The 72,089-nt window shown below is 34.7% G+C and overlaps 1 protein-coding gene and 1 pseudogene across 2 annotated transcripts; both read left to right on the top strand.

The window, feature by feature from the left end:
* Positions 1-26,119: 26,119 nt before the first annotated feature.
* On the top strand, positions 26,120-62,497 carry LOC149534173 (SNF1-related protein kinase regulatory subunit gamma-1-like). 2 transcript variants are annotated; one of them, XM_089807622.1, is made up of 6 exons: positions 26,120-26,449; positions 34,157-34,329; positions 40,883-40,984; positions 41,675-41,950; positions 61,640-61,803; positions 61,937-62,497. In XM_089807622.1, exons 1-6 carry the CDS (start codon positions 26,266-26,268, stop codon positions 62,232-62,234), a joined length of 1,197 nt encoding a protein of 398 aa, XP_089663748.1. In that variant the 5' UTR covers positions 26,120-26,265; the 3' UTR covers positions 62,235-62,497. The 2 variants fall into 2 exon arrangements, with proteins under 2 accessions (XP_089663748.1, XP_089663749.1); XM_089807623.1 differs by lacking the exon at positions 41,675-41,950.
* On the top strand, positions 42,636-47,763 carry LOC149534174 (uncharacterized; annotated as a pseudogene).
* Positions 62,498-72,089: the final 9,592 nt, after the last annotated feature.

Raw genomic sequence — 72,089 nt, 5'->3', positions numbered from 1 at the left:
GAACAAATAATTACTCTAACACCCCCCTTAAGCGAAGCTTGGGAGGAAGCTAACCTAGCACAGCTATGAAAGCAGGAAAAGATGGGTCCCGACAACAAGGCCTAATTAGGTACCCAAATACAAGAAAAAGAACTAGATGAAGGAAACTAAGCCTCCAATCTAGGAAATGTCCTAAAGAAAGGAACAAGAAAGAGCAGGAAGCATCTTTGAAGCATGAAGCTGCAAACACTGTCAGAAGAAACTGCTGGAACCCCCACTGAAATAGTGCATGACTAGGTAGAGAAGATAAAGTCTGAAGAGCTGATCAATCAAAGAGGTGACCTCCAAAAGTAGGAATGAATGAGTGTCTATATAGTAGATGAACCATCTCACCAAAATGCATAGGTGCCTAGCCACTGCATCCGCCTAGTACATAGGAACAAAAATTGAATACGTAGATCACTCAACCGAACCAAGGAAGCAAAAGAGCCAACAGGTGAACCCCCCTATAATGATGAACAGGGAGAGGGGTGATAGGAACACTAAAATGCAATGCCAAAAACATCTGCAAGAAGAAGAATCAGGAACACCAATAGTGCAATAGAAGTACAAGCACATGATAAAGGGCGATGTCATCGACACACTGCATGGGCTAATGTCATGGAAGAAAAATTCACTTGACAAAGGTGGATGAGCACAAAATGGAAAAACATCATGACCCCCCATGGCACTTTATAAAATAGTGCGAGTACAAACAAACACAAGGTGTACAAGATCCCAGATATGCAAAAGCAGGCACTTTACTTTAGTGCGTTTACAGAAAAAAAAAATATGCAATAGAATAGAAGCATACAATGCTCAGAAGTCAGAAAGAAGAGTGAGCCAAAAGAACAGAAGAAGAGATCCAGGACCTGTAGAATCCAAGTAGTCCGCCAGAGTGCGAAAGTGCAAAACTCAAAGGAGAAAGAACCTGGAGAAAAATCTGGATAAAAGACCTCTGCAACTGAATAACTCATAGAACCAACTTTCCAACGATATCTGGCAAGCCCAAAAAAGAGTTCGAATGAGCGAGATATGGCTCCCGGAAGGCAAAATAGTACATCTGGCTTTGACTGCCAAAATAGGCAACCAATCTGTAGCAAAAATCAAAAAAACTTATACCATCATCTTTGTCTCAGAACTAGCTTTTCGACACATTTTTTGGATTGAAAAAATACATCTGTATGCTCAAGTTACGGAGAAAAAACCACGAGGGCCTCTGAAAATGCATGAAAAATTATTTTTTTAATAAAAAAATAATTTAAAAAAACAAAAACCTCCAAAAAAAATGTGCCACCCCCGCTCTGCTGGTGGAGCAGCACACAGGCGGAGGGTGGGCGAAAGTCGTAGCGGGCGAGGCACGGCGGGGCCGCAGCGAGAACCGTTGGCGGAGCCGCTGCGGGCCGCTGGCAGAGCCACCGACGGAGCCGCTAGCGGTGGGCGCTAAGCGGGTCGCCAGTGGTGATCGTTGCGGTAACCGCAGCGGAGCCGCTAGCGGTTAGATAACTGCAGCAGCAAAAAACAAGCCGCTGAATGATTTTTTTTTTTTAATTTTATTTTGAGCATCTTGGATTGCGTGCAGAGGCCGTACGGCAAATTTTTTTTTGCCTCCCAGACCAACAGTGTCCAAAATGGACAAATTTTATATGGATTCTGACTGCAAACAACCTTCCAGATCTAATGGAAGCGTCAGTTTGAGCCCAAAGTGCCCTAAAAAAAATTTGTCTGTATGGCCTCACACTACTTCGAAAAATGCAGCTTCTGAAACGCTTCAACAAACCATGAACAACGAGCAACAAGCTAGCTCTGATACCATGTTAGATTAGGTGAAAAACTAATCTCCCAAGAACACTTGCATGCATAAACCTGTCACATGGATGAAGCAAAGAACAGAGGCAAGGAAAAATCATGGAGGCCAAAAAGCCAGATCCATCTTATGGACATGCAAAGAGAAATATCTCATATAATCCAATAAGTGAATTAATAAAATACAAAGAGGTGAATCCTTATAAAGGAATCACGAAACCCAAAAAGGGAAACTAAAGCCTAAAAAAGCTAGGGTTGCACAATATAATTAATAGAATATTAATTATATGCACCTACAAGATAGCTTAAGAAAACTAGAGTAATAGGCAACTTAATTAATTAAATCAAAGTGATTTAATTAATAAGTTAGAACAAATAATTACTCTAACAAAGCTAAGTGCCTTTGATGGGTACTACAATAACTACCATCTATATAGCCACATGATACAATAATGCATATCCCATTTCAATGAGAAAAGAATAGATGGACATTACTACTACTATAATAAGTATGGGCATGGAGCTAAGGAATGTAGATAGAGATCAAGATCTAATGAGACATCTCCAAAAGCAATAAGTTCTACTAGGAGGGACAAGTTCCCCGCCCCAGTCTACAAAACATGTGGGAATGATGGTCATGTAGCAACTCACTGCAAGATGTGAATGAACCAAAGAAACAATATCAAAAAATGGAGAGGTACCAAGTGACATGCCACAAGTGTTACAATATTGGTCATCTAAAAAGAGATTGAATAAGTAGTAGATGACCAAGAAAAAAATCCCCTATTGGTAAAGGGAAGAGCAAGGTTGTAAAGAAAGAGCAATATGAGAAGGACTTCGCCAAAATTTAGATGAAGAAAAGTGAAGTAGTGGAGGTAGAGAAACTTGATAAAGTTGGAAGCTCACAGATCATTGGTGAGACCTTACAAAAAAACTAAGGTATGACATATCTTAAGGGGTTTAAGAATAAAAATAAAACATCTACACTGGTTCCTTGGTCTAAATTGGTAAGTCACAATGAGACGATTGATGATGTTGAGTGATCAATTCACTAGTAAAGTATGTACAACTTGTAGCCCGTGGAATGAAGGATGAAAGTGATCATTGATTGACATATTGAAAGCATTAATGAATTATGTTTAGTGGTAGGTGAAGCTTTTTCTAACCATTTTAACCTTAACACTACATTTCCTATATATTTTTATATTTATCTCAAGTCATTTTATACCTTGAAAGTTTGAAATTACTTGTGTTTTCAAGATTGCAAAACCCTGGCTTTTGAGTAAATTTGTGGAGTACTATGAGTAAGTGAAAAAAAAAGTACAAGAGATGAATCATAGAATAAAGACCAATGACCATGTAGTAAAGCACAAGAATTCAATGGCTGAGGAGATTAACAAAGTGATGTTAATTGATAGCGGAGAAATCAACCATCCAAGACATGAGATCACATGGTTTAAAAAAAAGGATGCCGAAGAGGGAGCAAGATTTTCATCCCTACCCAATGATGTTCTACTTACAAAGGAGGTAAGTGCATACCTAGATTTTGAAGTAAAATATTTGAGCGATTAAGAAATTCATGAGTTGTACGACTCATTTTGTTCAAAAGGAGTCTTCAAAGATGAACATAAGTAGTTGGAGTAGGCTAACCTAAGTAGAGTGATAGATAAACCTAATTTCTTCTATGAAGAATGGGTAGGATTTTCTTGGATCCAAGTCCATGATCAATACATATGGCTAGATAATCCCTAAAAGATTGCAAATTCTTTGATAGAAAAGGTAAATGGATTTAGTGCCAATGAAATTGATTTGTCTATGAATGTAAATCGGCGAGACAAGCAGTAGGAATTACAAATGGTTAGCTAACCCAAGATGGAAGGGGATGCATAGTAAAGGAGATCCTAGACTTAGAGGTAAGATTTGCAACAATTGTAATAGGGTACAAATTGTACCACTCAAGTAGGGAAAATCAAATCCCTACTAGTGTAGCCTATGAAGCACATCAAGCAATTCATGGTCGATCAATGATTGACCTATACATATGTCTTCACTTTCAAATAATAGATAACCTAGGTAAGATCAAGAAGGATTATAAAGGTCAAACTTTGAAGTTTGGTTCCATATTGGTTTGCACACTCTTCTATGTTAAAGGAGAATTCCTTGGTCATCCACTGTTCAAATGGAAAGAAGATCAACCTATTACTACACAAATCTGGGAGAAACATATGAAACTAGAAGGAAGAGGTAATTTTATCATGTGGAAAAATGTCAAATATTTTAAGATGGAAATGCACCAATGGAAGAGAATCCCTATGATTTTAGTTGAAAATTACAAAAATGATATATGTTTTCTAGCAAGTACAGACAAATGCATCATTCATGTTATGTGATCAAGGACCCACTAGTTAACACCTTTTGCACATGATGTAAGTGAAGAAGCAACAAGGTCATACAAGAATGACTACTAGTAATGGAAGAAAGGTTAAATTTTCCAAGATTTTACACATGCACAAAAATCAGAAATAGACTTCTTAGTGAAACGAAGAAGGTAGAGGAGAGTATGCCAAAGTGGGCAACAAGAAGCCGAGTAGTGAAACCAGTCAAAGACAGATAGGTTGAAGTGATGGGTGATGAATAAATGGAAGTAGAACTTACAAGAGGTTCCACACACAAGTCTCAAGCACAAGTGAAGGAGAAAGGATCACCACTGACACAACAAGAGAAAGGGTCATCATAAACTAAGATGGACATAGAGGAAGCAAAATTTGTGAAGAAAGGTAAGAAGAAATCTACCTCATTCTCAATAGATGACATTATAAATTCAATTTCCAAGACACCTAATTATGTTATATTGAAGAATAAATTTTCTAAGTTTTTGAAAGAAAACAAAAACAAATAAATAAAGTCAGTTCTAAAAAGCATGAAAACAACTAGTGAGAAACTAGAAGACATTGGAATATTGATACCTAAGGAATTAAGGAAAATATTGTATCAAAAGTGGAGCATAGGTACACACAAATTCGGAAAAATGCTATATAACTCTTTATCCAAAATGAGACCAAAGATGGAATAAATACACAAGAAGATATGTATAGAAGTATATTGAAACCAATTTATTATGCACAAAAATATGATTGATATATTAACTAATCATATCAATGAGTTTGAAGAGAGTGTAGCTAAGCATTAGCACAAAGTAGCTCATACAATAGATGAGTACATCTAGAAGAACCAACAACAAAGTGTCAGGATCAAAAGAAGAGGAAATAAGTAAAGAAAAAAAAGGAAGGGATGAATAACATGATGCTAGCCCAAAGACAAGCACGTGTGATGTACGACAAAAGGAATACATGCCCAATCCTGAAAGAGAGAAGGAGCCATGATTGGAGAGCATGCAAAGGGAAATAGAAGAAACTAAAGAGAAGTCTCTAAAACCCCAATTGTAATAGAGTGTGCTTGGAATTCAATCTGTTAATTCTAAACAAAAGACAATAACCCACAAGTTACATATGATAGTGAATGGACTACTAAAGACGAGTCAAGTCACCATAAATTATGACTCAAAAAAAATTTGATGAAACCATTAGGGTTGCAACTATTGCAGTTGAATCGTCATGAGAGAGAGAAGAGGAGAAAGAGAAAACACCTAAGATTATACAAGTACATGAAGAAGAACCCCAAGAGGATAAGTCTCTAGAGAGGGAGAAAGTACAACATAAGTCACCATAAAATATAACTTTGATTCTATAATTGAAGAAACCTAGGAAGAAGAAGAAGAGATAACAAAATTATGACTAATGTCTTTAAGATCCAATGTGCCAGAGAGTAAAAAAATTGGATAGAAAAGAAAGAGAAGTGCAAGAAGAATTTCTAAAAGTGAAGGAGGCAAATAAGCTAGGAAGAGAAGATGAAAAGGTAGACATGTGACATCATCTTCATCAACGTCTTTAATCTCAAAAGATGAAGGAGAACTCTTCGAAAGGATGTTGATACATGAGAAAAAAAGAAAACTTTGGATACAATCACTGTTGAGAAGAAACCAATAATAAAATATATGGATCTAGATGAAACCAAGGAGTATACAAAACTATCCCTAGATGCAACATATGACCTAGATACATATATGATCAATCAACTTACTATTCTAGTTGATAATATCAAAGAGGAATGAGGAGACATTGGGAACCTCATTGAAAAGAATATGGAAGAAAAGATAATGGAGAAGCTTGTGAACCTAGTAGAGATAAAAAAAGGCCACACTACAAGAAGTGAAAGATGAAATGGTTGAGACATCGAAGACCACCACACCAATTTTTAAAAAGGTATTCAGTCAAAGTTCATTCAAACAGGACTCAAAATAGACAATACAACAAGCTCAATAGGAGCTTCACTTAATGTAGAGTATATTTGATGCAGTCATTGATTCAACATCAGAATATCTATCCAAGACCTAGGGAGAACTACATTTAATACACCAAGTCAAGAAAAAACAAGAAAAGAGGAAAGCTTGAATTTAGAAGTACAAAACATATTGTAGCCCCAATAAGTATAACTCAAAGAACACATTAAGGATGCAAAAAAATTGATTGTCAGAGAAGGTTTGTCAACACACTGGATGGACTTGAAGAATTCCTGGAAGACATAAGAAGTGAGACCATTACTCTCACTAATCTCAAGGAATAATGGGAATCCCATCTTTCCAATACCTAGAGTTAATACAAGGAAGTATTTGGAAACCTATAAATCCTTTGTCATTGACGATGAAAAGGGAAAGTTGAATATAGATAGGGAGTGAATAAAGATAAAGGTGGATAATATAGTAGACACATAGAGGTAATGCAAAAAGGGGGAGAAGAAAAAAAGAAGCGTGGGGGAGAAACAATAAAGAAAAAGAGATAACAAATAAGGCCAATGAGAATAGAGAAATGAGGAGAATATTGGAGAATTAGTAAAGACAATAAAAGGGGAGAAAAAAGGTAGTGCAAGAAAAAGGAAGACAACAAAAAAGGAAAACAAGACTCAAGAAGAAGAAGGAAGAATGATCAAAGTGACACATCCAGAGGAGGAGATTTGAAAGAGGTGATCATGAGAATGAAATCAATTGGACTAAGTTCACCACCAGTATAAACCTCTCTACCAGAATAGTTAGATGAATATGGACAGAAAGGTATTCTAACAAAGAGAGACAAGTATATTTTACAAGATGGTCTAAAAAGGTTTTTCAATCAATGCCAAAGGGGGAGATTTTTGGAATTACAAGTCTCATTGGCATGAAGTTTGTAAATTGATGTTGTCATTCATTGACAGCTGGTCAAGAAAGATAGAGAATTTATAAGGTAACACTGTCACCAGTAGAAGAGTAAACCAATATACATGCATGTGGTAATATAGTCTATGCCACCATCAACAAATATACATGAAGGGTTAGTTTATCATTGATCATCTAAGATGAATCACCATGGATGTGATAAGACATAAGGTCAGTTAGAGTTGGTGTGACATGAATACAGGTTGATGCGGTGGAAGGAAACAAGGTCAAAGGCTACATATAGGCTCATAGATGGACTAATAGGGCTACTAATCTAGACCCTACTAGTAGGTGTCACAAGTTTTCTATGAACAACTTGAGTATGAAATTCAAATTTAAAAATGAGCAAGATTTTATTTTGCACAATTGTACCCAAATAGTGTAGAGTGTATGAAGGAACTCATACTCATTAGTAAAGTTAATATTGGAGAAGTAGAGTGTCACTACAACCAAGACAATATTAGTGTTGTTGTTCGAAGTGCAAGCTAGTGAAGAACATAGTTGCAGAGTATAGTGAAACAATAGAGAGGCTTTTTAGAATAATAAGATAGGGGTGAGACTGAAGAGATCATGGGGCAAGAAGAGTAAAGAAGAAGATCAACGCATCTTCAAGAGTACACAACCAAGATCTACATGACAAGAAAATGCTTTCATTAGATAATTTTCATTTAGATTCCTCTCTTACCATTGCATCTATTTGTAGCTCTTAATAGGGCAAGCTTCAATACTAATCTTTTATAAATATTTTAATAGGGCATCTCTTCGAGAGAGATTTGTAAATCCTCTAACCAAGTAGCTTTCGTAGGATTTTGTAATCCTAACAGGTTATAAAAATTCCTAACAAAATTTGTTCCTAGAAGGAAAAACTATAGCTCTTAACTGAGCAACCATTTATATGCATTATAAGGGCTAGTAGGTATATTACTCCCACCATGGTTTTCATCCTCTCATCAAGGTAAATTTCACATATTTTAATCATTGTGTCACCTGATTTATGTATTTGTATGTGAGCTTGTATGTTTTTATTCAACTACTTTTATTGTTGCACTATTGTTAAGTCAACTAGTGTTAAGAATATACTCTATCTTAACACATATAACTAGTAGAAAAGTTCATTATGATTCACCCCTCCTCTCATTATCACTTGGGACCTATTGATATAAGATTGTTTTGAAGTGAAGAACCTATCTTGGAACAATCATTATTTTGTCAATGATGTCAAACCTGCTACCTGTTGATGAGACAATTGCTTTTTGGTATGAAAGCTATCATTTAGTTGATTGATGACGAGGATTTGAAAAGATGAGATAACAATAACACCTAGAGAAAGGTTGAGTTATTTGCTATGTAAAAGAAGCACTAAGACCAAGTAAGACATTGATACTATAGTGTATTGTTTATCTACTTAAAGTCTAAAATGAAAGATTACTCAAGTTAAGATTGGAAGAAGATCAAGTATGAAATGTGTCTACCAAGCCTTATCGAGCAGTCAATGCAAGCCAAGCAAAAATTAGTGGAAGCCGAGTGAAAAACAAGAGGGGCCAAGAAAAGATGAAAATCAGTGCTAGCAGGGTGATTGTTAGTATGTGCTGAGTAATTTTTAGTTGATGCCAAACATTAGTAAACTTTAGTGTTGCCTGAGTGATAGAATAGTATAGAAGCCGAGAGACAGCATATTGATGTCGAGTGCCAGTATTTATGTTAAATCAAAGATTTGATGAATTTGAGTCGACTATTTCGTTTTATTGAATTGTGTGAAGCATGCAGAAGATAACTATAATGAGATGGTGGCACAAAATTCAAGGTAAACCATTTCGAGGTGAATTCAAGGAAGATTATAGAAGAAGTTTCTCAAGGAACCAAATGGAAAAGTGGGTAGATTCATTGTATCCTACCTAATTCTACCTAACCCTAAAATGGACGATTGTAGTTAAGTGGCAAAAGATCTAAATTCTCTATTTATAGAGAGAGTTGGTTAGAAGCAAAAGTTGTCATGTGTGAGAACCTAAGGAACACAAGGAGTCTACGGTATTGCTTCATTCAATGGCCGAACATAAGCGACTGTGGTTGGCATGCAAAGAAAGAAGGCTTAAGAGTATGAATGCTTGAAGGGTGAACAAGCTATCAAAGCTAAAGTGTGTGAAAGCCAAGTAGAATGGAGGAGTGAAACAAAGATCTATAATCTACAAGTGAGTTGTAATTTATTATCAGATCAAGCCTTACTGTTACTTTCTAATCATTGTATCAATCTAGGGTAAATCCTTTGGATTAATGTTGACCTAACAGTCATTTGTAAAATCCTTTAACTGGGTGAAATTCTAATGGAATGGTCTAAAGTCCTCTAACAAGGCTCACTCCTAACAGGGTGATTGATATCCTCTAACTACGTCACATTTAACATTATGTATTATAACCTTTAATAGGGTTGGCCTTTCATAGGGCATCACTTCAGAAGAGTGAGAATTAGTAGCATGTTACTGGTGGTTTTTCCAAAATTGGTTTACATGTAAAATCCTTGTGTCAAATGTGTTATTGAATATGTTATGTTTCATGTTTACATTTCTGCAAAGTTGTTTTGACCTAGGACAATAATCTACAAATTTTAAGTATTGCATGATCTAATGGATGCATGCATAATAAGGTTTTCTGGATATGGGTCTACTAAGCATTGAAAAGTTTTATTTGTACATCTAGACCTTGGATAACTGAATTACCCCCCACCCCAGTTATTCTAAAGAATTCCAATAGGGACCAACATTAAAATATAAAATGTGGTGGGGGTCTCACCCCACCCACCACTATTGGGGCAACGTTAGCTGTTTGCGACAATAATACTCGCCTAGACAACACAAAGTTGCTAGGGGGTGGGCTTGGTATCCCAGCCCCCCTCCAAATTTTTTTAATTTAAAAAAAAAAATTTAATTAATTTTAAAATATAACACATCATTTTTTCAAAATTGATTTTGGTTTCAATTAAGTTTATGCAAAATATGAAGAAATATACAGATTGTTATTTAAGAAAAAAATATGATAACCTCATAGTTTAATAATAGAATTTCTTTCTTAAGCCCTAGGATTGATCATGTAATTTTTTTTCTATTTTATAATTACACATAGATATTATGTTCATATACACAATAGTAAAACTTATTTCAAAATCACTTTAAACAATAACATGAAAGAAATTGGATGATACCCATTCCATGCAAGAAGAAGACAAATTTTCAAAAAGAAAACAAACAAGAGGTTTTCAAACCCTACTCAGAAACATGAAAAATTGGAAGAAATAAGAAGCCAAATCTTCAAAATAGAACCAAACTCAAAACAATCTCCACTTTTTAAAATAATCATTTAACAATTTTATCTCTAGTTGAGTTCTAGTTCGAACTTCAAATTTGAAGTTAAGACTCAATTTTTGTTTAATTGATTATGCATAAAATATGCAACACTAATATTTAATTATAATTTAATATAATTATCACAAGCATAATATGCAACTTGTAATTAATTATTGTCAAATCAATTATGCATGAAATCTGATTTAACTTTATTATTTAAATAAATTCTCTAACTTTTTCAATTAGACTTTTAAAATTTAAGTCTCCAAATCAAATAAATAATTTTTTATTAACTAAATACTCTTGTATTTTAAAATTTCCTTTTAAAATTAAACTATTATTTAATAATCCAATTATCATATAATTATTCAAATACCAATTAAATCATTGATTATATAAAGCGCAATACTCAATCCTCATAAATGCAACATAAGAAAAGTAGACCAAATCTAAAATCAAACAACATGCACAAGGATAGATTCACGGATTTGGATGGGTAGTCAGTCATATACTTGTCCTCTTTCTTAGGACAATATTTAGGCTTAGGTTGGGATTTGGGTTTGAACATTATCTTCCCTCTCTTACCATTGAGATATTGTGATAGGCCATGCTCATCCTAGAAATTCATGGGAGTCGATGCCTGGTACTTGCAAACTTTCATACAAGATGAGCATGTACAAATATATATCTAGTTAAATAGACAATGACATGGTGTAGTACATCGTGTAGATCCCAACTCACATGTGATTACAACTCCCTCCCTCAACCATATCATGTACATCAAATAGAGATGTAAAATAAACACATTCACCATACACATGAAAGTATGGGATACGTACAAATAATAAATCATAAATATAAATAATCATATTTTCTAACATATAAATTGCATCATTGTGAATATAACTATAATCATCACCTAAAGACACTTAATACACCATCATCATGAAAATAACAATAATCTTTAAATAAGAGCATATGCATATCATCATTGTAATCAAGTCATCATCACTATCCACTAATATGATAAATCAATTATTTTATATATCAAAATATTGCATTCCAAATATCACTAAGAACTAACATGTTCACAGAAGGGCCTAGTAGGGTTTAACAACAAAATCCACATTTATTATGAAAGAGGTGGGTATTATACCCATTATTCATACTAATTATCCTCTTGGTGCTTGTTTTCTTAATTTGCATATGGATGGATGGTATTCACATGATTTTTACTACTTAAAAGACACTACCTATCCTAAACCTGCAATAAGGCATACTCAAAATAAAATTAGAAATTGACTTCTAGATATATCATTCTTGTTGGTATTCTCTACAAACATTATTACGATGACTTTTTTCTTATGTTCTTAAGTAAAAATGAGATTCCTATTTCTTTGCAAGAAGCCCCTACTGGATCTTGTGGTGGTCACTTTGGTGGAAATTCATTGGTTAATAAGCTTATTTGCATGGGATACTATTAGAAGACTATAGGACACAAATCTTTCTCTTTTGTCAAAAGATGTCCCCAATTTCAAAGTCACAATAATCTCATCCATTCTCCTTTACATGAACTTTGGACTCACAAAGCTACATGTCCTTTTAGCATATGGGGTTTAGACCCTATTGGACAAATTTCACCTCCTTCTTCTCAAGGACATACTTATATTCTTATAACTACTGATAATTTCACTAAATAGGTTGAAGATTTTCCTCTTTGTTCTACTACTATAAATGTTATATGCAATTTTATTCTTCAAAATATCATTGTTTGACTTGGCATACCCTCAACAATCATTTCCAATAATGGTACCCCCTTTAAAAATAAAGTAGTGACAAATTTCTTGGAAATTTTTTGTATTCATCAATGATTTTATAATCCTTATTATCCCTAATCTAATGACCAAGAAGAAGCATGTAATAAGGTTATTGATAAAATAATTAGAAATATTATTAATTAAAATGCTAAATATTATCACACACATCTAAACTATGCTTTATGGGCTTATAAAACAAGTGCTTGCACTACAACTGGAACATCTCCTTACAATATTGACTATGGCTCTAATGTTATTATGCCTTTAGACTTGGATATTCCTTCTTTATGCTTTTCCTTTAATGGAATAATTAATAGTTGTACTTTTAGAGAACAACATTTACAACACTTGAGATGTGAGATGGACAAAAAATTAATTCTCTTGAACATATAAAAGCATATCATAAATCATTTTAAAGGAGATACAATAATAAAGTGATTGAATGTCCCTTTTTAGTTGAAGATATGGTCCTTTATGAGAGTTAGCCTAATGTCAATTCTCTACATAGAGAGAAGGAAAAAATGAGTCTTAATTGGCTTGATCCTCACATTGTCACATAGGTATACGAATCCAATGTATATAAAACATTGAATATAGATGGTGTCCCATTTAAGGATCCTAGAAATGCTATGCACCTGTGTCGGTATTATGCTTAGCATTGTTATCTCTATCTAGTATTCTTATGTGCTTGTGCTTTGTTTTAGCTTTATGTTTTCCTAAATATTTTGGTGGATTCTTGACAAAAAATACATCACATTTTGGTCTTGACTTTTATATGTAATATTTTAAATTGTTATGATTATGATATTACCTAGGAAATACCTACACATTTTCTTTTCTATTATTTCATACATTCATTTTCATTTTCATCATTTTCATATTTAGGAAAAAACATACAAACATTACAAAATTCAATAAACATGAAAATGTTACCATATGCATATCAAAGGTTTGGGTACATAAGGGTTTCGATACAAACTGTGCCACATATATCTAAAAATGATCAACTCTCTATATCATCTCAGTGCTCCTCCATTAGGTGTTGACTCCGTAATCTCTTGAGTCCATGATAAGAGCTAGACAATCTATGTGGTGTCATAGAGTGTGAAAGGATCCTTAATAATCTCTGATGGGATTGACTCTAGCTTATCTCTTTGCCTCTAGATCTCACACTCTACATTTTCCAACTATCTCTCAAGCCACTTCTCATTCTCTCTCCCCAAATCCATTTCTAAGGTGATATATGAGAGGATATACATGTTTCTATCAAGAGCTCCCTATCCCTCATATATATGTTGTGACATGATGGTACTCTCAATTCTATAATGATGTCCTGCAAGACATCACTCAAAAAAGCATCTCCATCCCCAGTGTTAGCTGCATCATTCATCATATATCATATCATATATAAATAATACTAACTTTTTCTATTTTCTATCTCATTCATAGTTGGATCTCCCTCTTGGTATCTAGGATTAATAGCCCTTGATAACATGGTCTCCTTTCACTGGGATGATGTTGGGGACACAAAATGTTTGGACTATTCATACTCTTAGTGCTTAGTTGGTCTCAGGGGTGGTGCCTCTATGTGTAGTCTTGATGGTCTTAGAGGTGGTGTCTCTATGTGAGGCCTTGGTGGCCGTTACCATGGGGGAATGCTATCCTCTCTCAATGCAAGATCCTCCTTGGGTACATCATCTATTTGAGTTGCCTCCCTCTCTCTCTCTCCTAGATTTGTATGCTCCTTAATAGATTTTTTGTTGGTATTGCATCATCATCATAATCTCATCCATCATCCCTACTAGCTCCCCAATAATCATCACCATCATTTTCTTTATCCTTGAATGCTCCTTGTCATGCTTTGTTAAAAGGGCCAAAGTCTCTGATATGATAGTTTTTTGAGAAGATGGGTTTGACTCCTTGGACACTAAGATATTTTGAGTAGTTTCTTGAGTCACTTGCATCCTCTATTGTAGGAGGCACTCTAGTTCTCCTAGTGTATTTGTCTCCTTTATATCATCTACTATGGGTCATGGTTGTTGTGATGTGGAGCCTAATCATTCTAGGACATTACTTTCTCTCACTTTATACAATGTAGTTTCCCCCCAAATTATTACTATGAGGACTTGGGGGAAACACCCCCAAGATGGGGTCAAGGGGCACCACCCCTTGTAGGATCCTAAGACAAGCCCTGAGTGTACTCCTTGTCACACTATAGGTTGGGGTGGAGGGGCAATGCCCTTGCAGAGGTTTTAAGGGGAAACACCCCTGAAGCGAAAAAATGAATTTACTATTGTAAAAGGCATTAGCTCTTATTTTTCTATTGGATGACTTATTCTAGTCCTAATTTTTTCTAAGCAACAAAATATTGTATAAAATGGCTTAGGATCAAGGATTTCATAATGAATGATGATATTGTAGCTTCTTGCAGTAGCATTGAGCTAAGAGGGATTACATATATTAATCACTAGATAATAATAATATTGGACTTGTTGTTGGTGGATGTAGCCTTGGGATTGGGTGAACCATGTTAATTATTTGTGTCTTGTGTTCTCTTCTATGCAATTTATTATTTACTGATATTGGTTATATTTGCATGTAATTGTTATTTTTGTGTGTGGTTAATCCTAATAGTGATATGGTCCCAGTCTCTATATATATTTCTTCCTATGAGAATATAGAGGAACTTGTGGCAGAACACCCTCTCGAAGAACAAACTATCACACTACCCTCTCAAAGTAGTAGGATATCACTTTTTATCTTTTCTTAGTCTATAGATCAAATCTCCTCCCCTACAGTTGTCCCAATTGTATATCTAATCCTCTCCATGTTGGCATATGCCACTATAGCTTTCATACCACCGTTACATTCATTAGCCAATCCAACTTGTTACTCCAATACAATGTGTCTAGAAGTGGGTATATATCACCTAGTGGGTACACATGCTCAAGGTATCGTTATATCTATCTCTATTGGGTATCTTGTTAATCGAGTGCATGTGATGTGCTTAAACATACACACCTGTAAGAATGTGCACACCGCCAGGTCGTGTGATGTAGGAGCATTGAGATTGGAATTTGTTGACCTATGGTTTGCACAATTGGAGATGTATTCAAGGCATATTGGGGAACCTTTTCCTAAGTGCACATAAAGATTAGAGTTTTCGTCTTTGAGTTAGAGTTGTTTTGGTGTTTCTTGGTCATGTGTTCCTAATTTACTAGTAGACTTTTGAGATTATTTTCACGAGCTTCGATTTGAGGGAGTTGGCATGTGTGCTCTTGGATTTGGATCATTAGATGATCTGGGGATCTATTCCTAAGGGCACCTCTTTCTATGTTGTTATATGAGTTAGTTATGCTTTGTCAACTTGGGGTCTGTCCTAAGTATTTAATTATTTCATGTATCTAAAATTTGTTTTCAAATTGACTTGTAGCTTGACTTGGGTTTATTTAATGTCTATTATTCTAGGATGACTTGTGGCTTAGTTTAGTATAAGTAGAGTGTCTTATGGATTCTAGAGTCATGATTCATTTAGCATGGAGAAGATGTAGTAGCTGAGAGGAGAAAAGTAGCAAAGCTAGTAGCTAAGTGTGGGCCTGGGAAACAAGAAGGTTGCTTGGTGGCTTGCAAGCACAAGTTTAGATTCTTCTTGGGGTTTCTACCAGATTGTAGTCTTGGCTAGCTAGAAGTTTGGATCTTGCAAGGTCTTGTAGAACTATTAGTGTAATTTCTTTGTATTTGGCCATAACTCAGAAGGCCTTATATCTAGGCACGTTGGATGTAAATCTAATAATTCTATTACGAGAATTGGTAATTTTTTGGATCTAAATCTCTGTGTTATTATTTATATTCCATTGTATGATTATTTGTTGGGAGCTTGGACATCTCCTTTGGGGATTATCCTGTCTTATACTGTGTCACTCTCTCTTTGATATCTCATTAATATGTCAAGCTCTAGGTATATATTTTCCAACATACTCTAACACCATGAGTCTATTGTGTGGTCTCTCTCTATCCTCTATGTTATATGTGTCATTGGTGTAGAAAACACTATGTCCTTTGTGATAGGAATAACTAGACTATAAATCATGCATAGCATAATTTTCCTAACCAAGGGCATTTGCCCATGTAGTATGGCTATTAGGTTGATATGATCTCTCTATGCATGAGAATGTCCTCATTGACCTATGTTGTATCTTTGATAGTTGTCTATATCCTCTATCTTTTTTCCTATTTGTGGTGTCAATATCAATCCTCAAACAATAGTTGTTAGATCCAATAGACATCCTCAAGGTCATTCTCATCTCTCCTGATGGAAGAAGAAAGGTGCATGTGTCCTTGACTCACATCTCCATAAATTGTAGAAGAATTTGTCTGTAGTGCCAAAGACATGGCAAGTGGCACACTCAATGCAGTCCTACATCTCTCATGAGATGGACATCTCACAATTGAAGCATGACATATCAATCATGGACATATATCATGATCCTAATAATATGATTCTCTTTATGTATTGATATATCCTACAATATCAACACATTTCATCGGTACATCATTCTAAAATAGTCTATTGGGTCTAGGTCAAGATCCCTAGTCTAGGTTGACTTCTTGGATCTTGGTTGAGATTCTTGGTCTAGGTCAACATGGTGGGTCTAGGTTAATTTCACGAGTTCCTAGCACGAACAATATCCTAATATTTTTACGATACTATTCTATGTCCACTATGGAAACACGTGATCCTGTACAGAAATGAGAACAAGAATCAAGGAATATCCCATTGAGAGGCACTCCTTGCTCCACTTTCCTCCATAGAATCTCCATCCTTACCAGTGCTAGTGGCTCATTTCTCAATATCTTCTTCTTTTCTCCTTTAAAAAAATGCAACAAAAGGTGAATGAACTTCTAAAAAGGTAAGTGTTCATTATATTCTACTTTTTATGTTACCTTTTGACATAAATGATAACTTTTATATCTATGCATTAATAATAATATTTACTTATTCCATCATAACTTGATCTTGAAGCTTTGATTTTCACATGCTAATAAGAATTAGAATTGTGACTTAGTAACCTAGCTCTCCAAGTGACTTTTGAGATGTTTCAAGTTCATCTTGGAATATTTTGAAATCCATTTGTCATCATTTTTTATTTATAGTTTGCCACAGTAAACATGACTCCCCATTTCACCTTCCTAAATAAGAAAGCCAAAATAGGGGAGGCATATAGCTACCCAAAAAACTCAAAATCATTCCTTAGTAAGTCCTAAGGGCCCATTTGGTTGGAGGAATTGTTGAATACAACAATCAGTTATGCTAAAATAAGCTCACTTCTATAATTCATGCGTTCTTTAAGTAATCTATGGGATATTAGTTGAACCTGTTTGGTTGACCTGGAAGATGATTGGGAAGAAGCATTTTTTTTTGGTTCCAAAAATTGGAATTGTAATTGGAAACTCCCAATAGTAATTTATTCCTCAGCAAACTCCCTGAACTCTTTCTCATCTTCAAAGTCTACGTCTAGCAATGACCCGACAAAAGTGTGTGTTCACTCTATGTTCTCATGGATTGAAAACACACCCTCCTCCACAACTTTCGAAATCCAATACCCATTCCCATCTACACATACAACCATGACTCCCCTCTTTCCCCTCCTGCTCGACCTAGTAGCACTCCAATCCTCGACAAAGGAAGGTGCTAATGTTGAGCTCCCTGTCATCATTTCTAGTGGCACACTTGATAGTCTTTTAAGCAATCTAGGCCTCTTTGTCATTACAAGCCTTGGCTTGGGTGACATCCATGAGACATCGATTACATCGTCAATAGATCTGACATCACTATGCTCTCACCCTTTGCCACTTTCTATTTTGGAAATTCATCCATGAGCTCCCACAACATGTCATCGTCGATTAGAAAGTCCATGTCTTGAGAAACCACGTCTCTTGCAAACATAGTATTTTTCCCCTTCAAATTTTTTCTAATGCAACTGGGGTGGGACCCAACGACATACCAAATTTGGTTTGAAAAAATGGAATAGGAATTGGTTATTCCCATTCCACCTTTTAAGTGGGAAGTCCGACATGCCCATTTTGGGCTTAAGTTAGAATTAATAAATTCAAATTCTACTTTTCATTTTTACAAACAAACATTGAATTTCCATTTTCTCGCATTTGGATTTTCCTATTCGCATCCAATTCCTTCTACCAAATGGGCCCTAAGTGATTGATGATTATGGATAACATGTGGTTTTGCAAGGAAATACTAGTTTCTCACATGATCTATGTGTTGTGGACTTTTCTATATCCTTATTTCATTTACTAATGTTCTTCTTACTTTAGCTTGCATATACACCTATTACCATATACTAGACTAAAGTGGGGTATAAACGTAATGTCCTCAATTAGAAGAACTTCAATCTAGTGATCATTTATCTCCTCTTTGGTGTATTTGCATAGCACAATTACACTTTGCACACACTTGGTTTAATTTCCCTCTCTCTTTCCTAGGATAAATTAAGGTGGGATCTAACACATCCTCCTTGATTTACCTTTCTTTCTTGTGAACAAATTGAGGTAGGACCTAACTCCTACATGTCCTCTTCTTTTATCACTTTAACCCTATTTCACACTATTCACTTATTTGTCTAGAAAATCTTGACCCAAACTATACAGTTTAGATCTTGAGGGATCCCATGCACTTGGGACCTTGTATGATGGAGGACGAGGTCATCCCCTACTCTATGAGTGAGGGAAAGGTCATCCCCTACCTATGGTTAAGGGAGAGGGCATCCTCTACTTAGGGTAGAGGGAAAGGTCATCCTTTACACAAAGCACTAGAATTGGGGGATCTTAGACCTATTTCAAATTTGGCATATTCATTCCCAATTTAGTTGAATCTTGTATGATTTCATCTCTAAATCACTAGAAAAAACCCTTATTTTTTTTGAAAGAAATTAAGCATGAATGACATTAAAAATAGGTGAGAGCATACTTTGGTAGATATCCAAATTTGACATAGAACAATTGCAAGGTGAAAAGAAAAGGTTTTGTGCTTCATTCATCGAAGCAAAAGGGTTTCAATATTCAATTAATCATTTTAATCAAGAACCACAAATAAATTGAATCAAGCATTCAAGTCATCATGGAGTTGCATACAATTTGTGAAGATGGATAGAGTACTTTATTTGTTGGGGGATTGGCATGGTTTCTATCTTATTTTTAGATCTATGCTTTGTTTCTTCATATTTTCACATTAGCATGCACTCAAGAACATATTGATTGCATTTACATGCTAGGGTTTCACTCTTTAGGATTAGATCTTAGCATGTTACATTATATTTACATAGCACCTTGTAGTCTATATCCTCATTCTAGACTCATGAGAACATCACACACTACATCTCTCTTAATGACCATTCATAGAGGTGGAAATCAATAAAACATGGGGTTGACTAAGGAAAACTCATATATAGCCACCCAAATTCACACTTTTTAGATCTATTGAATTTAGAAGACATTTTTTAGCATATATCCAACATACCAGGTTGAGGTCGAGGTTGTCCCTTACCTTGGCATTTTTAGTGACAATTTTGTTATAGACCTGAGAGTCTTAGATTATAGATTTGTAGATCCCTATGCCAGTTTTAGGCCCAGGTAGAGGTCAAGGTCATCTGATAACTAGGATTAAAGTCAAGGTCAACCTTGACCTTCGAGGTTGTTCCTTACCTACTAAAAACCAAAGACATTCCTAGTTCAAAATTGCCCTAGGTTTAGAGCATAAATCATGTCATTTTTGGTTTCCAATCAAAAGCCAATAAGTTATTTGGCATCTTTCCTACACTTATCATTAAGGTGCATTTGATCCTATCATTATTCTTAATACTTCCTAGATCTAATTTATACATATCTCATATTATACATCACATTTATCTCACATTTGATAACTTGGTAATCAACAAAAGGGGTCATCAAACTTGCAAAGTCAAGTTCCTTCGCTTTTTCCCTTCCTTCTTAGAGGCACTTGTTAGATCTAATTTATGGGTAAGGATTCCCCTCTTACTTGATTCCACATGTAATGGGGATGTGGGACCATTCACCCCATTATAAGAATATTATTCCAGATCTTAGAAATCAAAGGGAGATTATGAGAGTTCAATTACTTGTGAAAGTTGCTATTGTTAAGGTACAACTCTTGCATAGCATTGCACCAATAAGTCATACCCACCTCTGAGTTCCAACCTACTTTGCCAATCAAGGCTCTATTTTGATTAGTCAATTCTTTACCCCCAAATCACCTATTATTTTAGGCTTGTAGATTGTGTCCCAAATTACCAACGTCATACTTTATTTTTTCTTTCATTCATTTCTAGAGAAAAGACCATTAAATTATTTCCATATTTTCAGCCACCACCTTTGATATTTTGAAGAAAAATAAGAAAAAAACAAGGAAACCTTGTAAAGAGGCTTAAAGGAGTTGAAGATAATCCACACTGTTTAACATCTTTTCTTTCTATCCCAGAAGTTTTCTTTGATTTCTTTTAAGGATGGTGTTCCAAAAATTAGGAGCAATTTTCTTAACTATAAGGGATAGACCCAAATAAGTACTAGGTAAATCAGTAGACTGTCATCCCAAGATATCCCTACTTTTGACTTGGAGGTATTGCCCAATGTTGAAGAAGTAAATGCTTATTTTTCCATACTCAACACATTGGATTGAAGCATTGGCATAATCTCTGAGAAGGCCTTTTCATTCCTTTTCCTCAATGACAAGGGATTTTTCAAAGAGGAAAGCATTTTTGACAAATTATTGTAAAACTTGAAGGGGAGCGAGGTAGAAACTTTAATAACTTGTATCCTACCAAACTTCTTTAGATGAAGGAAATTTCTACATAAAACCTTAGCCTCAATAATGAAAAGTTAAGTAGAAAAGGAACTCCCAGCCTTAGACCTTTTCCTATGTGGAAGGAACTTTGAGTAGTCCTACTAGCCATAACTAAGTAATAAACTATCTCAACCTATTAACCAAGACTTTAGAGAAAAAAATATAAATGGTGTTGTAGAGATTAATAGGTCCAAAGCCAACCATAGTTGCTGGATCCTGGACCTTTAGGACAAGAACAAGTGTTATAAGGCTTTCTAAGTGGTTTCTCAATTCTAAATAAATCCTTGGTAACTTTAGTTACATCATACTAGACCAAATCCTAGAATTCTTGGAAGAAAGTGGGGGAAAGCCATTTGACCTAGGGGATTCATAAGCACCCATTACAAAAATTGCTTCTCTTACTTCTTCCTCACTAACTGAGACTAGATATGATGCATTATTTACATCTTGAATAACAATAAGAAGGTGGCAAGGAGGCAAGCCTATATTGCCATGAACTAATTATTTTCTTGATTCGCATAAAGTTATATGAAGAGTTGGGAATCATTTTCTATAATTTTAGCCTTATCGACAATTTCTTCATTCTTATCAACGATCAAGGACTTAACTGTATTACTCTTTTTGTGTTTGTTGGCTAATCTATTGAAAAACATTGACTTTATGTCCCCCTCTTTCAATTATTAGACCCTTGATCACTATTTTTGATAAATTTTATCATTAGCTAGGTTGTCTTTCTACTTCTTTTTGTAATATTCCCCTTCCTTATGGATTGAGTGAGAGAAATTACCCACAACAATAAAATGTTGAAAATGTTCAAGCTTAGAACCAATTTCCTTCTTTTTCTTAGAGATGTCCCCAAAGGAATACCTATTGCATTATTTAACCTCCCTTTTGATAATCTCTAGTTTTTGATATTCTAAATATGACCAAACCTTGTGTCCTACCACCTATATATACAATCCCTAAAGTTAAGGTGGGAGGACTACATAATTTCATACCAAAACAAAAAGAGGGTCTAAGTAAGGTTTATCAGTCCATTGGAGGGGGATGGATGAGTGGTTTAAGGCTATTCTTGGGAGGGCTTTAAGGGAGGTGTTACAACCTAAATCCCATTTGAAAGACACTGAGAACCTATCAAGTTTAACCAGAGTCAAATGAGAGCCTTTCTTGTTGTTAGACCATGTAAAGGGATTTCCTTGTAGTTCTAGGCCAAAAAGATCATTTTTGAGAATAGAGTTTGAGAGATCACCCATGCTATCACTATAATCACTATGATCCTCCCATCTTTTGAGGAGGATGTATCAGGGAATTAAATCTGTTTGCCACCATATAAAAAATGTCTCAACCCTTAGAAATTATGGATATAATTTCTAACCATGCCAAAGCCCTCCTTGCTCTAGTGTTGGGGGCATAAACATTGAAAACAAGCCAAGAAATGTACCAAGGTGAAAGGACACAACCTGATAGTTATGATGAAAAGTAGTGGATTCTCCATCCAATCTACTTGGGTTCCACAGAGTAGAAATTCCTCCAGAGGGACTATCAACTTCATTGTACTAGAAAGGTGTGCCAGAGGATAAGTTGTCAATGATTTTAGTAAAATTATCAAAAGTCATTTTAACTTCTCAAAGAAACAAATTACCAATCTTAAAATATTTAATGTATTATTCTAATACAAATGATTAATTAGGGGTTGATTAAACCCCCCATATTCCATGAAAGGAATGTCATTTTTTACCATGATGAGGGACACCTAGATTCAATTAACAACCATTTGCAATTTCTCTAGCCATTGCCTTATGTTCAAGCTCACATTTAAAGGTCCTTCTCAATGTTAGTCACCACACCAACTTTCTTCCCTTTGGTCTTTTTCTTCCCAACGTACTAGTCTTCCTTCTCAAGCCCTAAAGGTGAGACCAAGACAAACTTACAATCCGAGGAAAGAATCATAGGCTTCATGACTCCAGTAAGGGGGTAATTTATAAACAAGGTTGTAGAAAAAGCCAAATAGGAATGCAATTTTTTAATAGGGGTGACAACCATTGTATCCTTCCATGTCTTTTTTTTCTTTAGGTGTATAAAGTAGAGCGCCATTCTTTCCATAGGGACCAACCAAGATCTTCTTGCAACCTGTTGAAAATATCCTCAGTGGAGGAACCAACTTCACCCTAGGAAAAACTGTTGGTGTAATTAAATACTCACTAATTACACTTACTTAAGCTTACTTAGGATAATGCATTGCATAGTAGTTTGTCATTGACACATCTAGGAGTTTGCACCTCAATTAAGCACATGGTGTAGGAGAATTCCACTCTAGGTGGTGATAGTTGTTATCTCAATCCACCTTTAGTGCACATATCACATTATCATCCTCATCATTGCACATACTTCATTGTATGATGGAGGATGATCCACGTTTGGTGGACATGAGATTTCACCTTGTGTAGGTGATATGTTATCTTCTCCTTATTATTTTCTCTTATCACCATACCTACATAAGGAGGCCTATTATGTACATTTCAATCATGTCCATGAATATACCTGTAAACTATTGATGTTTATTATCAATAATATCATTCTTGCATCTTAAAGCAATAGTCTTGCCAATCTCTTGTGGAAGTTATCTTGGTCTTTCATTTGATCTTGGGGGTGTTGTAGAGTCACCTAAAATGTTAACACAAATAATAGGGGCACATTGAACATCAAGGGTCGAGGTGGAACATTCTTTATTTTGGGGGACCTCACTATCCTCAAGGGAAGTCATAGGAATTGTTACATCTTTCTCCTCAGGAGTCTTTTGGGCTTTAAAGTTTGGGGATTTCATGAGGTTCATGATACTTCCAAGAGTGGGCAATCCTCATGGTTTGAATTGTTTTGAGAAGAATGAGCCCCAAGACATGCATAACTAGACAAGGAAGCTTTTTTGTAAGTAGCCCTCAACCTGCCCTTTGCTAGGAGAGGGAGCCTTCTCCTTCAACTTAGGCTCCTTTAGGGATATAACCATACAATCTATAGAAAAAAATATCATGCTTAGCAAAACATTGACAATATTATGTGGCATTCTCATAAACAATCACATGGGTTCATTTGCTCCACTTCAATTTAGAGTGATAAAAATAGGGAGAGCATTGTTAATTGTTGGACACTCACACATAAATGGGTATAAACTAACCTAGATTAGTCCAAGGTGATAGAATCCTCTGTGGCATAATGCTCAAATGAGTTACCAATCTAACGAAAAATCTTCTCATCCAAAAAATCTAGGGGGAGACACAATAGATGAACCCAAATTGGTGTCATTCGATTAAGCTATGCAAAAGGGTCAAAACCAAGCTTCCACTTGGAGAGAGCTAAAAAGTGCTTACTATAAATCTATGACCTAGAGATGACAAAGGCGAGGTCTTCCTCTATGGTGAACTTGAATAAAAAAAAGCCTCAAGGCATGGCCAAAATATTAACACTACCCTTAAACTTCCAATGAACGTTATCCCAATGTGGAACTATGTCAATGATCAACCAGAAAGATTAAAGTCTCCCAACCATAAACGAGTGTATGGAGGAGACCATCTTGTCCATAATAAAGTCCAGTAAATTGATTTCTTGACCTTGTTCAACTTGAGCAACCTATGAGAGGATGAACTCCAACTCATTATTTGGTTGCCCAACAAAGGCATTTTTCTAGGTCTCATTCGATGCCTCGTTATTAGCTTTGCTCTTATCAAGACTAGGGTTCCCATCTATAGTTTGGGTTGCAATCGACACATTGTCTTGAATACCGTGCAAAGCCTCAGAAACCGAGCACACTTTCCCCTCCATAATAGGTGGAGGGAAATGCTCATGGGGGCAAGACCCTCCTCAAAATCTCTAGCCATGTGCTACAAATTCAAAATCAACAATTAAAAAAAATAAACAAGAGATAGAGTGTAATGTCAAAATATTTCTTATAATTGTTATATACATATTACATAATTTATTTATTTTCTACAACACAAAAGTAATTTATTAAAACATATTAAAAAATAAAAGTAATGTTAAAATATTAAAATAATAAGTTTAAAAACTATCATTTAAATCAACATATATTATTTTAATATTTGTTTAGAAAGATAAAAGCCCTAAAATTTAAAACTTAAATATAATTAATTTTCTTAATATTGTTCTCTTTTTCAATTTTTTTTAGTAACTATCACTAGCTCTCTTCAAAGAAAGTGAAAAATATGAAGGCTCCACATATGCATTTATATCATGGATAGAACTAGGTGAGAAAATTAAAAATCAAATCTGCTTATGATGACATGTCCCTTGATCGTTGATCCTCTATGGATAAGGATATACTCTCATCCTTGATTTGATTCATGCCGGACAAAGCAAGATAAACTTAAAAATACAAGACCCTTATCTTACTCCTCATCATTATTATTATTATTAGTATTATTATTATTATTATAATAGTATTTTATTATCTTCTTACTTCCCCATTAATATTTAACAATTTAATGATATTCTAAAATCCGTATGCTTTGAATATTATTGAAATTCATAAGTATTATACACTATAAAATTTGAAAATCACTTTCTTTAAACACTCTTTTAAAATACATAATTAATGTTTGTAATATATAAAAAATCAACGATTACATCAAATTCTATTGTTAAAATGGAAATAATGGAGGGAAAAAGCGAAAACAAAATAATTTGCAGTTAACTTTCTTCAAAAACAAAATTTTAATCAATAACAAGAATAACAATAAAATTTGAAATCCTGGTGAATTATTTTATGGCAGGACATTACACGGTGTGGGTTAAGCCCATTTGAAAATCTAATAAAAGCATAATTCTGACACTTAAAAATTGTATTTATGATTTAACAAATAAAAAAGTTCAATCTGGGAAAAACCACATGACTCATCACGCCGATGAAACATTATAGATATTTTTCAATCGAGAGTAGTTCTGAGAGATTAATTTTTTTAACGTGCTGCAGAATTGAACTATAGCATTATTTAGTCTCATATCGAAGCTTTGGATCTGGAACCCAAACTGTAATAACACACAATTGGAGCTGCCGTTGTTGCGGAGTTTGATGTTCGGGTTGCTGTGAGAATGGAGAACATTATTTTTAGCCCGCGGCATAGATTAGATGAGGATGCAGAGCGAGAGCTTGGCCGAAGACTAGAAACCCTTTGGGATGAACAAAAGGAGCCTTCCTTGACTGACACCCAGAGACTCAATTCTTGCTTGGAGAAGATTCCTGTGTCAGGCTTTCCTGCACCTCCCAACAAACAAGGTGACCCGCTTCTTCGTGCATTTGTGTCACCTGCCAAATGCTTTTAAATGCTACAACTATGTTCATTTCTCAAAATCGTGTTGCTTAAAGTCTCTTTTGTTCATGTAATTGATGTGTCCAGTTGTTTTCATAGTGGCTACTGTACTGGGTTGTTAACTTATCCGCTTGAATATGGTCTAGTATTGCAAGAGTTCATGGGAAGTTGCCCAATTACTAATTTGAGTCACATTCATTGTAGTTCTATGAGTGATTTGTTCATCTTAAGAAGATTTTGATGTGGGACGTATAGATTGTAGTTCTATGATATGATATATTTGGATTCAGAAGTGGAGTTGACCTAGTTATGTCTTAGCAATTTGTGTAGTCCAGGGTAGACGGATTGATAATTTTTGGCTTCTGAGGTCCATACCATCTAGTGTATTCGTAATTGTTGCAGTTCGACAATCAAGGACTCAATAACGGGCAAATGACTGTGGCAGCTTACGGAACTCAAATGAGGTTAAAATTAGATTTGCAGATAACAGTCGAGATCTTATTCAAAACCCGTTAATGCTTATTAGCGTAAGTCATCGTTACAAGCTAGTAAGACTTAAACAAACTGCTACAAACCATCATAGAACTTAAGAAAACAACAAACCTCTGCAGTGACCAATGAACACTGGAAAACAAAAATGTTGCTAACAGACATCACCTTCGCTCCTTCTACATTGAAATTCTTCTAAGTTATATATGACTCTCTATGAATCCCTAAAGCACCTCCAGAGTGAGCTCCTTTAAACGAGCTTGGTATCTTTTTAAACGAGCTGATTCCTAAAATAACAGTTGGTTACCATACTTCAGTCTTCTCAATTAAAATGCCAACAAATCAGTCTTTTGTGGAAGCTAGCCTTAAAGCCTCTGAAAATAGAGATTTTGTGCAAGGAAACAAATGGCTGCCACATCACTACTGCAAAGAGAAGCCAAAAATAGAGTTTTGTTAAATTTTCCCCTGCATTACACACCACAATTTGAAATAAAAGTTTATGAGTTGAAGACTCATGAACCAGAATTCCCTCTTTGGCCATTTTTGATTGCTTCACCAAGTAGCTTCCTCTATCGTTCCATCTTTCCATTTCACCAAGTATTCTTTGTACTCTTTGTTCCATGTTCTTTGATTGTTCAGGAATCAATTACAGCTTCAAATTCTTCCTTCTCTTTCGCAGGCAATTGCTCCAGCCATTCCCTTTGTTATCTTGATCTGATTCTTCATGATAATCAGATAAAACAATAAATCTGCAACATTGAAAATCAGAGAAATATCAATACCTTCTCGAAATTCAACTTCATACACATTAGCCAACAAATTTCTCAAGACCCTGCATGGTCCAATCTTCTTCCTTTTAAAATAATTATATGTCCCTTGAGGAAAGCTCTCCTTTCTTAGATACACTATCTGAGTTCCCCAATCCAAAGTTCTTCTTCTATTGCTATCATTGTATTCCTTATGTCTTTGTGTACTCTTCTCCACATTCTTTCCAACTTCTTGCTACAATTGATATACTTGTTTTGCAAAATCTTCAGCTGTTGCACTTTTTTCGCTAACTGCGGCAGTATTTCTCAGAGTATCTACCAGCCCTGAAAAGGAGTCTTTATGGCACTTCTATTAATTGACTTGTTGTAAGCAAATTCTTCTTGTGCTAAGAGTAAATCTTATTGGATAGGTCCCTTTCCAGCTAAGCATCTTAAACATTTCCCAGACTCCTTTGGGCTTCCATTTGTGGGTGATAGCCTGAACTAGAATTTAGCTTAGTACCTACCTTTGTCTCAATGTTCTTTATAAGTGACATACAAACTTAGTATCATGATCTGAAACTATACTTTCTGGTAAACCATGAAGCCTCACTATCTCCTTGAAGAATATATATTTTTCACCTTTGAAAAGCAAATCTTCTTGAACAAAATACTCCGACCATGGGATTCTATGTTGACCCATTGGGTGTTCACATGCAGCAACGCCTCTTTGAAATCTGTATCTTCTTCCTCTTTGAAATCTGTATCATCTTCATATAGATCTTTGATTGCTTCAAATTCAGTAACTTCAATTTTTATTTCAGCCAACACAAACTTTCTTCTACTCAAAGCATCTGCTACTTGATTTATCTTCCTGCTCATATGTTTTAAGACAGAAGAATAACATTGTAAACATTTGAGCGCTTTCAAGTGCCTATGATTGAGCTTACCTTGGCTGTTAGTGTATTGTAGAGCATGATGATTACTTTATAAGACAAACTCCTTAGGTAGCAAATAATGTTTCCATTTCTTTGGTGCCTGAATAAGTGTAGAATTCTTGATCATAAACTGAATATTTTCTTTTGCCTTCATTTAACTTTTTGCTGAATGGGTCTTCCCGCTTGTCTTAGTACCCCTCCAATGGCTGTGCTTGTTGCATCACAATCTTCCTGAGACTCTTTTTAGAATTCTGGTAAGGCCAATATATGTTGGGCTGTCATCTTTTTCTTGAGAAGCTGAAAGCTCTTTTCTGCAGCTTCTGTCCATTGGAAATCAGTACCTTTTCCTTTCACAGTTTCAGACTGTCAGTACTAGGGCCACAAATCCTGCTGAAATTTCTTATAGAAACTAGCTAAGCCATGGGAAAAACTTGCTTCAAATTTGCTTCAAGGTGATGGCCACTCTATGTGGTTCATTTTTAGTCCTTTTTGAGAGATCGCAAAGCCCAAATATACCAATCCCTACTCCATAAAACTACATTTCTTCAAGTTAATCAACCTTTGCCAAACCAATTTCAAGTGTTTCATATGCTCTTCATTTTTTTTACTAAAATCAGAATATCATCAAGGTAAATGATCACAAACTTACCGAGATATGACTTAATTACTTTGTCAATCAATCTCATAAATGTACTTGGCACATTGGTTAGTCCAAATGACTTGATCAACCATTCTTACAACCCTTCCTTGGTCTTGAATGTTTTCCATTCATCACCTTCCCTTGATCGAATCTGATGATAGCCACTTTTCAAATCAATCTCTGTGAAATACCTTGGCTCAAACAAATTGTTAGGTCACATCACTGGCAATGGAACCAATACAAATTGTTAGGTCATCCATCACTGGCAATGGAACCAATATTTGGTTGTGATTTTATTTGTAGATTGAGAATATAATTGCACTTTTTCCCTAAAATTCTGTATGTTTTTGTAGTGAAACAAATATAGTACTTAATACTATAATTAACATAATTAGCAATATGTTATCCAAAAGAGATATGTACACACCATAACCTATAAGAATTATAAAGGAGAAGCCTAAAATGGTAACCCAACTGCATAAATCTGTCCTTATCACCAATTCCGTGTATTCTATTCTTAATATATTTTATCATCAAGGGTTCAAAAACTTATCCGAATCTTGAGCACTTGGAATGGTCATTTTCATTCCAAGATGATTTTAGTGGTCTTGGCCTTTATAGCTATGGCACATCTAGGAGGAACTAGTTCTTATTCAAAACTGAACAGGTCCTCCAGATTATTACGTCAACATCTACACAGCATGTGCTAGAGGTTATTCAATATGTATACGACACTCTAGAGTACGAGATCAATATGTACAGCAGCCCTGGTCAGAGAAATCCCTAGTATGTAGTGTACCCCGAGTTGTAGAAACTGTGCGCCCCTTCTCTAAGTGCTCGTAGCCCACCAAGCCATCTTCTTTTTCCATGGCTGACCTCCATGCCCCTTCCAAGTCTTACATGGATGCTTTATATAAACTTTAAAGGGGTGGTTTCCAAACTATCCCACCCTTTTGAAAAGTTTTCTATTAATAACGATTCAAATAAATAATTATTCTTCTCCCTTCTAAAGTTTTTCATTTTGTATAAATATTCTTTGTTAATCTTTTCTTTAACCTAAGGATCATAATATCCTTTATTCTTATCTCCCTTTTAGTTTTAAAGGGTTCTCTTGGGTAAAAAGTCACACAATAAAGAGTCTGTCTACATTCACCATTCTCCACTCTTTTTTGAGCCTAATACTGTTGGAACATGCTGGAGCAGTAGATGCACTCATGCTTTCTTTGCTCAACCCCTTATCTTATAATATCTGAACTTGTCATTTTGTTTCTTCATTTTCCTCTTGGGTCATCCTATAGACAGCATTTAGGTGAATTTGCCCCAGGAATCAGATCTACTTAATGACCAATGCTTCTCTTTGGAGAGAGAGCTTCTGACAAGACATATGACATGACTTCGGCATTTTCTTCAAGTAATTATTGAGCTTCCACAGGATTTTCTTCTTCCTTATCTGCTGCTCCTCCCTTCACTGCAAACTTAGAAGTAATAGCAAAACGTATCTTTTCATCCTGTACTTTGAAAATTTCCTTCCCTGAAATTAGACATACCTTTTGTTCCTAGTGTGCTTCTTCCTCTCTATCCTTGAGTGGTTGTAAGATATATTTCTTGCTATCCTTGGTGATAGTATGTGTGTTCTTCTATCTTTATGAATAGCTTTCCCATCATATTGCCATGCCCTTCCAAGTAAAATGTGACAAGCATCCATATGCATTACATCACACAAGATTTCATCATGCTAAGAACCCAATAAGAAATTTAAAGAAACATTGCTCATTTACCACTAATTGATGCTCTTTCTCATCCATGCTATCTTGTAGGGCCTGTGACAGGGAAAACTTTAAGAAACCCACCATTAGAAAAATATATAAGTTTTTGGCGAATTGAACATTAGTTGAGGGGAAAAAATTAATTTTCTATTGGTGAATTTTTTCTTTGAAGTAGGAATTTTGTTAATTTTATTGGCAATTTTTTTTCAATTGTATGAAAAATCTATAAAATATTGGCAAATCTTTTATTATTGAAGAAAATTGCAGATATAAGTAAACATACCTAGGAACCATGATTTTATTATTATTATATGGAACCTAGTTAATTATCAAAATTGAAGGTTAAATTTAGCCAATTTTTATCATTAAGTTTCCCTCCAAATTGTTGAATGGTGGTTTAAGGGAAGAACCCCTACTATTTATAATTGTTGGATGATCCTAAATTAATGGCCTAAATTCTATTTTGGGCCAAACTCCTAAAATATACTAGGTTTTAAAGAAAGTCCCCAAAATAAAGATAGGTATCCCCAATCAAATCTATTTTGGGCCAAAGTGAGAAAGGATAAAAAGTTTCATGAAAAGTCTTAGGAATAGTGATATGTGCCAGATCTACTACTTAACCTTTAACCTAACTTAAATTCTTACTAAATGTTGGCAAATGTGACCATAGATTAAGACAAGCCTTGGAAATTGTAGGCAAATATACTTAATTTACTGCGTAGAAAAATTAGATTCCATTGATGAAGTCATCACTAAAATATAAATACTTTTGTATTATTATTGGTGACCTAGCTAAGCATGGGACCCAATTTTCATAAAGCGCAAGCAACATGACCACCCCAAAAATGCATAAAAAAGGCCAAATTTGGGGTCCCTAATGAGTGAGATTAGCCAATTGGCAAATATTAGCCACTAAAGTTATCCTTGGCCTGTGATGTTGAGTCTTTTCAATCTCAACTTTTTTACCATTTCTGAAGATACCAAATTATCAGTATTTCCGCTATCCACCACAGTTCTGCAACATTTACCTTAAGACATACAAATAGTTAGAAATAGAGTACATCTTTGTGTTAGTTCAAGTTCTTCCTTCTCTGTCTCCATCACAATGGGCTTCTCCATGTTTGTGCTCTACTGTGTATATTGATGGTGGTCCTTCATCAACTTCAGCACATAGTTGAATGATTCTCAGGACATTCAAAAGCTCTATGACTTTCCTCAACACACTGATAATAGGTGAATCTCCTCTCTCACTTCTCCCAAAAACTCCTCTTCTTCTGAAGCTACTTCCTCTATCTCCAATATCTGGAGTACATTTTTTCATTGTGAGAAGCACTTGAATCCCTTTCTTACTCTGTTATCTTTTATCTTCAACGAATTGAGCCCTTTTCCTTGACAATCTTCCTCTTCCCTGGGAGCTAGTTGATTGTCTTCTAGATGATTTCTGTTCTTCCCTAAAGGCATATTGGTAGCTTCTTTGAGAAATATAAAGTTCACAAACTAATTTCACCTTTGTACATTTTATCACAGTCCATTTACATACCTTACTATTTTTTCTGGATCATCTTCTCTGTGTCGAGCTCTTATGGTGAGTTTACAGAACTCTTATTGTAATCCTTTGCATCCAACTCCCACTGTTTCAAATTCTGCAATTTATTGAATAATCTGAAAGTAAGATTATGACTTTTAGTTGAAACCATCTTATTTTAACTATTAATCTTTTCCTTCTTTTTCCTCTGCCTTTTAGTTTGTACATAGTTTTACCATATGGCTGCATGACCCTTTAACCTAATGCTTGCAAGGCTTACCTTTTTCAACTTTTCTGTTGATCCATAATCAAAATATCTTTCCATATCTGTAATCCAGTCTACAATTTCTTCACCGTTGAAGCTCCCATTGTAATAGGGTGTATCTAACTTTGGTATATTCCCGATCTTTGTCATGGCTTTAAGAAGTCTGGTTTTGGCAGCATTCTCCACTTCCTCACGGCCTTGAGTTTCTTAGCTCATTTTTCCTTCTTCATCACTTGTATCTTCAAGATGAACTCCCCTCCTTTGGGCAGTCTCTATTGTAGCTAACCTCACTGGCACCTCTCTTATTCCTTGAGCTAACTTTGCAGTTCTGGATACTTCACCTCTTCCGTGCTGTCTACAAGCACTGCACCTGAAGTCCATTTGTATGGACTATTTCTTCAAACACCTAGCAGAAATTTCCCATCCAAGGAAGTAAACCTTTTGCTCTGATACCATTTTTGATGCAGTCTGACAGTTAAGGACCCAATGAAGGGCGATTGACTGTGGCAGCTTACAGAATGGAAATGAGGATAAAATTAGATTTGCAGATAACAACCATGACCTTAGTCAAAAGCAGAAAATTTTAATTAGCTGAAGTCACCAGTACAAGCTAGTAAGACTTAAACAGATAGCGACAAATTAACACACAACTAATGTGAGGGAACAATACTCATCTACAGTGACCAAGAACAGTGGAAAACAAAAATGTTGCTCACAGAAATCACTACTCCTCCTTAGAAGATCATCTGAGTTTTATATGTCTCTACAGCACGATCCATTTAAATGAGCATGGCATCTTTTTAAATGAACCGATTCTTAAACTCACAGTTGGTTACCGTCCTACACTAGTTGCCCCAATCACAATGCCAACAAATCAGTCTTTTATGGAAGCTAGTCTGGTTGCCTCTAAAAGCAGAGACATTTTTGGAAGGAAATAAATGGTGGCCACCCCACTATTGCAAATAGAAGCCAAATAGAGAGTTAAACCATGATTTTCCCTGCATCAGTTACTGAGAGAAAATTTTAATGACATTTTCTCATTGAAGGAGGTAACGCGGACTCTTCAAGTCTTGGTTTACCAGGCAAATCTACTAGGGTTGTGCTACTTTCACTTGGAGCAGGGGAACATTTTCAGTTTCTCTCTATACTTTCTTCAATATTTTGGTCCCTTAGGCTTATTGCTCAAACATACACATGTGGACTGGTTTACATCTGCTTTCAGAAGATAAATTTATGCACTAGAGATCACACTAGGTTTGACCATAGTATGGTTTTTACTCACAAGGTTTTGTGTTTTGGTTCAGTGGTAGAGATCAATTCAGATGCCAGTCTTGCTGAAGTGGTCGAATTGCTTGCCAAGAACAAGATATTGAGTGCACCAGTAAGGGATATAAATGCGCCAGATGATGCAACGTGGATTGACAAGTATATTGGGATTGTTGAGTTTGCAGGAATCTCTGTGTGGTTACTTCAACAGGTGCGCTTTACTCTCATAAATTTATTAGCTGTTCAATAATTCAAGTGAAACACCTATAAGGCCCATGACTTGGGTCACTATTCAGTATTCTCCTTACAGCATACTTGGTATAATGGAAAAGAATATTTTTGTTAGAATTCTGAGGGCCTTCTCTGTTAATTCCAAGGGGTTTGAACTTGTGACCACTATTTAGAAAAATATAACATGATTCTGGGATTTATGCAATGCAATGTAAAATTGGACTGTGTGTTACACCTTGATAAGGCCTAATTTTGGAGAACAGAAAAGCCTGACATACTCTGAATGTTATATGTTGCTTTTGTTGGATGGGCATAATCATTTTGGTAGAACTTCCACTGAGGACTACTTCTGCTGTAACCACCTGACCTTTTCACTATTTCACATGATTTTACTTTGTGGAGAAAACTTGGCACTGGCAGCCAGTAGCTTATGCTTGTGTATCTTTACATTGAGTGGGCTTTTGAATTACCACTCAAATTTCTTCTCAAGTATTTAAGTTTTAAAACTATGGGAATAAATTTGTGATTTCATATGAAATGCTGCATAGAACCAAGGAACTAGATCTACAATACTCAGAGTTCTCAAGTTGATTTGTGATGGTGGGACCTATTTGGTCTGTGAGAGCAACTGATGCATTTGCAAGGTTTTTTTAAGTTTAACTTTAAATACAAGGCAGCGATTCCCATTATGGAAAATGCCCCCTAAAATAGAAACATTTACCTAAATAAAGGTCTTAGCATATTATTCTCAACCATTGGGAATCTGACTTAGGTTTAGACATCTGTGAATGAAAAAGAATCATGATTATTTAAACTCAAACTTCTAAAGCTTTGTTTATCAGCTATTAACTGCTCCTGTAAATGGATAGTGCTATTTAAATTCACCTAGGCATTAAAGATTCTATTATCCATATTTTTAAAGTCAAAGAGACTAAAATGCAAACCTATGAAAGAGGATCCTTCTACTTTGAGACTGGTCTCATTGGAATTGAAAAAAACAGCTATAGGAATAATCTTGTTTCTGCTAATGGATAATGTTGTTTCTGCTTTTCCTGGGCACCGTTTGGTGTTCCCACTGTTGGCTGGCCTCTCTTGTTGTGCTCTGGTAGTCCCTTTGACCCTCTTTGGTGGTCTCTTGTTAGACATTAATAAAGTTATCTTATCTTATCTAGTTTTACCTTAAGACTGGTCTCGTTGAAAATGAAAAAAATTAAAAAACAGCTATAGGAATAATCTTTTCCTGCAAAGCGGAAGTCCTCCATTTTTTTGCCCAGACTTTGAGTGGCTGATATTTTACTCCATATACTCAAGGATTCTAATTTCCACATGACACCTCGCATGACCTTTATTTATGTTTGGAGATTCCCACAAATAACTTTGATTAAAACTGCAAATCCTTAGCTGCTGGGAAAAATGAGGAATCCATGAAAACATTTTAGTGGAAAAAGCTCCCAATTATTTTTTAGTGGGACTTGATGAGAAATCCTCAGTTATTTTCCTTCACAGGACTCCAGCCTTAAAGAAAAGGCTAATATTTCTAATATGACAAGGCTTTTATGTGAAACTTGATCACGATGCTTAAAATTTTCCAGCAGAGATGAACTTTATGTAAGGTTCAAACTTCATTTTTGTTGATTTACAAATGAGGTTGATGAAAATAGAGCCAAATTGAATTACATTTCTTGGATGCCTGGAAAGGATCTGGAGTGTTGAATACAGTTTTCTCAAAATTCTGGATGTCAAAGAGAAAGGGTGGTAGCTCAAATTAATCAAATTAACAATGGCAGATTACAATCAATGCAGAATAGAGCAGAAAGAAATTATACTATTCTCAAGGATGAAAAAGAGGTGAATGGGATCTAATGTATAGCAAGAGAGTAGATAATCAAGACTTAAAAAGAAGCTCTAACAAACCAAAACAGAAAACCTAAAACTTAAAACTAGAAAACAACAAAAGCAAAAATAGAACAAATGGTGAATCCATAGAGGCATTTTCTATATAGGTCGGAAAAACATTAAGACCATAAAAGTTCTATACAAGTTGGCATATACAAAATCTGTGTAATATGTAATTTGTTTTTGAAAGAGCCTCCCTGTTGAAAATAACCCTTGCCAGAGAAGGTTGTGGGTGCTTGATATGCACAGTTAGTAGAGCAGGTTGGAATTGATAATTAGGAGTAAAAGAAACTCTAGTAAACCAATATAAAGAATATAGAACTTGAAAGCAACGAATCCGAAAATAGAATAAAGAGTGAATTCCTGGTTTGAGGAGGTGTCTGGGAATTCAGTTTGTGAAATTCTATCTCGAGTATCTATCACAAAATGAGATGGTGTATACAAAATAGTAATTTGATTAAGGCTTAGTTGAAGGACCTTCCTTTTGAGTACTTAGCACTAAGATGTGTTTTAATTTAAATTTTTTATAGATTTTTTAAATAAACTTTCTTTATAAGGTTAAGAGTTCATTGCCCTTAAAACAAAATAATATAATGCAATTAGTCATTTCATATCAGTTCCTCCTAAGGGCGATGCATTGAAATCTATTGCATGAGAAAATATTCCTGTATTTGTTAACAAGATATCCACTTGCATAGGGAGGAGATTATCCTTTTGTGTTTGGAAAATGCTAGCTTTCTATATACCCGAAGGAACATATTTTATAGCTTAAACTATTTCGTCAATGGCCATGTAATTAAAAGAAGATAGAATGCATTAATTTTTTTAAAAAGTTAATATCCCTGTAGTTTAGTTGGGATCAAATGTAGAGCAAACTACTATCCATAGTCAAAGAAGATTCAAATGTTGCTGTAGTGCCTACCCCTAGTTTACTTTTCAATTATTATTATCGAACTCTTTTAGGCTAGCTTTATGATTATGCTTGATGATCAATGACATTGTTTTCAGATTGTTGGATATTGTTTCATATTCAGTTGATATATATATATATATGTTCATGTAGTGACTTTCAGTTATTTAATGATGTTAGTTAGATGAATGATTTATATGCGTTTTCTATGGATTACTTACCCCATACTTGCATGTGTGTGTATTTTTTTTATGTTTGACGTTTTTGATGTGGTTGAGGGAGTCGTAGTCATCTGCTAGTTGAGATCTACATGATGCACGGCTTCTTGCCATTGCCTATTTAGTTTAGAATATATGTGTTTGTACATGCGTGAATTTTATGCAAATTGCAAGTACTGGGTATCAACTTCCCCTAATTGCTAGGATGAGCATACCCTATCGCAATATCTCAAATGTAAGAGAGGGGAGATAATTCTCGAGTCTGAATCCTATCCTTAAACCATTTGTCCTAAAAAGTAGGGCAAGTATTTGAGATGTTTACCCTTCCGAATTCTTCATATGACGTAAATTCTTGATTATAAGCCTTGAGTTTGATCTGGGTTTTCATAGTTCGTCTTGTGGGTTAATGGTGATTTTTCTATTAATTAAATCAAAATAGAAGAATATGTAATGATTTAATTTAATGAAAAATTATTAAGATAATTTAAATATTTAATTATATTTAATTAATTAAGAAATTAACTAAATAAAAGAATTAAATTTAAAGATAAAGTTATAGTTCTTATTTTGGAGTGTAATATGTTTATTTAATTAAATAATAATATATTTAGAAGATCATTTTTAAATAAATGCTAAATATTATTATTACTTAATAAATGTTTTTATCAAAAACGCTTCGAAAATTAATTAAAGAGAGAGAGAAATTAATTGAATAAGAATATTTTAAATCGCAAAAAGTGTGCATGAACATTTAAAAAGTAATAAAATGTTAAAAAGATATTGATCAATGAGTTCTCTCTCGTGATTGCACAATCAGAGCCCCAAATTTAGGGGAGAACTCATTATTAGAGATTGGGAGTTCATTTTTCAATTACCGAGTTTCGAAGGAGCAATTTTTCGGGAAGAAGGGTTTCAGAAAAAAGAGGTTTTCTTGTGTGCTTTGTGCGTTGTGTATTAGCATCAGATTCAGGTAGAATCTTGTGGTTTATTCGCATAGTGCTTTCTGTTCTTCGAATTTCCTGTCTTCATCGTGTCTGATAAATCTGTTTTCAGAGTTTTATTTAAGATGAATCTTTTGTTGTGAATTTTATTGTTATTCGTATTGCATTTATCTGTATATAAGAATTGAGAAATTAGAAACCCTCGTTCTGTAAATTAAATAGTTAGATATTTTAATCAGGAAGGGTTTTGGGAAGAAATTGAATTTTTAGAATGCAAAATTGATTGGTTTGATGGGTTTCCTTTATCAGATTAAATTTGTAAGTTTTATTTAAAAAATAATAATTTTATAGGGGGCATTTTGATATTTTAAAAAATTAAATAGGGGTGGGTGGGGGCCACCAACCCCCCACCCACCATGTTGCTACCGACAGCAGACAGTCGCTGCTGCACATAGCAACAGTACACAGTACAGTTGCTGCGGCAGAACCATTCAAGTAGGCCGATGGGCCTTAAAAAAATGCTGAGATTATTTTTTTATTTTTTATTTAATTTAAATTTTATTTATTTAAAGTTGAAGTTATTTAAAAATATAGCTAAATAAAATTTATATTTAATTAAAATTTAATTATTAATATGTTTTATTAATAATTTTCTTTAATTATTAAAGTATGATAATTTTATTAATTGTTTTCATTAAAATATTTGATATTAACAATTAATTTAATTAATTTGTTGATGGGACGTCAGAAAGGAAATTGATTATTATTCTTTTTAAAATTTAATATTGTTAAATAATTGCTAACTAATTATTTATTAATTATTATTTAAATTTAAGATCTATATAGAGATGATGTTTGTTTTGTGAGTTAATGATAATTTTGCATTTTGTTTTAAAATGGGAAATGAGTTAAATTGTAAGGGGAAAATTGTAAACCTCATCAGTTCGAAAACTTACATTGAAATGAAAACTCGAACCTTACTGTTAATTCAAACTGTGTGTTTTCAAAATCAAACAAAACTATGAAACTACACTACTTGTTGTATGCTTTCTTGTATGTCGGGTTTGGGGTTGACTTAGAGTGTTGACCAGTTTTAGGATGTCTACCAGAGGCCGGGAGTTATTGTTTTGATGATTATATATGATGTCATGATTTGGTTTATATGTACTTTCTTGGTCAGTCCTATTAGGATGATTGTATCAGTGATGCTTGTATTTTGACCAAGTGATTTCGGTACTTGTCAGTTGCTTGTTTAGAGAACTGATGTATGGTATTTGGTCTTTTGAGATTTTTTTAGGGTAGGTTATCTGTATGTTATGTTGGGAAATGGCTTACAATGGAGGCCGAGGTCCTAAGGAGGCTGACAGGTAACCCATTGTAGGTAATTTTAATAAGTGAAACCACTACATTAAATGAGAGTAAAATGAATTAATAAGAGTCTTTGTCTTTCCTCGCCTATGCCTCTAGTGTTAGTACAGGCTCGGACGGGAGTAGAGAGAACGCTTGGTTGCGACCATGCATCGTTAGTATGCCTTGTCCATACGAGAGGGTACTAGTGTTGCATAGAGTCACTAGGGGGCTGGAGGATTAAAAGACTAACTGGGTAATCTTAGAGTTGGCTTGTGTGATGACACTTGCCCACTAGCATAATAGATTCCCTACGTGTCTTTATAGCCTCTGGGTTTAGATGTCGTTTATATCTTGGTACTTTTGAGTTAGATTGCTTTTAAGTTTTCCTTGACTTAAGATGTTGGATTTGACTTTTGAGTTTGATATCCTGTTTGGGACTTGAGACTATCTCCTTGGTGTAGTGGGACTGGACCTTTTTTGGGTTACCACGAGGTCAGGTGGTAGTACTTTTTACTTTTACCATTGAGATCCGTCAGTTCGATGCCATGGCTGGAGTTCCTTGTTCTGCATTTCCTTTCATTCTATCTTTGTGTACTATGATGGATGGTTATACTTATTGTATTGTATTTTAATTTCATGGATCTTAAAGAGATGATGTAATCTATTTTATGATGTATATTCTTTCAACCTTTCATACCCTGTGACATGTACAGTGGATGATTGTGCATTCTAATTATTGCCAAGTGGCATTTGAGACAATTGTATATTATTTAAATGGATTTGAACTTATAGTTAATCTTTAATGTGGATGTGTTATATATTGGATTTAATATTAATTAAATTTAAATATGATTCAATGTCATGGGATCCTTAAGGAATGTAATCTGTTTATGTGTTGCTTATGTATGAATGTATATTATTGCTTCTGTTGTTTTATGACTGTTGTTATATGTTATCTTTTAAAAAAAAATGTTTGGCAAACTTAGTAAAAACTTTAGGTTAGTTCTTTTGGATCCCTTGGCAGGGAATTACAGTTGCTAACAATATATATTGAGCATGGAGACTTTTTTTTGTTTTATATGGAATCTCAGCAACGTAGCTAGTTGTATACAAGAAAAATTTGCTATTTCCAATTTTTCTTTTATCCTCATGTTTCTCATAATTAGGTTTGAAACATTATTATTAGAATTCTGAGCCGCTTCAACTTGCTTTCTGCAGTCTCAAGTGTTTGGAATAAACTCAGATCCTAAAGCTGATGCTGCAAAGGGAGGTCACTTCTTTGAAATGTTGACATCCTCAAAATTCTATGGGGAGACAAAGGTTGATCTTCTCGCTAGTTCCTTCCTTTTTAAGTATTAAGAAGAAATGATATAATTTCAGCCATTTGGTAGCATAAATATGCATGTCGGCTTATGTGTCAATGAATCTGTAGTTATAACAGTCAAAATCTCTCATATTGGCTTTCGCTGTATATATGCATTGCCTGTACAGGGTACTGATCCCAGTTAGGTCTGCATATGGGTAGTTCCCAAATGCCCCTCTTCTCTAGTAGGTTTGAGACGAACAATGGACATACCTGGGTCAAACCTTGGTGGGGGCTGGGCTAAGTATTGGGCGAAATTAGGCATCACAGCCCAGATTTAAAAGTAATAATATCAGAATGAAAAACATTTGCAAAAATATAATTTCTCCCAACCTTGACAGGAACTGAACTAATCTATACCTAAACAGAAACCAAACTACTCTAACGACCTACCGACACTAACTAAGATATGGATTTTGAATAAATCATGCCAACTGGTAATATTTTAGCATTATATGTACAGCCATATAGAACCTGGGTAATTTTATTTTTTGTCGAACTGCCATACCCAAACCTGAACTGGAACTGGTAACTTAGGTAACCGTAAAAGTACAGGATTGCTTCTTAACATTCCTGATTTTTCTATGGCTTGAGGAACACATTTGTACTAAAAAGTAAAAACTAATGATGGGGTATTACCTTTGCAGGTCAAAGACATATCAGGATCCTTCCGTTGGGCTCCATTCCTACCTGTACAGCCATCTGACTCATTTTTAACAATGCTTCTCTTGCTTTCGAAATATAGGATGAAGAGTCTCCCTGTGGTTGACATAGGCGAGGGAAAGATTGAAAAAATTGTTACACAGTCTGCTGTAGTGCATATGCTTTCTAAGTGTGTCGGACTTCCTTGGTTTGAGACCTGGGGAAACAACACACTTTCAGAACTTGGCCTTCCAGTAATGAAACCAGATCAAATGGTCAAGGTATGCTCTTTGTGCTAATCACAGTTCCATTCTGGCTTGGAGTACTTGATCAAAAATCTCTCTCCAATAAATTGTAGTAAAGTCAACTGTATGTGTTCCTCCCTTTTCCATACTTATGCACACAAACATACAGATTCACTTAACACATTTCAAGATGTCAATTATCATTGGATCTATTTGAACTAGATAGAAGTTGCTTGCGAGTTTCAGATAAATCGTTGTCTTGGGGTAAGAGTCTTGTTTAGTATGGAGCTTTTGTGGTCAATTTCAATGGAATGATAATGAATAGTGATCTAAAAGAAAGTTTGAAAGGAACTCCTAATTTTGAAATGTTAGTTACCATGATTTATGAAGCATTCCCTGAAGCATCTGGCATAAATTACATATTTTCAAATATGAAAACTGAAATTATAGTTTGTAATTTATCAATGTAACATTAGACTGAGATACTCCTCACTAGAAAGAGAGGTCATTGTTTTTACGCACCAAATGTATGTATGTAGGTACGTATGTTTGTATTTATGCACTGTAGATATATAATTCAGTAGTCTTTGTGTACTGATTGGAAATAATTAGAAGCATTTAAAGATTGGCTGGTTCACTATACTTTTCAAGTTCGCTAAGAAGTAAATTTATTGTAGTATTAAAAGCTCTAACAGCTTTATGACTTGAAAGAGAAAGGAGAATGATTTCTGATACAGATTTCAGAATTCCAGAGAATGAAAGATGCTGCAGGTGTGCATATGTATGCATGTCATAATTTTATAATTTAAAGTTACTAGAAAATTTTAAAAGTTCATGAGGAATTACAAGAAATATATTAATATAAGTAATCAAAAATAGGAGGAGATATGAGTACACAACTAAACGAAGTTGCCATTTAGAGTTCAGCAAATCATTACTTCCTTGATCAAGATCGAACAGAGCGTAAAGCCTAGCCATCTATCCCACAAAATTAGAAAGAACTGTAATTGTTGAGCCCAACATTCTAGATGATAATTAAGTGTTTAAGAGCTTTCTAAGATTCTAACACTTGTATAAGATGCTTGAAAAATGAAAGTCATCAAATTTAACATGCAAATACTTTTCTGTGGCTCCTCATGACTAGTAATTTTTGTTATGATAGATGAGGCAAAGATTATTATTCATCTTTGTTTTGAGAGATAAGTTGAGGATTACAGTGAATGAAAGCAATCAGATCCAACTTGGTACTATTTTAATGATTGAAAAAAGGAATTCCCCCAAAATTTTGACTCTAGATCAAACCTGGACATCAAGATGGATAGTGCAAGAGTACGAAGAGGCCTAAATTGCAATAAAACATTAGTGCTCTTTTGTGTTTTGATAAATTTCTTACACTATCTTGTCTTCAGAAGATCTGATGTCCTAGGGCATTCTATACATGCAGTAAGGTTGTAGTTCCTTTCTTATCACGTTCATCATGGATTACACATTCATTATGGATTACCCATCATTTAGTCTCCCTTCATGCAAGTGGAAAAACAAGTTTAACATTACATCAGTTTCCTCTTGCTAGTAGTTTCCTTGTGCTTAGAACCTGGGATATGTTTTCTGAAACTGTACTCCTATAGGTGAGTTAGGACTTTGGAGGCAAGTAGCAATTCATTCTAGAATTTCAGAAATCCTTCTTTCTGTTTTTGTTTTGTCAAAGATCAGCTTCTTTGTAGGCGAGAAAATCTGGAAACAAATATGACGTTAATTTTTTGTCTGACATCTCAAGTCTCATTACTAGAGTCATCTTTGTGTGCGCCTTAACAATTTATCCAGATTTCCCTATTTCCTTTCCTTGGGAAGGGTTATGGTTCTTCCAACACTCCTAGATGCTGCTAGTAACCATGTTTACAAGGCTGGATGCATTTCCTATGCAATTTAAAAGTCAGGCTCTTGTTGAATGAGAATATTTCTTCATTATATCTTGCGTTGGAACTTAATTTTGATAGTTTTGTCCATCAATGTTTTCATTTCTATAGCTTTATCTACACTGATTGTGATATTTATCATCCTCTTGGAATATGCCAAAAGCTTGATATCTTGTCATTCTTGACCACTTTAAAAAAAATAAAAATTCTTTTACAGTTAGGTGGAAAAATGTAGAACAAAAATACATTATACATTTTTAGTATAGAGCTGAAGTTAGACTTAGTGTTAGATATTAATATAATTTTACAGTTTCATTTTGGATTATAAGCTTGAATGGCTCATGAAAAAACAAAGAGCTTACACACTAATAGGGGTTTTGATAAAATACTTAAACACAAGGCTGAAGATACATCCTACTATTTTAGAGCTGACCTTTTTCTTTTGATATAAACTATCCTAGAGAAAAGTAAAATAGTTTTTTGAGGAGGTATTTGTGATAATGTTTCAAATCTTGACGTTTTATCATGAATCAACTGTGTAGTTTTTGAGTCAAATTCATTGACCCATGTTTCATGGGCAATGTTTCATATGAACCCATCTCTCATAAGCATGAATGGTGTTCTTGGCATTCATTGCATCTATCGATGCTCGAAAAGGTGAAGAATTGGGATATTTGAGGAGGTCACCCATCCCAGTACTACTCCAACCAAAGTGCATATAATAATGGAGCTACCCCAAAATCAAACTTGGCTCACTACTCCATTTACAAAACATTTAGCAATGTGTGCTAAGGAAGTCTTGATGTGTCACCTTTGTGAGCATTATATATATGTAGGGAGTGCTAAGTGGATCATTCATGCTAATGAGAGATGGGTTCATGTGGCTTTTTGGGTCAATGTGTTTGATTTAAAAAACATGCAATTGAACCTTAATAAAACATCATAATCCAACATACTATGACAAATACCTCCTACTTGTTGATGGATGGACTAAAGAGGTCTATAATGAATGGTTCATAAGGCATAACTCTTGTTTAAGGTTTTGCATATAGGGTAGAAAGCTAAGTGGGCTTGATACGAGGGAAATATTATAGTTATACTTGAGAGATTCAGGTTCATGTGAAATACTACTCATCAAATATGTGTCAATGAGTTTGACTCGAAAACCATGCTGTTGAATCTTGATAAAACATCATAATTTGAGACACTACAAAAAATGCCTCCTTATTAGTGGAGAAGCTAGAGGATATCTATAATGAATGGTGTGCAAGGCACAATGACCGTTGAAGGTTTTGCAAATTGGATAACAAGCTAAGTGGGCTTGATCTTGGGGCAAACTCCATAGTTTAACATGTTTGAGTTGGAGTAGTACTAGGATGGGTTACCTCATGAGAAATCCCAATGCTTCACCCTTGTGAGCATATAATCTAAATGCAATAAGGGCTATCATGTTTATGAGAGTTGGCTTAATGTGAACCACTACTCTTGAGTATGGGTCATTGAGTTTGACCAAAAAACTATGCACTTGAATCTCGAGTAAAGCATCATGATTTGATATATTTCAAAAGATACCTCCTTATAAATAAATGAGTTAAAGTAGCTCTATAATAAATAGTTTATAAGGCACAAGTCCTATGGAGGATTTTGCCAATGTGGAGCAATCCAGGTGGGCTTGAATCTTGTGGAAAGATTCATAGTTAAGTATGTTCGAGTTAGAATAGTACAAGGATGGGTTATTTCTTGGGAAGTCCTAATGCTTCTCTTTTGTGAAACCTAGATGCAGTGAGTGCAAAGAGGGTCTTTCATACTCATGAAAGTTGGGTTCATCATGCGATCCACTTACGAAATGTGTCAATGAGTTTGACTCAAAACTAGGTAGTCGGATCCTAATAAAACATCATAAAATTGTTCTTCATTAAACCTTTACACATATACATATACATGTATATGTGTGTGTGTGTGTGTGTGTGTGTGTGTATGTATGTACATATGGGTATAATATTATGTGAGCTAATTAAAAATTAGCTTTACCCTCTATATTGAGAAGTACTGCATTCTATTTTAGTTTCTAGAGTTTTTCCTGTTTAAACCTAGAAAATTGATTTTCATTTAAACTTTTTCATTTTTGTGAAGTGGAATGTCAATATCCTTTGGTGTGTGAAATATTTTATATCCTAAATAATTATAATATTTGAGCAAGTTAGTCCCCGTGTTTCTTTTAGGGCCTGTTTGTTTGCGGGAATTTAAGTGGAACAAGAATTGGGAATTCGAATTTGTTTTTAATTATCAATTTGGTGCCCCAAACTAGAATTCATATTCTCATTTTGAACCCAAAATGAGATTTTGCAATTCCACCAAAATAGGTGTTATTGGAATTGCAATTCCAATTCCCTTTTTTTGGCTCAGCCAACATCTTTCAATGTGTCATTTATTGGACAAGTAAGAAAAAACAGGTGCTGGAGGAGGAAAAAAGACAGAGGTCTTACGATTGACTGCAACTACCATCCCAAAGGAAACACCTTCTATCGTCTCCCAACACCAAATTTTCCAAGCTGAAATCTTTTTCTCTGCCAAAAAAGTGATGGAAATGACATTTTGCGAGTCTCTAGAGGCAGATTTGGATGTAAAAAAAGTCCTTCTCTAGGGCAAATGGAATGGAATTCCTCCGGCAGGTAGGGCGAAGTGTTGACACATGTATGGAAAGATTCACAAAAATTGATAGACAAATGTGGTGATGAAATGAACGATGCATATATGAACTTAGGGGCTCTGGTAGTTGAAAGGCCAAAGACTGAAATTAATTTGTGGAAGTGTCGCCAATAGCTTTGAATCTCTCTTCTTCTCATGGCTTACCGACTAGAATTTTTCTAACTACAAGATCATAGTATATTTTTCGCGGTTTTTTAAACATTTCTAGAGAGACATGCTTCTTTTGTAAGCTGTTAAAAATTGTCAAGTGTTTTGAATCTTGATCCATCATTTGACTTGCAATGAAAAATATTAATATGTTCAACTTTATTCAGGTGTTAAAGAGATCAAACATTTCGATCTTGGTGCTTCACTTTGCCTACCATGTTGTTCTCAATCGTTATGTCCCTTGCAATAAACCCTTTCCCAGTCGTGGCTGCATATATTTCAATTCCCTGATATTAGTATCCCAATTAAGAACTATAACTGCCAGCAACACAAATACATCTAGCAATGACTATATTATGTACAAATTAATATGCTGTTGTTACCATTAAAACACAATCCCTGACAAATTAATATTTTGCCTAAAAGATTTCAACTGCAATTCCAATTTTAGTTTAGTCAAACGACTCAAACCAAACGAGCCTGGAATAAAAAATCCAGAATAACAAATTCCAGATTTAAAAAATCTAGAATAACAAATTCCAATTCCCAATTCCTATTCCCGTGGTCAAATGGGCCCTTAAGGAAAGACTTAAATTATATGAACAAAACCAATTGCATGAAGAAAGGGGATCAAGACTATCATAGGGCTACCTCTTCATAACCACGCATATGTGGTTGTGTTCCACATTTTCAATCCCGAATACATTCCAATCAATAAGATCTTTACTTGTGCTTTAGTTCATAGGTCATTTAAAATGTGTGGAAATCCATACTAGAATTCTCTTCTGCAATCTTATTAATAGCAGTGCACAATATATAAAAATAGGGAGACAGTGATCCTTCATTTGCTGGGTATTGAACTAGGCATTTCTAATGGATAGGGCAACAAAAAAAGGCCCAAGAACTATTAATTATATTCAATCACAATTGACTGGTAAACTTACAGTTCCAAAAATGCTTAATTTCTATCATCCGTGTCAAGGTATTTTTTAGTGGCTAATATTCGCAAATTGGCTAATTTTAGAAATTTTTGACTACTAATTTGGCTAATAATTTAAGACTTAATACAACCTAAATCGCCATAGTTTTATAAAATTTTGTCCTAGAATATTTAAGATCGCTCAATAATTTATTTTATTGAAAAATTTAAACTTAAATATTCATTACATGATTAGATTTGAGTCACCTAAATATAATATATTATTGAAGAAATTAAATTGAACTAACTAATAATTATCATAATTATTAGTTACCTTAGGGATATATCACCAATATTTAGTTTTCGCTATTGATTTAAAGTATATGTAAAGATCCTCATAATATTCCACGAGGTAAAAAATGTTCAATTTTGATTTGTAATATTCCATGGTGATTATTGAACTTCCTATTATTATTGAGATTCATCAATATTTTATACAAAAAAATTATGATTTGAAAATAATCGCCAATATTAACCATATTTGAACAAAAAATTGAGAGATCCACCAATAGAAATAATTTTGTTTTTTCAAAATAATGAAAGATTCGCCAATATTTTACAACTTTTTTTGGAGGCAGATTTCTTAAAGTTTACCCTAATCCGTGTTAAACAATAATCCATCAGAAAGACTTTTCCTAGCTAAGATTGCTGGGATAGAAAGCCTGTAAGGGTTCTTTTCCTATCAGGAATTCTAACTTCAAAAACTTAGGGTGTATACCATATAGTCTTAGTCATCCTAATCCAGTGTCTCTAATTGTTCTTGCTCCCTTATTTGGAGTTCAAATTATCTACCATGTTGTACGGCCTTAGTTTGAGATACTTGTAGAGAACAGGTGAGTCACAAGAAAAATTTATGGTTGGTCTAGACTCCAAACAAGGTCTCTTCAATCAGATTCCACTTCTTGGAAAGTTTGCTTAATCTTATTTTGGTCACAAAATATTGATTAGTTTCGTTCTGAGCATCACATGTATATTGGATTTATGCAGCATATATAAAAAATATACTGTATATAATAGAGGTCAAACCCTTAAGGGAAGGTAACACGATAATGCTCCTCATGGAAAAATCCACTTAGTGTTATATTTCCATATGGATATTGCAACACATATGATACTCTTCACATATCTACTCTCTCTTGCATAAATACCACCTAAGTTGCTGAATCATGGGATTTTTTTGGGCAATTGAGGGTATGAAACATACTGGAATTGGATTTTGAAACGAATCTCCTGTGGGCACATCTAGGATTTGTATATTAAATACGGAAATGTTTAGTGATTCTAGTTCAATCTTTTAGATATTCTTAAGACCTACACTGCTGATTAGTGAGCTCTGAACTTATCCATCATTAGATTCTAGCTTGGATCTTTTTTATACTGAAACCTGAATTTAAATTAGAATGGTATGTTTCAAAATTTTAAATCTGTAATGGTTTTGTTTAGTATATGTATTGATATATGACATTCTAAACTTAATTTATTTTTTTAGCTGCATACCTATATATATTACATGTGTGTGTGTGTGTGTGTATATATATATATATATATATATATATATATATATGTATGTATATGTATGTATGTATGTATGTATGTAAACATGCCAAAAACATAACCATCCAAAAAAATTCTTCTGTACAAGTATTTTGTACCCATGTAACCTTACCCATTCCCATTCCCGATTCTGCAACTCAGGCAATAAGAGTCAACTGCCTATAACTACCCATTCCCCACAAATGTGGGACAACTATTTTTGTTTTAATATTGCCTAATATAACGAAGGGATCTGTGCCGAATCTGGGCACCTCTATTAACCAATATACATAATAATATCATACACCTAGGTACCTTACAAGCATCAAAGAAGCTGGCATGTTTTTCTGGCTGATGGAAACTCAGAAATTGTCCTCCAAGAGAATCAATAATTTTGTTCATAGTCCCACAGGTCATACTGTTTGCAGAATTTTTTTTCTTGGGAAAAGACCTGTCTTTCAATTTCAAAGAGGAGTTAACAAGGCCAATGCCCATTCAAATGCAGCTGCTTCTATTTTAACCATCCTACTCCACAAGCTCATTGGCATCATCAACTGCCCATTATAGAGTAGGGGGCTCTGTAAATGGAGGATCCGCGCCTGGATATGCAGGGTCCGAATCTGGGTGATATTTGACTCTTCGAACCTTCCATCTGAACTGAGAAGGAAATAACTGTCCAGTCTTCCAGATTAGAAATTGACAAATGTCTTCTTTGATTATGTCCCTAACAATCCATTGTTTTGCATTACGCAACAAGCTTTTTTAAGTTTTGAGCTCACATAATGAAGCCATCAGGTTGCTTTCTATCTGATTCCATATGTTTGATGTTAATTCGGAATATTACTTTTAGCTTCTGATAACACATTATCAGGGAAAAAAGAAAGAAAAGTAATTGCATAACCCAAATCATCAGGGAAAAGTAATTGCATAACCATCTTAGACATTTGTGACAGAACAATAAATTCTCCTGCCATTGTGAATTACCCATTAGACAACTTTTAAATTTTGTATTTGCAAGCACCTGCTTTCAATATTTCAAGGCAGAGACATTTCGACTAGCAAAGTGTCATGGTGTATTACCATCTAAAATTGACTTCCAGTTAGGGTTAATCCAATTTTGAGAAGATTACCAGAAATCAATCTTCAGTGCTTGACCAGTGCAGCTGAAGCTACTTGAAACACACTCCAAATTACTAACAAATGTTACATGAGTTTGGGAAAGAGATCTGACCGATAACAGAATTAAGCAACTGACTATCATCTTGCAAATTAATTTCTCCGTTCTGGTTTTTAGCTTTTGTAGCTGAAAGCAAATAGCCTAGTGCATAAAAATACTGTCAATATCCCTTACAATTCTTCTAGCAAACCCCTTTCAGTGCATGGCTGTCACAAACCTTACTTAATATTTTCATTAAGTGATAAATTGAATAAGTTTTTATTTATTTATTTAATGATTATATGAATAATAACTTGCGCTCAAGTATTTATTTACCATTTTCTTCATGAATGACATTTTTGTTGAAGATTGTAGCTGCGATAGAGATCTTTATCTCTGATTTTATAAAATAGGAATATGACTGTTATGACCGTTATGGTCATCTTCAGCTGAAGAGAACATTGGTGATAATATTTGAAATAATATTATATGTAAGAACATGTGTCATGCATATGAAAATATGAAGTGTCTTATATTTGGAAATTGGAGAGAACTGTAGTTGTGTAATGAAGAGGCTCTATTCTTTATATATATTGTATCAAGCAAAAAGCATTGTACTGGGACATTTCATTATCAATAAAAGTGATATTTTTTGTTGTGTGGTTGCGTTTTTCCCTTCAAGTGGAAGGGTTTTCCCAGAATAAATATTTTGCTTCTTTTGTTCTTATTTCTGTTCTTTATTGTTGTTAATCATTATTTTCTTGGCAAACTTTAACATGGTATCAAAGTAGGTTTAATATCAGCAATAAGGGTTCTAGTAGCATCGTGAGACATTCTTTCTACCTATGTTGATTCTTTTATCTTCTTTTTTTTAAAAAATCTCTGCGGAGCTTCTCTTTTACAATCCACTTTTAATAGAGGAAGGCGACATGGCTTTGGCTGTGAAGCTGATGGAAAATCAGAGGTAGAAATTGGACACTAAGATTGAGTAGGGAAAAAGTCGAAGAGATGAAGTCGTCACAAGAGAATATTCCTTCAATATGCATCAGTCATAGTTTGTGCATTGTGAGCATGGCTTGAAGGCCAAACTGATCCGGTTGGAGCTCGACTTGCTGGAGGAGATGCCAGGCAATCTCTCATCGTTTCTCAATTCATTGGGAACCATGGATACCACTCATTCCACCGAAGTTTTGCAACTCAATGTTAAGTCCACAAATAGGACCTTACTCAATTTGTCCTAAAACACTTACTTAGAGCTTGGATTTGTAATATCTTTTGTGGAGTTATTTTTCCTTGCTGCTTCTGCTTAATACTACAGTGAATTGAACATCCTTGAGATTCTTTCAAATATATATATATATATATATATAATATAATATAATGTTGTCTTGTGAGTGAGGGAAGTAATCAATTAATGAGATTGCTAAATATGTTTATGATGATCAAGATAGAGTTTTTAATAAATCATAAATTTTGTTCTTGAACAAGAGTTCTTATGTATTTGCCTGGATGATTAATTTCTCATATATCCATGAATAAATCAATCCTTATTATAAATATTTTAAAGTAGATCGTGAATGTAAAATGGTGTATGAAGATGGATTGAATTCCCTTTCAGATTGATTTCTATTTCTTATAGATGTAAATCTATCTTAAATCTCTCATCTGATACATATCAAATATTTATACAATTTTGGTGGATTTTTTAATGTGCGATTTGTGTATCCTTAACAAAAATGAAATTGATTCTTTTCTTCTCCTTGATTAGGTCAATTGTTTTTGGTGCTTCTCATTTGATGATTCTAATTGCTGTATATATCTATTTCTCTTCATGTTCTCCTATCTCAACTAGTGTCAATCTTGAGTAAATAAGCTTATCTTATGTGGGTCATAGGATTTATCATTTGGTGATCATCTCAGATAGAGCGGACTAATCTACGTGCTAGAGGAATACATACCTCTACCTATGCCCTCGTAGGGTCCTATAATAAGATGTAGCTGTAAAAGTCAGCATTTGTACTTGGCTTAGCATTATAATTGGAAGAGAGGCTCCTTATTCAAAACAAGTAGAAACAATTGAATGATCAAGGAGTACCTACTCAAATCCTTATGAGTTTGGGATTTCATATCTCAAACACATGACAATTACATAGAATCAATACATTTTGGTCTTGACTCAACACACAACCATAAGAAAATACAGACTGTACAAAAGTCAACCCAATTCATTTCCTTGACTTTCTATCCAAGCACCCTATGTATTTAATATTACTTATTAAGCCTTCTTAACTTTTCATAACATTTATTACCTGTAGGACCTCATCTAGAGCCTACTAAAGAGGAAGGTTAAACAAGGAATAACCTCGATCCCTAGAGTTATACCCACCAAAATCCTCTCCTAAGGACTTGAGGTCGCATGGGTATCCTTCACCTATGTGTTGCTTAACTTCCCGCTTCCAAATGGGTCAAAGTTAGTAGTTTTCCTCACAAGGTTTCTCAAAGGACACCTACACATAGGTTCCAATAACCACGTATTCTTTAGCTACCATTTCATACTCAAATAGAGTTATTTTCCCAACAAGTAATGACTCTTATTGTCTAACTAAGAATCCCAACACAATTCCCAATATAACCATCCTAGACTATAACTTTTCATCCAAGAACATCAGATCTAAATTATGCCTCACCATAATTATTTTCCCTAAAGCATTGCAAGCATTTCAAACTCTTATAATTATCTATCAAGGATATCATACAACATTTGGTACCTAGGTATTAGTGCCCCATATTTCAAAATAAATTTTCATTTTGGCTTAGAACATAATAACGTGCATATACCAAGATTCAGTAGACCTTAATATCAAGGTGCATTGCTTCTCCTTACGCTAAATGAAGAATTAGACTAATTCCTTGCACTCTAACAATATTTCTCAATGGTAACATATTATTAGTACCAATGTAAACGATTATCACCTATCAAACTACAATGACATTAATAAGGCTTTTATTTTATTAATGAATACATATTAGACTCTTTGAACCTATTTACCCACTTAGGTCATAATAAAATTCCAAATGATAGACAAGGATATCTACCTTCTTAAATTTCTAACACCCTATAGCAATCAATGATATAATAGACTAAAATGGAATGCAAGGCTAGTTTTCCATGTTTAGTTGACCAACATTATTTTGTCTACTAATTCCCATTTCGTAAGGTTTGTCAACCCATATACCCCAATGTAGGAGTACACTATCCTTTAGAGTTCCCCACAAAATATGAGATGCTTCATTTATGAATGTCTACATGTATAATAATCATTGTATCATCTTATATTTGTGTCAACAGGATAAAGAGTCACATATACCTTTAGTCCTAATTACTTTAATACCCATTTCGCATCCAACCTTTTCAAATGAAGTCATATTTCCTTCCATTTAGTCTCTATGTATGCAATCATATTGTAGTTTACTAAAACTATAATATCCTTTTTCAGTTCACACCATACTTCCCATATAAAGGGTTTTAATCAACGTTACCCTGAGTCTCCGGTACGAGGATGGCGGGGAACGACGGGACGACAATTTTTTTTTGGCGATTTTGGGGACAGGGGGATGGCAAATGAGGATGGCTATATATATAGGGAAATTTTAAAATATACATTGAAATTTGCAAATATACATGTCATTCATATGAAACTAAGCACAAAGCATGTCATTTAAACATTATAGAACCATAACATACGACATTTGAATGCTCTCTAGGAAATAATATCCGATTTCAGTACCTAATTGTCAAAATGCATATCAATACTAGTGAACAATGAACATTAACAATATCATAATGTCATAATGATAAACGAGATAAATTTGAAAATCAAAATCTAAATATGCCCAAAGCTATAGGCCCAAAGGCTAGAGGGTTGCCATAAAGTAATAAGTATCAATGTATCATAATCATGTTCACATTCAACATAAAAAACAAAACATATGAAAATGAAGTAGATTGCTGCTCCTATTCTGTCTCTACTACCATGGCATCAAAATCATAGTCCTCCTCACTATCATTCTCCATAGGAAGCGTAGTCTCATCTAATGGAACCCTAACTAGTCCTGGTGCTATGTCATCCTCATCTATCTAGGCCACATCCTCAGGCTCAACTTCCCACCGCAAAGCTACTATTTGCCTATACTCTGGAGTCTGACAATCCGCAAGTCGAAGAGCATGATGCATTGTCACTAGCTCCTCTGCTCTTTTAGAGGTAAGTCTATTCCTCTTGATAGAGTGGATATATGAATATGTGGACCAATTTCTCTTTGCAGCTGATGAACTAGCAACTTGTGCAAGGAGGTGACTGACAAGTATTTTTAACTTAGGTGTATTTCTCCCATGCAAAGTCCACCATCCAATAGAATCTCTTTGTACCAAAACTACTCTATCCAACCTTGTTTGTGGCTTACCCAAGTTTGGGCCACGAAGGTTGGTGAAGTCAAGGAATTGTGCATGAAGAGTAAACGCATCTTGAGCTGAATACATTTTATCAATTGCTCTTGTGAAGCCATCCAATACCTCAATATCATCACGTGGGAGGCCCCTTCCACCCAACTGTGCATACCATTTAAGATTTGGAGCAAAGGCTGCCATATGAAGCGGGGTATTCATCATGTTCCACCTCCGTGTTATAATAGGCCTAATATGCTCCTCATAAAACCCCAATGTAGGACTCTTTGCTACAATAATTCTCTTCATCTTGCCCAACATGCTGTCAATAGTCTCATAGATCTCTCCCAAACTAGGAGCATTGGTATCAACATATCTAATGACTTCTACAGTGGGTGCTATGACAGAGAAAATATATTTGGAAGATGCAAATAAAAAGTAAGGTCATAATTAGAATTTTAAGAATTTTAAGACTGTTAGCAGGAAAATCAGCAAGCAAAACACTAGCATTAAATTTAAAAATCAGCAACTTACCTCATTGTGGACCACCAACTCTCATTAGGGATTCTTTGTTTCACTGCTTTTCCTTTAGAGGATTTAGAATTAGACCATCATCCCCACTCTGGGTTCACCACCATCAATTAAAGGGCCTCATACACCTCAATCATCCTCTCCATGAAGATGAAATATGTGCAATACCTATAGCAACAATTATAAATTAAAATATTAATAAAGTTAAATTTAAATATTAATGGTTAAAACTAAAAGCATCACATGTAAGTAAACTGATAAATATTTTTTTCAAATAACTTAAAGTTAAAACAAACTAAAAGTAAACTATAATTAAAATTGACATACTTTGTCTTGGCTGTTTTGAGGAACTCCTTCTTAGAGAAGGACCTGAACAGAGCAAGTGAAGTGTGGTGGTTGCAAATAAACATTTGCACTTCTCTAACTTCTAGCACCGCCTGTTTCACCCATACAATCTTCCCTATGTCCTTCAATGCATTGTTCAAGGAATTAACACAATAAGGGGTCTAAAAGATGTGCCTATAAGCACGTTCTATCATCATACCAACTGATTTGCACACAGGTGTAGAATCTGTGATAACTTGTACAACACTAGACGACCCAATCTCCTCTATGACATCTCACAAAATGGTGAACTGAAATTCTGCATCCTTCTTCTTTCTTGAGCAATCTATGGCTTTCAAAAAATAAGGGCCAACAGGGGATGTGACAATGATATTGATGAGTGGCCGATGTTTAACATCGGTCCACCCATCCATCACAATAGAGCAGCCCATCTTAACCCAAGTGTGTTTCATATCCTCAAATAACAAAGCAACCTTTGGGTACTCTTCATCTAGGATGGTGGTTTGTAGCTTAGGTTCACCAGGGGGTACAAATGAGGAATTTATGCTCAAAATATCTTTCACCATTTGTTTATAATAAGTGGAACGGGCTGCACGATATGGGGTACCATTATCAACAAAAAATCTATCAATGGATGCCTCACACTTTTCCTTTGCTTGTGCATTAAACATACTTTCCATCGAGCTCTTCTCACCACTAATCTTTCTCTTCCCTCTAGACTCAATAGGGCTGCCACTAGTACCAATGGCGGATGACATATGCCTAGATGATTGTGAGGGAATAGATGGTGATGTCACTGTCAAATTGTGCCCCTCCATTTCAGCCTCTAAGTGCAATCTTTGGCATTCTAATTTTTGTTCATCAGTCAAGTTAGGACAAGCTTTGACTCCTTGGCATGAAAGACCTAAAAAGTGTGACTTCACCCTTGTATAGCTGCCCCTAAAATCATCAAGGCAAACATGAAAATCCCACACCCTAATCTCGAGGTGTGACATAGTGGAGAAGAGGTATTTTCCTATTGAAAGGACCTTTTGCAAAATCCTTCATAATGGTGGAAGGGCATTTAAACAAATCAGATTTAGGATCTACTCTTTTCCTAGTCCCACTACTATCAACATCAACCCCAACCACATTTTCTTCATCACTACTACTACTAGTACTCCCACTGCTGCTCTTTGTGCTTTGTTTTGAGATTTAAATATGCAATAGATATATGAGCTGAAACAATGAGAAATAAATTGAAAAAATCAGACTTTGTAAGCTGCAAATCTATTTAAAAAATATAGATGGAAGCATAAAGAGTTCCATACTTACTTGGTGCACAAAATGGAAGATCAAACCCTTGGCCAAGCTCTTGGAAGCAAAAATATCACCTTCTCTTCTTGCAAAATGAAAACTCCAACCAGCTGCAACACAAAATGAAAACTAAACAAATGACAAAACAAAAAAAATGTGGTGAGTTTAAACCTTTTAGGGCATTTGGAGGGGTGGGGCCCACCTGGGCAACCTAGTTGGAGGCTTCAAAATGTTTTTTTATGTTCACTTTTTAAATTTTTTGCATACAAAAAAGGGGGACAACTAGCCATACCTGGTACGGTCGAGGGATGTCTAGACATCCCCTTTTTGTACTAGACGTCCCTCGACCGTACTGGGTACGGCTGGCCGTCCCCCTTTTTGTCCCCAGGTGTCCCCAAGTTTCGGAGATGTCCCCTGCAAATTTTTCCTTTTTGGGCACAGCCAGGGGACGTCCCATACCCGTCCCCCCGTCCTTGGGACGTCCCCATTTTCGAAACTCTTGTTTTTAGGCCGGGTACGCGTCCTTGGGGAACATGGATTTTAATATTTAAGAGGATAATAGACAATGTTGTCACATTGAGCCTTTAACCTAAAGTCTAAAGTGTCAGGTTGTAGTAATTAAATATGTTAAATTTAAATACTGTGTGGCTATAGTACCACTACATGAATTCATCGTTATATTATCATGTAGCTACTAGAAAATTAGACACCACAACATTGTACGCTTAATTGTGCATGAACGGTTGAATAAAACACATCCTTTGTACACTATAATCACCCATTACTCAACCCTTATTATTAATGCTTACATGATAATTTTTCTATGTATACAACTACATTTGTTTTTCTCTAGTTAAGTACGTAGTCACTCATATGAAGCCTGCTCCAAACACAGCCATACATATTAATTAAAGATCTACATTCAAGAATAATAATTACTTTTACAAAAATCTCATCTATATATGGCCTAAATCATGAGCTAATCTACTAGGTTATATCAACTCTTGCATGAGTCATAATCATGATTCTGTGTACAAGAACTACAAGCGATAAAATGGAAGATAATATTTCATTTAGGCATTTTATCAAACAAATCACTCCCCTTATTTAGGCTTCCTTATATTTAGCACGTAAGTACATATACATAGGGAATAATATTATTATCAGAGCTAGAAAATACTTAAACATATGACAAGTCTAAGGAATCATGGCAAATGTATCAAGTAAACAATATTACTGTAGTTATCTTGTGCTATTCTTACCACAGCCTAAATCTTGAACAATTGAGCATAATAGCCAGAAGTGTAGATGTTCTAAGAGGATGTTTATACTTAGCTCTGGGGATAGGCTTGAATAGATTTTGGATTATGGCGCTGTAATCTTTAGAGCAGCAAAGCCATACCTCTATCTTTTAGATGCTCTTTTTATTCCTCTACCCTATATATATCTTCTGTCAAATGCAATCTTTAGAGCAGCAAAGCCATACCTCTTAATAGCGTGGTCACAACTTCCTTATTATCCTCAGTTTGGCAAGATGCTAGGCTTCGTTAATGGTGCTGCCATGCCATCTACCCATGCAACTCACCATGTTGTCCTTGATATCACCTTCCCAACTCATGCAGAGATGGCTCTCCATTCATCATCAACTAAGGGGTCAATGAGCAGTACTTCCAGCATGGGTTCATTGAGGGGGAAGATGGAAATGCCACTGTCTTTATGAACGACAAGAAATTGTTGATTTACGGTCTGGTAGCCCTCTCCTACACCATACTCATTTATTAATTTAATATCTCCCTTGATTTGACAAGACTTATCTGTGCTTTGATGGGACCAAAGAAACCATGCCTCTTAATGGCATTGTTGTTGATCAGGCCCCTCTAATTGTACTTGACCATTGGGATGTGATGTGTTGGTGCCATCTTTTAGTTTCTTTAAGAATGCTTCTATAAGTTCTGTTTTTACCTTGGACTAAACATCTTATACCTGATTTTCCTGTGTTTTTTCTCACCGTCCCACCAAAGTTATCCTCATTCAGCCTGCAGGGGACGGGTGTCCACCTGATTCCCACATGTGGATTTGAGGTAGAATTATCTCGGAGAACCACTTGAAAGGAAGAAGTCAACATTATAATATTATCACCCAACTGTTGCTGTAAATTGGTGAATTTTTTAAATGTATAACAATGACACTATAGATGACCTTGAAGCTTAAAAGGATATGATTATTTCTTGACTGAGTTTGGGATAATGAAATAACAAGTTTCCCATCAGTATTAATTTGATCTTTTCCTATTTGACATCACTAACAAAATAATTATTTTGTATGAGGTGTATAAATGTAAGAAAGATCAGACTGGAGAAAGAATGGAAATATTTTAGTGAAAAGATCCTATATTTCTTATATTTCAAAGAAAGTACAAGTACCTTGATCCTACATTCAGAAAGTTTAGTAACAGACTATTTTAGTTACAATATTCTTTCTCTGATTCCTAGAGTCAGCCGACCAGAAGCCATAACATCAAACTCCATATAAAGTTTGATGGGTGAGGGAGGTAACAGGGACATTGGAGAACAAGGGGTTGCTCACTTCCTTGATGCATAGTTTTCCATCTTGTTTGAGCAGAATTGAGCCTCTAAGGTCTGTTAATTTTTGCATATGTAGTTCATACCAAAGACAAGATAGAAACAGCCAAATGGCATGAAAAAGGAGATGTTTACCTTGAAAGGTATTCTTCTTTAAGTAATGATATGAACACTTCTTTCTTATGCAGTGACTTGGGCTTATTATATTGGCGTCCCCTGTATCATTTTATTTTAAACTGGTGTACTGTACAAGTGAATTGTGCATAAGATGCTATTGAATGTTGAAACAGTGGCCTCCTAAGTGGCAGAAAAGCAGAAATTGAATTTTCTGTTTCATGCTTGCCTCATTCACAATGTGTAATGAGTACTTCAGATAAGGTATACTGGTTCTGAACAGAATAAATGAATTCACTGTCGAAGGGCCACTTTATGTATTTCTACTTTTCTTGTGAAGTCTTGTATCTAGGAACTGCTAGTAGCTAAATGACTAGCTTTGGTGTGATTGAGAAGAGTACCTAAAAGCTGTAATTTCTGAGCTAACATTCTGTGGAACCACCTTATTGATTTCTGCTTTCCTTTATCAATATTGTATATGGGTTGATTGGATGAAAAATTCACCTAATATTTAAAATAATCTGTGGTTTCTGATCTTCCGAGGAACTATCACATTGACTTATGCTTCATGAATTTTGTGGATAGGCACTAGGCACTATAGGAAATGCAGTTGATTATGGAATAACTTAGACACAATGGAACCGAGAAGAAATAATGCAGGCTATCCACAAGTAATGGAGTCCCAAAAGATTTTCTGCCTTCATTCAGCAATAGAAGACTTCACTTAGACCGTTCTTTTTCGGAATTTCTGCTCTCACACTTCAATTGAAGCTATGTTCCATGGCATATCTGGGTCAGAGATGGCAGAAAACATATTTAGTAGTTGCTTTTTAAAGGTATCCTTATCATAAGACTCTTGCATGCTTTAATGGATTGGCGTTTAACATGGTAGTGTTCTTAAAGTCAATAGAAATGTGAAAATATTAAATGATAAATATGTGAGTTTTGACTCTGCATTTTCACATCACCTGTAAAGATCTGTGTCAGCAGTCTATCTGGCATGTCTTTCAGCAATTGAACCAACTTGTGATTTGTATATTGTGTAACTCACTAACAGTTGAATATATCTAAAATTCACATAAAAATTTAATGATTCAAAAAGTTTATTTACACCAAATGAAACAATTTGAAATTGTTACAAGTATTTTGTGTTTTTGATAATAAAAAAACAATTCTTTTTAAATTGACATCCACGTGGATGTTTGGCAATCCCTCTGATGTTCAAGAGACATAGGAGATGTTCCTGGCCATCATGTGGATGGTCCAATGTCCCTGAGATGTTTCTTGTTCCAGATCCTTGTTTGGGGAACAATTATAAAATTTCAAAACAAATGCGGATGGCAAGGTGATGTTTTGTGGCCATTCCAGCATGTCCCAAACTGTAGGAAGATGGGAATCCCCAAGGAAGTCTGTGGTGCATTTTCATGGACCCTGAATTGATGTTTTTCAGCTGATATTCACCAATTTGTTGGCTATGTGTTAGATGATTGGCTCAGAATATAGTCGCTTAAATGACTTCAAGCTTGATTCTTAAGTGTCGTAGAATGTACTGTACTGTAGCTTCATTGTGTATTACTTATTTGGATTCTTATGATGCTATCGAGAGTTCCAACAGTTCAATGTTCTCTGATCTTTTTAATGGTTTATTTCAGACAACATTTTTTTTTCTTTCATTCATCTGTCAAGTCTCCTATTTTGTTGCTTGCATCCATTTTTTTTGATATTTAAGATTAATTTCTCACAATTAAGTTCAATAGTACAATATCTCTTGTTATGCTCAAAGATTGGAGAAATGTTAAACCTTTATTTGTTACATAGTTTATGTTATAACGTGTATTAACTTCTTCAATCTTTATAGAGAAGTTGGTTTCTGATTTATGAAGTAGATATATTCAAATTTATGTATTATGAATTATAATTATTCAACAATGATGCGCTTCCAAGTATTTCATGCATTTTTTTTCTGTGAAATGAAGTTGACTGAAGATCAACCTGTTCTCCAAGCATTCAAATTGATGAGTGAAAAGCGTGTAGGAGGGCTTCCAATTATTGAGAAAGAAGGAAAGAAAGTTGTGGGGAACATAAGTTTAAGGGACATCCAGTTTCTGCTGATGGCCCCTGAGATATATAAAGAATTCAGGTAAAATGGTTGTTGTATTCTGTCTTGACATGTAAAAGTTTATCATATTCTGCTTGTGCCTGAAAAATTAAGTGCATCTACTGTCAAAATTTTCCTAGTTTAGAACAAAGAGCATAATTTTGTTGCATTACAGATCGGTTACAGCAAAGGCCTTCTGTACGGCAGTTAGATCTCACCTCTGGTTAAAGCAAGAGGCATCATCTCCCTTGGAACACGTGATCACATGCGAAAAGACTGATACTATTGAAAATGTCATATTGAAGTTGGATAATGCAAGGATTCAAAGGATCTATGTTGTTGATAGTCATGGCAATTTAGAGGGTGTTGTAACTCTGCGGGATATTATATCAACATTTGTTCAGGAACCTCCTGGATACTTTGGAGATTTCTTCTATCAGGTGGTGCCATTACCCAGGAATAGCACTGTGTGAAGATGTCTTTGTATATAATATTGTAGATTTGGAAGGTGGGAATCATGTGATTTTAAGGGTAAATTGAGTATTAAACATGAAATTTCTGTATAAAGATTTAGCAATCCATTTTGTAGGAAATGCAGGCAGAGTAATGCTTTTTATTGGTTACACAAAGGAACTAGTTACATGTGAATATCAAATGTATAAATTTTTTGGTTTCTGATTGTGTATTTGTACAAATAATTGACATTTAATGCCATGAACTGCACTTTCTGTTACAATATTCACATATCTTATTAACAACAAATGTTTTTGCTTTTCAAAAGTACCTAATGCTAGTCTAGTGGCCAAATTATTTTGAAGTTTTGAAAAGGGAATTATATTTGTGAGCTGTTAGTTTATCCATGGATAAGGGAAAAATAAATAGAGTGCTCATGGTGGGACCTAGGTCTCTCTTCGCATTTCTGAGTGGTCTAGTTTCTAGTTTAGCTATTCGTAAAAGTATTTACAGTAACTTTTCAATTTTGATATTTGTGCATTTTGACTTCAGAATTATTTAGCTATATAAAACTGTGTGTAATACATATGAATAGGGTGGTATTGCAAATAATAATCCCAGTTTACCTTAAAGGAAATACTTAAGAAACGAGCATCTTGCTGCCAGACTTTCAGTCTCCCCCATTTTAAGCTTCTAGCTTGGAGTCAAGTCAAATGCAATGGTATTGACGTGTCCAAGTCTTGGTTGATATAGGTGGCTTTTCTTCTCATCGTTTGTCCTTAACCTTGCCAAGGTGGGATTTTAGGATCCCCTTGCTCTGCTTTCTCCCATGAGCCTTTTTATGGGAATCATGCAAAATCAGTCTATACTGGTCTTGGGAAACTAGCACAGGTGGGATTGTTGTTGAGTGTCATCCCTTGATGAGAAGAAGGCCAGGAAATTGTTGGATCAGCACGAGATTGCCCAAGGAGGCAGGTTTCAGACTATTGTCCTGTATTTTGTCAACAAAATGTTGGTAACAACACAAAACTTTTTCAAGCTAGTTTCGGGTTTCTCTAAGCGTGAATTTGATATTCAATTGCTTAATGTTGATCGATCAATCCATTTCAATTTGTATATCAAATCATTCTATTGAAGGCCTTTGTCAAGTTTGTTTCGTTTTGCTTTCTATCGAGCCTTTGCTTGATTTTGAAGTCTTCATTGTCCTTTCTTTGCTTTTAAGTTTGCGCTTGTTGGTTTTTAGTCCTTTGGTGGTTTTTCTCATGTCATGCCTTTCACTTTTTCCTTCGATTCGGTCTAACTTAGAGATCAATCAGAGTTGTCAGTCAAGAGATATGCTCGTTTTAGTGCCTCAAAAGTGGACTTTTTTGATGCAACAACACTGTAAAGATTCTGCAAATTATGTACCCTTTTAATTAGACTTCTATTTCAGTCTTTGATTGCTAAGAATTGTTTTCTAATAATCTAAATATTGAGGAAGTTTGACACCTATATTTATAATCAAAACTTTTGTACTTCTCCAATGCCAATGTAAGAAGGAATAATCTACTTTGATATGATATTGATTGAGAATATCTCTGTTTTATAAATTGCTGGATATAGATGCTTGAAGGAGCAGATTGAATTATGTTTGTGTCCTTCAAAACTACATCACCATCCTTCTAAATATCTAGACAACAACCCACCCCCCCCCAATTCACCCTATGTGGGCCCTACTATTATATGGCCTGTTGATGAACCCAACTATATATAGTTGACCGCCCATATTCTATACTACACATGCCCACACCCCCCATCGCCCAAGAAGATCAAGTAGGGAGTTCTAGCCATAGCAGGGAGAGCATTAGGATTCTATACGTAACATGCCCACGGCCCTACCCCCTGCATACTCCCTTTTATGGGTATGGGCCCTACTATTCTAAAGGGTAGTGCATGCAGAGTAGCGATTGATTAGTTCGTTGTCGCTCACTGCATGATCCCCAGCAGGGGACATGACCAATTGAGAGAGAGTATGGAGGGCCATTCAATCAGTAGGTCAGCAGAGTTGCCTTCTTAATCTTCTCGCCTTACAGGCTGCCCTTTTTTCATTCCACCAGGAGAAAGGGTATAGGGAGCAGACTTGCTTGATTTCTTTTCGCTAGCAGTTCCCCTTCTCTACCTAGCAACCCAATGATTCAAATCGGTGGGATGATGGGAGACTCTGGTTGGAATCGTAGCATACTATTGTGTGTGTCGGAGAGGGATGTCAAGCTTTGAGCGGGGGTAGAGCCGAAAGGAAGCATGAAATAACGATTCAACCCTTCTCGACGCTAGGTGATGATTGAGCGAGTGGGAATAATAAAATAAGTTAAGTTGGGGTCAATCTCAACCAAACGCCCTTCAATTTTCACTTGTCACTTTTTGGTATGGATAGAGGGGCAGTGGTTAGATAGTAGTTGATCTGATGGTGCCAGTACGAACACCAACAGATGCCTTAGAATAGTAGAGCACAGGTAAGGTCTGAGCCCATTCATACGTAATCGTAGGCCCAAGCAAATAGATATATGTAGGGCATGTCCTTTTCCTTAGTCGACTTTATTTATGCCTTCTCATGAATCGGCGATATCAAGTTTAATTACAATCAGTCACTAATTAACACATTGTGTTAGGTTAGTGTTAATACCAAATTAATTTGGAAAGTTGCCGCTTCATAATAGGAAAGCAAGGACTGTATATAAAGCCATTCGTAGACAATTAGAATGAGAAAATTAAATGTGACCCGCACTTCCAGACCTGGAGATTATCAGGTTATATATTTAACACCCCCTCTTAACTTGATAATCATACAGAGAGATATTATATCTAGCAACATCAATACAGATGTATAAGCAAAAATTAATACGCTATATCTATCTGAATCTTCTTAGTATGTGATATCGTAGAACACATACTACAATGTCATATTAATAAACCTGTGATATGACAGACCACTGCTACTAGTGATAAGATATAGGATAAATTTGAAGAGTAATTTAATTTCTTCATTTATCTAAGTTGTGACTCATAGAAACTAATATTTATATCACAATGAGATCCTGAGTTTAAGGTCTACCAGAATACAGGATAAACCTGGAGAATACTAAAATTCTTCCTTTATCCAAATTGTAACTCAATAGACATAGCAATGTCTATATCACAATTTGATCTTGAACTCATCTAGATCTTAAAGCAAAATTTTACTATTTTAGCACATTATCTAAGAGATCATCATCTCTCATAATGCCTTTTATACAAATGTTTATTATTTTAGAGATTGTGACCTCTTTAAATAATGAATACAAATGGTGGAGCCCATAACAGTTAATACCTTGACAAAATAAAATTATTTTATTAATAATAAAAAAAGAGTACAAATGGATGACAACTCAACCATACCAAGTCTCCTTCTAAAGTGTTCTATCTTCACTCTAGATAGAGGTTTGGTGAGTATGTCTGTTGTTTGATCTGCAGTGCAAATGTATTCCAATTTTACAGAATTCCTATCTACCATATCTCTTACATAATGGTAAGGAATTGCAATATGCTTGGACTTGTCATGGAAAACTAGATTCACTGAGAGCTTGATGGAACTCCGATTATCACAATAAATAACCGTAGGATTCATGACTTGCCCAAATAATCCCACAAGTAACTTCCTCAGCCAAATTGCTTCTCAAGAGGCCATCACTACTGCAATGTATTCGACTTCTGTGGAGCTCTGAGCTACTGAAGACTGCTTTCTGCATATCCAAGATATCATCCTTGATCCTAAACTGAAACAACATCCTGAAGTACTTTTCCTATCTTTAACACTTCCACCCCAATCTGAATCAGTGAATCCATGTAAGTCTAAAGCAACTTTCTCGTATTTGAGTCCAAAATTAAGAGTGTCTTATAAGTATCTCATAATTTGTTAACTGCAGCTAGGTGAATCTCCTTTGGTTCACACATAAATAAAGGCATTAACTGCATAGCAAATATCTAGTCTTGTATTTACTAAGTACATAAGGGACCCAATCATCTGTTTGTAGAGAGTAGAATCTATGGAAGGTGATTCTGTTGTTGCTTCCTTAAGTTTATGTAGATTAGTCTCCATTGGAGAAGACATAGGTTTGCAATTCCACATTCCAAATCTCTTTAAAATGTTTAATGTATACTTCCCTTGATTAAGTATGATACTATCAGAATTCTATCATACTTCCAGTCCTAGGAAGTAATGGAGGAGTCCCAAATCTTTCATTTCGAATTCTCTAGTGAGATCTTTCTTGCACTGATCTATGAGATGATGATCACCTGTTATTAGTAAATCATCAACATACAGTACCAGAATTACCTTATCATTTTTATCTCTTTTATAATATAAATTAGGATCAGCTTCATTCTTGGAGAATCCTAAGAGAGTGAGATACTTATCAATTCTTTCATATCAGGCCTTGGGAGCTTGTTTAAGCCCATAGAGAGCTTTCTTGAGCCTGCAACCAAAAGTGTTAGGATCATGAGTTTCAAATCCTTCAGGTTGCTCCAGATATATTTCTTTTGAAATTTTTCCATTTAGGAATGTTGTTTTTACATCCATCTGATGTACCTTCCATCCCTCTGATGTGGCAATTGCTAATACTGCTCTTACAGAGGTATATCTAGCAACATGAGCAAATGTTTCTTCATAATCAATTTCTTCTTACAGAGGTATATCTAGCAACAGGAGCAAATGTTTCTTCATAATCAATTTCTTCTTTATGAGAAAATCCTCTGGCTACAAATTTAGCTTTATACTTCTCAATACTACCATCAACAACATGCTTTATTTTAAATATCCACTTGAAAGAAACATTAGATTTTTCTTTAGGTCTTGGAACAATTTCCCAAACATCATTTTTCATAATAGATTGGTATTCTTTTGTCATAGCTTCTTTCCAAGCTGTATGTTTAATAGCATCAGAAGGATTAATTGGTTTTGCTTTGGATAAATCACTCATGTTTGTTGTATAACTAGAGAATCTTTTGGGTCTTTTGCTTTCTCTGACTGTTCCGGAAGGTGCAACAAATTCTTGAGCTGCTTCAACTATTTTAATGGCCCAGAGTGGTCTTTTCTTTAATTTTTTTTCAAGATTCATATTTTGAATTTCATCTTCAATTTCTTCTAAGTTCTCCCTCTGGGACTCAGATTCACTATTTCTTTCAGAACTAGGTAAAGGAGAAGGTTTATCAAAACTTATGACTCTTTTGAATGCAAGATCTTCTTCAAAGATTACATCCCTACTAAGTTCAACACTTTTCTGTCTAGGTATGAAAATCATATATATCTTAGATGGTTTTCTAAACCCTACAAAAATACCTTTCCTCCCAGAGGGTTCTAACTTGGTTCTCTTTTCTTTTGGAACATGGATATATATAGGACATCCAAAAATTTCAAGATGACTTATATTGGGTTTTACTTTAGTAAATACTTCTTCAGGAGTTTTATCTTTAAGATAGGAGTGAGGGCTTCTGTTTTGAATATATACAGTAATACAAGAGGCTTTTGCCCAAAGATAATATTCTAGATTTTAATCAAAAATCATAGCTCTAGCAGCTTTTATAATTGTTATATTCTTTCTTTCTACTACCTTGTTTTGTTCTGGATTATAAGGAACAATGTACTCCCTCTTAATCCCTGATTCTTTACAAAACTTTTTAAACAAGTCTGAGGTATATTCTCCTCCGTTATCAATTCTAAGGGTTTTAATTTTATCCTCTAAAAGGTTTTCAGTTAATGTTTTGAATTCTTTAAATCTTTGTAGGATTTCTTCTGATTCATTACATTTAAAAAAATAAATCCATGTTTTCCTAGAGAAGTCATCTATGAATAAGATAAAGTACCATAATCCTTCAAGAGAAGGAATAAACATAGGTTCACATAAATCTGAATGAATTAATTGTAGTACATTATTTGTTTTCTTAGTACTATCATGAAAGGGACTTCTGGTGTTCTTACCCAGAGCACACCCTTTGCAAATACTTGGGTGGTCTTTATTTAGTTTAGGTAATCTAGTAACCATCTTCTCCATAGTTGATAAAGTTTTGAAATTTAGATGCCCTAATCTTCTGTGTCATATTTCATTTATATCTGCAGCTTCATGAACTAAGGCTTGAATAGATTCACTAGATTCTGTATTTAATCCATACAAATATCCTTTTCTTTGACCAATTAACTTTGCTTTCTTGATGGAGGAGTTTTTAGCCCAAGTTAATACTTTTCCATCCACGAATGCAACATTGTGCCCATCATCTTCAAGTGTTGCAATTGAGATTAGGTTTCTTTTAATTCCTGGTACATAGAGTACACTTTAAGAAGAAGAGTATTTCTTGATTTTAGTTTCAAAGTACAATTTTCAATTCCTTCAATGGAGTGTGTTGAATTATCACCAATGGTAACTTCACCGTTAACCTTCTCTGATAAAGAGTCCAGTGTTTCTTTGTATCTCGTTATATGTCTAGAAGATCCACTATCAATTACCCATGCTTTATTTGAAATTTCATTTGATAGTGAGGAATACAAAACAAGGTTCTTAGGATCATAAGTATCTTATTCCTTAATAACATTTGTACAGTTTGCTTGTTGTTTGGAATTTTCATGACAATTAGATTTGTAGTGTCCAAATTTTTCACATTTGAAACACTTTATTTTAGATTGATCTTTCTTGGATTTTCCATTCTTTTGATTTCTTTTTTTCTTCTTGAAATGCTTCTTCTTGCCCTTATAGGAGTTGTATTAAGAACATAAAGTTCTTCATCTTCTGTTTTCAGTTTCCCTCCTTTCTTTAGTTTTCTAGATTCTCCAGAAGATTATCTCTGACACTTATTCCTTGTGCAAATGTCTTCCACGAATCTGTCAATCCATCTATAGCCATAAGTGTTAATTATGTGTCACTAATAGTTGTTGCTATAATTGATAGTTCATCTCTAATGCCAACAACTCTTAGGAAGTAAGAATTTATCGATTCTCCTTTCTTTATCTGAATGTGATTCAGTTGCATTTTCAGTGCGAGAACCCTAGTTGCATTGTTTACTTCATATGCATTTTGTAATGCATTCATCATATCAAAGGCAATTTGATGTTTTGTAAGCATAGGCACGATATCATTTTTTACTCCATCTAAGATGATTTGAATAGCTTTTCTATTTCCTTTGCCCTAGATAGATTTGTTGGGTTCAATTGGGCGTTGTTTGGATGCTCTATCAACAAATTGTTTTACATTGTTCTCTTCAAGAATCATCATGATTCTGAATTTCTAGGCACCAAAGTGCTCTTTCCCATCAAACCTGTCCTTAGGTCTGATTGTGTATGCCATTGAAGATAGAAGATAGTTACTAGATATTTTTTGGAGTCTGATGGTTGAATTTTGCAGAGCCTAGGTTTGACTACCAGAGCTTTGATACCGTGTAAAGATTCTGATACCATGTAAAGATTCTGCAAATTTTGTACCCTTTTAATCAGACTTCTATTTTAGTCTTTGATTGCTAAGAATTGTCTTCTAATAATCTAAATATTGAGGAAGTTTGACACCTATATTTATAATCAGAACTTCTGTACTTCTCCAATGCTGATGTAAGAAGGAATAATCTACTTTGATATGATATTGATTGAGAATATCTTTGATTTATAAATTGTTGGATATAGATGCTTGAAGGAGCAGACTGAATTGTGTTTGTGTGTCCTTCAAAACTACATCACCATCCTTCTAAATAACTAGACCAAAAGACGTCACCCTTAAAGGGCATGTCCTTTTTCGTAGTCGACTTTATTTATGCCTTTTATGAATTGGCAATTTCAAGTTTAATTACAATTAGTCACTAACTAACACATTGTGTTATGTTAGTGTTAATACCAAATTAATTTGGAAAGTTGCCGCCTCATAATAGGAAAGCAAGGAGTGTATATAAAGCCATTCGTAGACAATTAGAATGAGAAGATTAAATGCAACCTACACTTCCAGACCTGGAGATTATCAGGTTATATATTTAACAAACATGAACTAAAAATTTGATGTTATATTTTTAATTTGACTTTGACTTTTTGATAAATATAACTTAATTCACTTTTTGTTATGTTTTTAAGTTACTTAAAATTTTTAATTTAAAGTGACTATAGTGCACTTTATGTTATAATTTTAAGTTGAGTTATTTTTTAATTTTTCACTTAAAGTAACTGTATAACTATATAGTTCAAGTTTAATTTTTAATTTTTAAATCAAATGCTTATTTAAATGTTAATTTTTAAATGATGTTTATATGTTATATTTTTAAATATGATAGATAAATATTGTTTATGACCCATTTAGTAACAATTTTATAAGTTTAAATAGATTAAATGATTTTAAGTTATCAAAAGTGGATATTTTACATGTCACTGCATATACAATTCAACTTGGTGGACCTTTTTTATGTCACTGCATCAAAAGTTGAGTTTTTATGTCTTTGCATCCAAAATGTGAGATGTAACTTAAAATGTGTAATTGCATTTAAAAGGTCCGATTTTGCTTCCTTGCACATTTTAAAATATGCTATTTGACCCAAAAAGCTGTGATTTTCCCTATTTGCACATTTTAAAACATTCTATTACATCTAAAAGGTTCGATTTTAAACTAAAACATGTTTTAATATGTGTATTGACATCCAAAAAGTCTGATTTTGAAGAAATACATGCATTTGCCCTCTAAGAACCTGATTTTGACTATAAATGGAGATTTTCTTGATGTATTTGCATGAGACTTTTTCCATTGGAGACGTTTTTTATCGGCAATGATTTTTCTTGCATTCAAAATGGATCTAACAAACTCAAAAAATGTTTTTAGAAGCTCAAATCTAGGGCACATTTTTGATGAAATCATCAAATAACTCCATTTTTTATCCACGTTTTTGCTCCAATCCAAATTGATTTGACTTTATTTGGTGATTGTATTGCATGTTGCTGCATGATTTGAGGTTTAAACACCAAATCGATTTGCTCATGCCCCATGGTGAAAAATGTTTTTTTGCTAAAAACATCCCAAGCACATGTATTTCAAAATGTTGGATTTTGGAGCAATTTTAGGGCATGTTTTGGCATCTTTTAACAACTATTCTTTGTTTGCTACCCTTTCCCATTCGAATTTGTAAAAGGTTAAAAAATTTAAACATTTTTGGAGACTTTTCCAATATTGGAGCATCTTTTTCCTTCATTTTTGGCACTTGATCCTCATGTAAGTGGACTTATCCTTTCTTGCTATTTAATTTGTGCTTATCTTGCTGATTTTATGCACATAATTGCTTGATGATTACCACTTGTTGAAATCTATGCCGTGTAAAGTGGATTTTTCCTTTAAAAGTGAAGATTTTGTTCATTTTCATGTTTTTGATTTTTTTCCAAGTTCTAATTTTGAATTTGAGTGTTGAAGTGTTTTGCATCTTGGCATGTTTGAGTCACTTTCCAAAGGTACGCTTTTCTTTGCATTTTATGTGTTGTGTTTGCTTGCCAGTTTTCTCCACTTTGGAGAAGTCACAAGTTTTTTCCCAATAACTTGTTGTTGCTTCACTTTATGAAAAAGCATCATCACATTTCACATTTCGTTTCTGTGTCACAAAACCTCACCTCTCATTCAAGGAATGTGATTACATATTTTTCATCTCATTCACCATCTGCACATGCATGTAATCTCATTTTCGGCTTCCATTTTTACTCATCTCACTTTTCGCATCCAGGCATGACACGATTACACGAAATGCCTTACATGTTATTGCATCCAAAAGATCCGATTTTGATTAAAAGTTACTTTTTGAAAAGTGAAAAAGATGTCATTTTCATCTCCCATGTACTTTGGCTTCCTCTTTTCACCAAA

Source organism: Cupressus sempervirens, chromosome 10 (genome assembly GCF_028749045.1).
Source record: "Cupressus sempervirens isolate cs-2001-9-10 chromosome 10, ASM2874904v1, whole genome shotgun sequence".
Classification (NCBI taxonomy): Eukaryota; Viridiplantae; Streptophyta; class Pinopsida; order Cupressales; family Cupressaceae; genus Cupressus; species Cupressus sempervirens.
The sequence above is the reverse complement of the archived record's forward strand: the minus strand, read 5'-3'. Positions and strand labels throughout refer to the sequence as shown.

Coding starts and splice junctions, on each gene's coding strand:
- LOC149534173 (XM_089807622.1), top strand. CDS start 26,266: ATGGAGAACATTATTTTTAGCCCGCGGCATAGATTAGATGAGGATGCA. Junction 34,330..40,882: donor CTGTGTGGTTACTTCAACAG/GTGCGCTTTACT, acceptor TGCTTTCTGCAG/TCTCAAGTGTTTGGAATAAA. Junction 41,951..61,639: donor AACCAGATCAAATGGTCAAG/GTATGCTCTTTG, acceptor TGTGAAATGAAG/TTGACTGAAGATCAACCTGT.